General features: G+C 32.7%; 1 protein-coding gene across 1 annotated transcript; it reads right to left on the minus strand.

Annotated features, from left to right (window-relative positions):
* Positions 1-27,514: 27,514 nt before the first annotated feature.
* LOC129224360 (SKI family transcriptional corepressor 1 homolog-B-like) lies at positions 27,515-37,572 on the minus strand. The gene is made up of 2 exons (XM_054858803.1): positions 36,516-37,572; positions 27,515-27,933 (listed from the first exon to the last, which is right to left on the minus strand). Exons 1-2 carry the CDS (start codon positions 37,552-37,554, stop codon positions 27,515-27,517), a joined length of 1,458 nt encoding a protein of 485 aa, XP_054714778.1. The 5' UTR covers positions 37,555-37,572.
* Positions 37,573-72,089: the final 34,517 nt, after the last annotated feature.

Raw genomic sequence — 72,089 nt, forward strand, 5'->3', positions numbered from 1 at the left:
TGAAGTTCCTCCATATGATCTCAAAAATATCAAATGAATTAATGATTTCAAATAAAGTTCTAAAAGCAGTAAAATTAATTCAAATGTGTTTTCAGCAATTTTATTCGGAGAATAAAAGCTTGGTGACGTGAAGTGAATTGATCTAAACAGTTATTTACGTTTAATCTTGAATATGTTTCAGAAATGATCACTGTTTGTAAATGAGATCATTGAAATTTGACGATTTCTATAGAGTTTTCGTAATACCACGGGTTTATATATGTATGGAAGTTCTGAAGTTGTTCATCCCAAGTTTTCTAATTAATAGTTGCGAAAGAAATTGTTGCCAATATCTACGATAAAATAAGTTTGAAAACTTTCTGAAATAAATTATTTGTAGGAAACATGATTGTTGGTTTGGCAGACGATAATAAAACTTTGTGGAAAATTAGTAATACAGCTTTTATTTACAGTATTTTCAATCAAAAATCTTATATTTGGCAAGAATTAGCGCAGCGTGCAATGTGAAAAGAAAAGTTCATTAATTTGCAGTAAACTAGTAGCGCTCTGAAATAGTGTGTGAATACATAAATATACGAAAAAGCAGAACATTAAGTGCTTTTAAGACCATTAATGTCTCTAAATTTTGGATAAAACGAACAAAAAATCAAGGCATTTTTGAACCGGTCGAACTTCTTTCTCTGTCGTTTTCGATCAATCACGTGGCCGAGACTGCATTTGATTTGTCGATCAGATATCAAATTCGTCACATGATCGAGGCTGAACGTCAATGCTAATTTTCCTGCCTAAAAATAGCAAACTTAATGGCAAGATGGTGGACATGGGCTTAAAAGGGACGAAAAGGTTTTTCAGTCTCCTCCACGGTTATCCTATGGCGACAGGGGGTGAGGTGAGGTGGAGAAAAGCCTCCTCCACGTTAGGAAACTGCTTAGCGACCGATCGTAGAATTTTGAGGACTACAGATTTAATGAACTCGTATATCCCGCATTTATTCGGTGGTACTTTCACAGCATCGGATGTCGGGTTCTTCAGCCAATATTATCTGTTTTAAAGAAAAAGTTAGTCAAAAATTCTTGCGGTGGCGTACCTAGCAAGGGTGACACTCGGGTCGGTAATTTATGGTGTTATCCCCCACCCAACAAATGTAAGACAAAAAAAAGGTTTTTATATTCTATGCAAACATGAAATTCAATTTTCAGATTTACAAAGACAAGCCCCGGACCCTGCAACACCTGAAGGACAACGAAATGTTCTTTAAAATAATCTTCAGATTTCGAATAGTTTTGTATTTCTACAACAGCTCTGCCCTTAACTCGATCCCACAACGGTAAAAAAAGTCATCTGTGATATATCCGCAATGGATTCGTCAATTCAAGTTAAAGGTAGTTCATACTGCAGAGCAGTGTATTTTCAAAGTTATTTTCATCAAAACCAGGCTTCTTGTCATGTAATTGCTACGAAAATACACAGTGTTTTCAACGATAAATTCCATTTAAAAACAAATTACTGTAAACACTCGATTATCCACTGCTTTTCACAATTTCTTTTCGGCGACGATTAACTGAATTTAGATCATTGCTCACATTTTAACTAAACAAGGTCAAATTCTATTTTTAGACGTCCCTTTTTCTTAATTTCTCCTCCATTCCAATGACCGATTTTTACCAACCCTGATTTTTAGATCGACATTATTAGTACTTAAAAACTAAACTATTTACTGCTATAGTTATGATTACTTACTGCTTTAGATTTACATTACTTACTGATTTTTAGATCTACTTTACTTACGCTCGTAAACGAGTCACCGAACCAGTCTTATTCAAAAAAATTCTCCTCCCCTATGCATTTGCACCTTTACTCGCTTATGTGTATAATCCGTTTGCAATAAAGAGCGATACCCCTACCCTTTTTTAGATTTTACATACATTTTTTACACTGTTATCATTTTAGTCATTGTTCAAATGTATATGAGCATTATCTATCTTGTTAGGCTGTTGAACACACTAGTAACGTTTTTCACATATTTCGCGGATTACCCGCGAATTTGCTAACTCGCGGTTATCGCGATACCCTGTTCCGCAGATAATCGGAGGTTTACTGTAGTACAAAGTGAGATCACACACAGCAAGGGGGTTTCATCTCACATTGTGGACGGAAAAATAATTTCTCCCGCTAAATTATGAGTGTGTGACCGATTCTTGGTAGTTACCTGTATGCGTGTTTAAGGCTTCAATTTTGAAAAGATTCCAAAAGAACACTCCCTTATCATCATTAAAGACCGTCATAAATTTTGTTTTTAAGGCTCGATTTCAAAACAATTTCTGCGGCAGAACCGTGAATTTCTTTCTTCAATCCCATTATCGAAGATCATCTACACTAGAGTTTTTAGAAGCTTAATTTCAAAAAATTGCCTGTGTGCGACAGTTTCTGGGAGGAAATCGCATGTTGTGCATAACCCATACAGAAATATGAAGTTGTCTCGCCAATAACCCCATCCCATACTTTCAAAATACTATCCGATTTTGTGAGCAAGCATTGATTTTTTTTTAGTTCTCCTTGGAAATCAATTACGAATTTGAGCTATGTTTTAATACAAAAACATTTCCTTTTCTTTCTAATGAGGTTGCGTTAGGCGCCTAAGCCTTTTGTAGACCTAGTGTAATGGGGTGATTTCCTTTAGTAAAAAGTACTACTTTTAGTCATTGAAATGGATAGAATGAGAAAAAAAAACATGCACCCAGAAAATACTTTTCTTTTCCCAACAGTTTTTTTTAATAAATTTTTTTAAACGTCCGATTTTGAAAACAAGGCGTGGTCGTTATGACGTCACAAATGATGGAATTTTGCGCATCTTTCTACCATGTTTCCACGTAATGATAATCAAGAAGTGAATTAAATATTGCGCTCTACGCTTGCTATCAACCATATCGTTGCCAATACACGTGAGTAAAGATGCGAATAAAATATTTTGCACTGTGAATGGCAACACTGTATGGCATTTCATCATTTGTGATGTCATCGGCAGAAGCCGTAAACAATAAAAGCGCTCCGATTTAAGTAATTTTTTAAAAATATTAAACGTAAACACATTTATCAAAAACTGGTCAGATCCTATGTTTTTAAGCATGCTCTTTCAGAAAAAAATATTTTTAAAATTTTGGAAACGATCCCATTCTCCGTACGGCTAAGAGGTGGGGTGCGTGCGGAGAAAAGTCTTTCATGTGGTACCATAAAAGTGCGGATGATAATGGCACAGATAATTTTGATGCTCAGTTTTTACCAATTGGTGGCACCTGAGCTCTCTTTGATGCAATACTGTGATAGGGATTTAATTTTTCAGAGGGAATTCAAAGTTGATGCAAAAACAAAAAAGTTTTTTAAAAATTGTAATTTAAGCTTTTGTTAAAATTTTACTTTCGCAATAGTTTGTTGCTCAGAACATATAAGAGTATTTAGAAATGTTATCGTCTGAACAAACCATTTTAGGACTAATACCAATGTTTAATCGTATAAAATTTGTTTACGCGCAAAATTCCCAATGTTTCTCTAAGTTCCGGTTCATTCCCCAATTTTCCTGGGTTTATTTCTATTCGCAACTCCAGCGCTCGAATACGCTACCTTCCGGAGATTTACGAAACTGCCGACAAAACTAAAACATTGCGTTCCATGTGTTCATTTTGGGCAAAACAAATAGTTCGTTATGTGTATTTTTTTTATTTGCGTAATTCATCATTTGGAATCGTCATCCGCAACAGCGTAACATCAAAAATATCTGATAAATGTGTACTGTGAGTACATATTTTATTTATCTTGTTCTGACTGAATTTGAATAAATATCAGTTTTTCAATTCGATGAAAAAAAAACGAACTTAACATTGACTGGACACTTTTCCTTAACCTAATTCCACATAAATGATTTAAATAACCTTTGTTACTACAGTATCCTACTGAAATAGACAGTATGCAAATAAATTTTCTTGAAAATATTTATCGCAGAACAGATTGAAAAATCCAGAAAGAACGTTAAGAATTTGAACAATAAAAAATAAAAGTTCGCCAAAAATCTGTTTATAGGGTTATGGTTTTAAAATTGTGTGAAAGAATAATGTATCTTGATATGATTTCGCATATCGGTTAAATCATTTTCATGACGAATGAATTAAATGCATGATGATTTCTTTTGATATCCAATCATATAGTCATAGAAATAAATTATCTAGTGTTAAAAGTTACTCTTGACAGTCTGTCACGTATGTGCACTATGTGACAAAAATGTCAACAAATGCCGGAAATGTCACGAAACTGAACTTAATATGTACTAATGTATAGAAAAAACGGTACAAAATGAAAATGCCGTTCGAAGCGAACCAAAAATTTATGAATTCCGAATTCAACATCGTGAAAATGGCTGCTTCAGAACAACTTACTGTGTGTTCTGCATAATTTTTTACTTTTGTAATACTTTTTGATTTCTAATCTCTTTCTACATGGGTCAGAAAAACCAAAAGACTTTGAAAAATCTTTTCAAATGAATAAAGAACAAAAAATCATACATGCGAACAAAAATATCTATCATTTCCTAAGTTTAGAAGCAATTTATATGTTACCGCGTGCGTTTGTTTTAGTTTTTTCATCGGCCATTAGACAGTGGCTGCAGCGCCCCCTATAGTTTGTTGGAGTTGCGAATAGCTCAAAATTTTTGGATTTTGAACATCCAGCTGGTATTCTTTTCCGCCGGTGCAGCCCTGAAACTGCGAAAATTGCATCTCTAAGACTCCATCACACCTTCAATTGTCTTGAAGGACTAAGAATGGGACATTTCTTCTCTGGGTTACCACAAACTAACACATATAGTTTTAAGCAATGTCTTGGAAAAATTATCAGCACCTTTAAATAGTCATTTTATCACGAAGAACACTGTGAGATTCTACTTTATTACTTGCTACAGGCTGCAGCACCGTTATCTTAGCACACTGAATTTAAACTGTTTGGTGCGGAAGTTTTCTACTCTTTTTATTTTTAGAGACAACTACAATAATTATTTTTCATCACTTGTAAATACACGGAAAAAAAAGGCAAATAAATTTTTTGTCATATCCGTAATGTCATTAGATACGTAAATTTTGAAGCAAGACACAATACTTTTTTTTTTTTACAAATCATTATAAATATTTTAATACTAACGTATCGTCGAATAATCATAGTTTTTAATATAATTAGAATTCTATGCTTAATTCTGAGAAATTTAATCACTAATTAAAATTTAAACTATTTTAAACATTTTTATTACACATTAGCAGTACCCGCACGGCGATGCCCGTGCTAAAAAGTCAAAGGAAATTCGTTGAAGAAAAAAACGCCACGCCCTGCCCCCTTCTGATGTGAAATGATCATTTTTCTTCCAACTTAAATGCGTAAGCACCTTTTCAAAAGATCTATTAAAGTATTTTTGGAATTTAAAATTATTCGCCAAATTACATAGAAATATTAACAGTAGCTTTAAAACTCAAAATAGTCCATCAACTACATAGTTCATCGCTTAAGGCGCTAAGCAAACACGCTACCGTAACCCTGCCCTTTCGCGAGTGAAGCGGTTTTTTCCCCTGCAATTTAAAGTGTTTCGCCAAGTAAACAATGCCATAATAAAAACGCTATAATGAACAATCACAATCGAATAATACGACAAATTAAATTATTTGCTTAGGCACGTAACTATCTTTAACTATAAGATCAAAAAAACGTTGACGAAATAGGAAAACAAAACCTAATAGAAAAATCCTACAAAATCAAGTTATGTACCTGAACATCGCAAAAAAACGCATTCAAAAAAATATTCGCTGATCGCAACAGCGTAGCATGGGCATGGTTCCTCGCAGCTATAGACACTGTTGGCCAGTGCCCTCTCGAAGAGTTAACTTACCCTACCATCTATTAGGAATTCATAGGATTAAACAATTAATTCAACATTTAATTTGCAATTACAAATAATTTGGTAAATATGATTTAAAAAAAAATAGCCTATAGCCTTCCTCAGTAAACGCAAAAAGAATTTTTCAGTTCGAACCAATTGTTTAGCCTATGATTAGCACGTTCGAACAAACAAACTCATAAGCTTAACTCATAATTAGTTAATTGTATTATTAGTTAATTTATAAGAAAAATAAGACAATGACACGCATATATATATATATATATATATATATATATATATATATATATATATATATATATATATATATATATATATATATATATATATATATATATATATATATATATATATATATATATATATATATATATATATATATATATATATATATATATATATATATATATATATATATATATATATATATATATATATATATATATATATATATATATATATATATATTACAAATCATTTCTAGCATCGTTTAGGATTTTCTCTGAAAAGTACCCTCGAGGTTTTCCTCGCGGCTGACTCGAACCTACGTCCACTGTATCGCAAAGCCAGAACGTTCAGATCGAGTTACCATGGCTACGAATATTCCGCGTTCCAAGCATTTTATATTATAAGATAAATTTTCCCGTTTTCATAACATTTTTTATTTCTACTTCGCTCCTATTAGTCGTAGCATGATGCTATATAGTCTATATCCTTCCTCAATGAATTGACTATTCAACATAAAAACAATTTTTCAATTCGAACCAGTAGTTCCTAAGATTAACGCGTTCAAATAAACTCTACTGCTTTATATTATTAATAATAAAATAGACAATTTTAATCAATATGAATTATTCAGTGGTCATTCCAAAATAATGATCTATTTATTTCCAATAAATATATGTACTAGTCTGAGTTCAAACAAAATGAAGCATTTTAGATTCATTACCAAATCATATTTTTTACTTTTATTTGTTTATTCAAATCAACAAATTAAACTTGTCTTCCATGACATTTCGATAACCTTATTACAAATTGTTACTCAAAAAAATTAATTTGCGAAAATTTGGAACATACTAAATCAATAAACGATTACAGAAATGAATAACAAAATTAAACATAGCAAAATAGAACTCTCCCTCAAAATGCATTAAAATAAGTTATTGTCTGTTTTTATTAAAGCTATTTGTGTTGTGCACTTTACACAATTACGTCAACAGGATGCATTACAATTGGTGGGGAAAACGGATCGACAATGGTAACTAAAATAATTCGAAAATAAAAGATACACGTTGAAACAGAACTTCTTAACATGGAATAGAATCGAGAAATCGAAGACTCAAATGAACTTAAAGATAAGAGAACATTCAATCCTAAAGTGATTGTGGCATGCAATCGAAATATTTCTAAAACTACGGTTCAAGAAAAACGAACAAAGGGAAGTGTATTTATTTATTTGCTCTCCCTGAAAAATACAAGCCTCCCAGCGATTTTAAACAGTTTGCGTTCTTCCAGAAATTACTTAAAATGATAACAAAATCATGTAACTTCCTGTTTCCTATTTTGATTATTATTTATCAATGCATGTAAAGAAACACGAAGCAACGAGTCGTTTTGTATTCATCGATAGAAAATATTTGCCTGCGTTGGAAGCAATTTTGATTCGGTTTATGAATGTGGTAATTTGAAAATAATTTCTTCCACTGAAGTGCATCTTTGAATAAAATACAATTTTGTTAAGTCTTTTTCAAGTACGATTGTTTTGTTTCTTTCTTTAGAAGACTTTTAGAATGATCTTAAAATGTGTTACTTTTAATGAAATCATTTCATAATTCAAAAAGAAAAACGAAACACTGCAAAAAATAAGAATGTCATTACGAAATTGCAAATTTGAAAAGAGAAACAAATGAGAAAATTTGTCAGAACTTAATAAAACTGCTGAATGCAAAAAGTATTGAAATTTTTTGTTAATTTAAAAGAAAGTAAATTCTATGGTTTTTTTTTGTGATAGAGATTGTTATTTTTGAAGTGAAATATTTTTTAGATCAATTTAAAGAGTATGCACTAGTGATGGGCATAATCGAGTTCTCATAATCGAATCACTCGTGCATTCAAGATCATTCAACAACTCGATTATCACCGATTCTCGATTATCAGATCTCGAGTTCTCGATTATCACAACTCGAGTTCTCGACTATCGTATCTCGAGTTCTCTATTATTGCATGTTGAGTTGTCGATTATCTAATCTCGAGTTCTCGATTGTTACATCTCGAGTCCTCGATTATCACATCCCGAGATCTCGATTCAAAATAATCGAGAAGTCAATCGCTCGAGTTCTCGATTTCGAAACCATCTCGATTGTCAATCACTCGGTTATCAGATGTACTCGATTCCCTCGATCTCGATTACCAGAAGTTCTCGATTATGCAAATCACTAGCATGTACTAAATTAACCTAAGTATTTTGCAACAATAAATGGTAGGTACTTTTTTTGGAGTGTTTTACATCATCAAAAAAGCTTAACCTCTGAATCGAAAATTAAGAGTTTTAGACCTCCTACTCACGAAGCGGTTTTTGGAATCAACTTTTCAAAAAAGCTACCTGTAAAATAGTAGATAGCATAGTGTTAGCTATACGTATAGCTACTATATGTTACTATAACGTTATTACAGTAGCATAACTTTTTCGTTGTCTTCACACGAGGCAACTTAGTTAAATAAACTTTCCCAAAAAGTTGCCTCTAAACTAGTTGACTAATGTTTTTCGTTGTCTTCACACGAGGCAACTTATTTGAATCAACTTTTCAAAAAAGTTGCCTGCAAGCTAGTTGATTGCCGTTTTTCGTTGTCTTCACACGAGGCAACTTTGTTAAATAAACTTTTCCAAAAAGTTGCCTCTAAACTAGTTGACTAATGTTTTTCGTTGTCTTTACACGAGGCAACTTAGTTGAATCAACTTTTCAAAAAGGTTGCCTGCAAGAGAGTTGACTGCTGTTTTTCGTTGTCTTCACACGAGGCAACTTAGTTGAGTAAACTTTTCAAAAAAGTTGCCTGCAAGCTAGTTGACTTCCGTTTTTTGTTGTCTTCACACGAGGCAACTTAGTTGAATCAACTTTTCAAAAAAGTTTCCTGCAAGCTAGTTGACTGCCGTTTTTCGTTTTCTTCACACGAGGCAACTTAGTTGAATCAACTTTTCAAAAGAGTTGCCTGCAAGCTAGTTGATTGCTGTTTTTCGTTGTCTTCATATGAGGCAACTTAATTGAATCAACCATTCTTCTAATAAGCCGAATTTATTCCACAACGCTGTTGAAACTGAAGCGAGTTGACCCTCAACTAGATTAGTCATGTGTAGAGCAAACGCTTGGCAATGTCCCGATGAGTATAATCAACTAAAAAGTTGATTAAACTTATCGAGATGAGTCGCGGTAGCATCACATGTGCCTGGTGTGCCGGGGACACCAGGCACAGTTGACTGTCGTCACGTGAAGGATGACAGGCGATCCCTTCATTTTTCTATTTGGTTATATTTCCCAGTAACCACCCTTTCGAAAGTTGATTCAACTAAGTTGCCTCGTGTGAAGGAGACCTAAATGAAGCATCATAAGAAATAGAAATAAAAAAGTTAACAAAAAAACGTTTTCTTAAAAAATACTTAATTCTTTTGTTATAACGAAGGTTTCATTTTTTTAAGCTTTAAATGCAAGTATAGATTATTTAACTGTCAAAATTTAGTGCTTAAAACTGCTAAGAGATGAGTTGGCGAGAGAAAGGAGCAGAGGGCACAGCCTCCTAGTGAGTGCAAGAAAAGCTGATCATTGACTACAACAACAATGAAGTTTTTTGATGATGCATAATAATATAAATTGCACCGTGAGCAAGCATCAAACAGTTCAGTATTTTCATAATCGACTGGAACTTCATTAATGTAGGAGGTTTATTTCCTTTTAAAACATAACTTGCACTTGTTGAGGTCAATTAGCTTACCAATGACTAGCGTAAAAACTCTATTTTTTTTTCCCTTAACAGTATTTGAAGTTCATTGTTTCATTGATAAATTAAAAAACCAATTTTAAATTTTATATTTACTTATTATGACTAGAATATTTTATACTAATTCCCCCAGAAAATTTATTAGCTATTTGTTTCAAAAGTAACTCTCGTTGTAAACAAATAATTCATTTTAGCTCATAACCCAGTCTAAAAGATAAACTTGACAAACATTTTTACAATAATCGAAACAAAATTCTTTTTTAACAATAAAATAAAAAGTTTTACCTTGTCTATAGATATATACTATTAATCAATTGTTTTTAATTACGATTGGCTGTAACAATTAACGCAATAGCATGTAGTTTATTCCAACGTTGAGTAAGTTACGAACGTTACACTTTATTGTTTATGAAATATTTTACATTCACTGAGTTATTATTTATTGCTGAAATTTAAAAGATCCTGATTAGAATCACTTCGAAATGTTTCAAAAGTCAGTCTCTAAAATAAATACGAAAGGAATCTACACAATGGGGAGCAATTCTTACAGAGCAAAGTGCGACAAGATGTAATCTCGCGTCCCGGCAAAATAAATATATTTCTAAAATACTTATCGCATCTCATTGACAATCGGAAAATGCTACAGAAACAAGCCGTTTTCAAATTTAGCAAACGGTTCGGTTTATTCTTCCATAGAATCGATTCATAATTATCAGCTGCGTAATCTTTTCACGCAGCTTAGCACCGGGATCGCGTTTAAGATTTCTCCGAAAACAACACCGTCGCCTACGATTGGTCACTTGGACAATCGAACCGATTCATTGAACCCCGAATTTGAATAATAACTTTCGAGAAAATTTATGAGGTGCAGCCCCGGAATTCAATCTCGCATTGTCCGATGATCGTTTTAGATGGGGGGACGTTCCACGGTGCACACAACACACTTGGAAAAGTTCCTCATTCAACAACTTTGCGCCGAGGATAGTCTCCATCTTTTGTTCCACCGTTTCTGTTCGAGTCATTGAAATGCAATTTGCGATTCCGGCTGGTGCTTTTGTTCCGCCTGTAATGAAGTCACCCGATCGAACTAAGGCCACTATATAAGGGGAGCTGACTTATCCGACATTTTGGTTCCAAAATTGCAGGGGCACAAAATTAGTTTTTATAAAAAAGCCTCGTTGCAGAAAACTGGTGGCCAAGCTTTAGCTGAGTTGCCTGATTGATGTTCGGTTATTTTATTCTGCAAATGGAAAATATTTAATTAACACAAGTTAAAAAACAAATTAGGTGTGGAAATGACATTCATTACAGTAAACATTTCCCGAAACATTCTTCTTGAATTTGTGAATTAAGTTTTTTTTTCTAGATTGACCTTTACTCAACTGAACATCAATTTATTTACGACATAGTAACCAGCAGATGTTATAACGTATTTATAAATACTAGAAACAGTGTTGGATCCAAAGCTGTCTTGGAACCAAAATGTCGGGTAAGCCGGCCTGTCCTCTTGTAGAGGTTCTAGATCGAACGGGGACGGATAAGGCTACAGTTTAACGAGGTTCTAGGGAGGGGAGGGGGTAAAAGAGACATTGGTTACGCATTCCCTCGATGTCAGGCTTCTTTTTGGGTGACGAGGAACGGATACTGAGAAAGTTTCGCGAGGGTTATCATTGTTTTCCAACAAATAATTAAAGAGCACTTCAGAAAATAAAACCCCCCGAAAGCGAGAAAGTATTTTAATTGCTCAATTACCTAGTTTTTGTTCTTCTTTTCCGGAGCTTAGTTGGAAAACAGCGTTTAATTCAAAGGAATGAGACAAGCAATGATTAATTATTTGTTTATACTGTAATTTTATAAACAAGATTCTATAAATATTTTTGAAACGTATGGAATCGAAGTTTTCTGAGGAGGGAAGGAGGTAATCAGGGCCGGAATGCCGTTCTGGTTCTGTTTTTTTGAAAAAATAAATTTCCATTTCGTAAAAAATTGGTCATGTTTCAGCATTGAATTATTTCTTGGTGGCTTTCTGGTTCTAAAAAACTCATGAATTCATCCCTGGAAGAGGTCTATATTCTTAGTGCACCAGTGATGAAACAGATGTGTTATCACTGGTACACATGTAGATGTTTGATGTTTTGGAAATAGAAAGAGCAAAGTATCTATTTTTTAACTAATGCGTTTAATGTTATTTGATAGCTTTAAATAGCTATTATCTTCATTTATGATATGAAAAATGAGGCAGGGAGAAGCAAAGGGATGTAAGTGGCAAAACTACAAATTTGGAGATAAACAGTACACATGGTAGGTGAACCACTCCTTTGTCTTGGGGCAAGAGATGGTACTTGTATTCCAGGTAGTTGCTGCTATACAGCATGATTTAGAAAAAAAATTTCAATGAAAGCTTACCTAGGATGTTATCTTGAAACGCGTTTTACTCAAAACTTGAAAATTTCCACTTACATCCCTTGGCTTCTTACTGCCTCATTTCAGATTGCACAAAAAAAAAAGTTTCTTTTTCATGTGTTTTGTTTTAAGCCGATGAAACCAAACTAGTCATATAGATCTGCCGTAGTCAGGTGAACTTCAGTATCTGAAGGAATGAGTTTTCTAGAAATTTGAAGAAACACGTTTTGGCTTAAATATTAACAATAGGAAAATTTTAAGATTGGACATTTTTTTGCTCTTCTTTTTTCAGCGGAAACCAAATAAGTAAGTTTGCACAGTAAAGCTATCGAATAATAGATTAAAAAAAAAAAGTGAAGGGAAAAAAATGCAGTTACTGCCCTGTAACCCACGACTGAAAATCAATCCGTATCTCGAAACAAGAAAATAGAGAAGATTATATTTTCATAAATATTTTATGGAGAAACTTGAAACAATTAATTAATGCTGGACATTCTCCTTTTAATGATAAATCCATTATAAATACCGGATACATTTACAAGAGTTTTGATGTAAAAAAAGGGAAACGTGTCAACATAGAAATAGTGGATTTTTTTTAAATATAAACTTTTTAAAGAAAATAGTCGTCTAAATACATAGTGAAGTTAAGAACTTACGTTGCGTTAAATTTTGTTACGCGGAAATGTCATAGAAAGTCGCTATTTTTGTCATACTTGTTTGAGCGGATCATATTCAATTATTTTACATGAAAGTCGCAAGTATTAGATCACAAGAATGAGATAGCTGAAGTACTGAAAATGTATTTGCAAGACTCATTAATAATTCTGCTTTTTATTTTAGTGATATGCAGTAAAATGGTTTACAAACTTCAAAACAATTTTTAAATAATTATACACTTCATTTTGAAGACACGAAAGTAACTTAGCCCTAGTATGAATGTCAGTTTTGAAGCATCTGGAAGCAAAGGAGAAGCAATGTAAGAGCATTAATTAAAATTTTGGAGATATTTAGTACAAATGATAGGAGAACCCCATTCTGCTCTTTGGGGAAGATATGGTAGTAGTACCTCTGGAAGTTGCTTTTATAAACAGAGGCGCCCCGATAAGAGGTCATAAGAGGTCACCGTGGCCTTGCAAAAATTTCCTTAATCGGCAAATTTTTTGTCTTACGGCAAAATTACCATCATTACCATCATTTGGAAAAAATTGGAGTTCCATTCGGCAAAACTATCAAAATTCGGAAAAATGTGGAGTTTAATTTGGCAAAATTATCATCATTCGGCAACATTCGAAGTTCTATTCGACAAATTGCGAATTTTTGTCCTCCCAAAAATTTAAGTTCGGGGCGCCTCTGGCTGTACAGCATGATGATTTTTTTTTTTTTTTTCAATGAAAACGGACCTAGGATCGGAGTTTTGCTTTAAAAAAGTCCACTTGCTGCCTTCATTTAAAAGAACTTTTTCAAGTGTAATTGTATATGTTCCACGGTTTCAAAGCAGGAACTTCGTTTAAAAATAATCTGAGGTGGTTCTTGTTTCACACATTTCAAGTGCCAAAGGACTGTGTAGGATACTGGTCCGAAATTTAATGAAAAGAGCCCATGCAAAATATTTTTTCTGGTAAACATGATTCGTTACTGCTGCTTAGAAAGCTAAAAAGAACTCTTTCTATATCATTTAGAAGCAAGGGGCTGCAAGCGCTATAATTTGAAATTTGATGATAATAAGTGCAAATAGTGAAGAAACTCTCATCTGTATTGTGGCAAGGCGTGACACAAGTATAATTTAGACCAGTGCTGCTCAACCTTTCTTCACCAGAAGGCCGCACCTCACATTGAAATGATTGTTGCAAGCCAGAATGCATGTAATACTTTAAAATTGCTGTTGATAACATAGAAAATAAAATAAAATTACAAACTAAGAATTGTTGTTATTATTACTCAATGCTTATTTCATCAAAGCGAAGTTTGAATCGGTTTTTCAGAAATAAATATTTGAGCAATGTAGTTGACCAAACCAACGGGCCACACAGGTCAGCTTCGCGGGCCAGTGTGGCTCGCGGGCCGTTGGTTGGGCACTGATTTTGACAAACATTTCAATGAAAGCTTGCCTAGGATATACAAGCTATCTAGGTACTTTGAACACGCTTTACTCGAATACTTACATCCCTTTGCTTCTCACTGACTCATATTTCCATCAAACTACCACCATATCTTGAAAAACGAACTTAAACTACTGCAGAACAAATTACTAAAGACCACCACCAGTCCAACAGGGACGCAATTTAGTGGAACTTCGAATCTGAAGGGGGAGCTCCGGCTTTTTTTGATTAATAATCTCACTAAAAATTCTCGTAGGTGGGGTCCGTGGCGGTATGGTACGCCAAGGCGACAGCCCCACCAACAAATAGAGAGATCAATGACTCTGTGACCAGAATCCATCAACCTGAAAAACCGAAAGATGGGAGACTTGGATATCATCAATATTCATGACAAAAGATCGGATGTCAGTGGAAGTGAGAGGTCATGCTATTTCTCCTATCGGAGGAATGCCGGCTTACTTGCGTGCTGCAGTGATTAAATGAGGGCTTGAATTGGAAATCCAATTTCGGAGCTGCGGATTTAAAGTTAATGATACGCTGGATGGGAAAAAGGTTTGGGAAATATTTATGTCTAGCCGAGTTTTTGTTCTAGTATTAAATGATGATTATTTAAATTAATTTTCATGCGTAAAATTAAGAACTTTTTTTTTTGGTCAAATATTTACCTTTAAGCAAAAACAATTGATAAGAAACCACCTGTGTTAAGCAAAAAATGCTGCGCACATGTGTTTCGGGGATTAATTTTTTTCCCCAGGTGATCATATCAATGTGTTCTTGAGCTCACCATTAAGAAAGATAGGAATTTTTTCAACCAGATGTTGATGCAAAATATTTGCCTTTGAGCGGATATAATTTATGAGAAACCACCGTTGTTGTGCAAAAAATTCTGCGCACATGTGTTTCAGGGATTGAGTCTTTTTTTTTCTAGGTAATCATATCAACGCATTCTTGAGCTCAACATTAAGAAAGAAAGATATTTTTTCTACAAGATGTTGTTGTAAAATATTTACCTTAGAGACCCTTACCACAATTGATGAGAAACCACCAATATTATGCATAAAATACTGCACACATGTGTTTAGGGACTTGGAAATTTTTTTTCTGTAGGATTCAATGATGACCACATCAATTTATTACTGTGCTCAACATCAATAAAGAAAGAATTTTTTCAACGAGATGTTGTAAAATAAGTTTTTTTTTTTGGTTAAAATAACTGATTAGCAAACCATCGTTGCCAAGCCAATTGCCAAAAATTATTGCACACAGTTGTTTCGGGATTCCAGTTGTTTATTTTAGGATTAAATGATGACAAAATGAATTTGTTCTTATACGCAGCAATAAGAAGGCAATTTTCAATACCATAAAAACATTACATTTGAGTGTGACTGAGCAAACCAACGTGGTTATAGCACAAATGGAAAAAATATTGTACAAATGTGCTTTTGGCTAGCAACTTTTATTAGGCAAAAATCATGCATTCTTTTCCAGAAACGCAGTCGTATCCTGCATAGTATGATATAATTACTTAAACACCCTGTACGACAATTGAAAGCAAACCATAAGAATTCACTTTGGTGCACAAAAAAAAAGAACATATATATATATATATATATATATATATATATATATATATATATATATATATATATATATATATATATATATATATATATATATATATATATATATATATATATATATATATATATATATATATATATATATATATATAAAGAAATCCAAGTAACTTTTAAGCAAAGAAAAACACAAGTTTTCCAGCTCAAGCTTGTTGAATACGTGTAAGACTGTTGCCTTTTCATTGGTCTTTCAGTTCTGAGCAAATACACCCTGAAAAATTAAGCCCCATGTATCATTTGTGTACCCGGTCTGTCCTATAGCTATCATAGGGCCAGACCTAAAATTGAGCTTAAAAACTAAGAAATATGCTTCACACAGTCATTTCTTTCCTTAGCTAGTTTCTTAAACTCCCATTCTCTCACCCCCTCTCAAAATGTATTCAGGACTGACCGAGTACCTTTGTGTTCAGGAATGACCGAGAATGATTTCGACTTTACTACTTTAGAAATATTTACTTTAAAAATACTTTTTATGCGGTGGATAGGGACCGCATAAAAAAAGTCTTACATAGAAAATAACCCAAAACAAAATTGTAATATTTAAACGAAATCAAAATAAATCAAGTGATAATTTTTGCCGAGTAGTCGGACAAAGTTTCCCGAATAAAGAAATTTTCGGAGGTCACAGCGACTTCCCATCGGGGTCCTATGTCTTCACTTGGAAGATACTACCTGGCACTCCTTTTAAAAATTATTTCGTCAATTGAGTCCCGATCTGATTGAAATTTTAATGTACCGCACAAAAAAAAAAAAAAAAAAAAAAAATCGCATAAAAAAAGCATAAAAAAAACCACATAAAAACAGATTTGGGTGCATTTGAAAATTTTCAGAAGTCCAAATACACAGCTAGCTTGAGTTTGCCTCAACTTCAATACGTCAACTTTTTACAAAATTAATTTTATAATTAGCATAATTCATTTTTGTTTTTGGTAACGATCAAAAGCTTATTCCACACTGTTAAAAATTCAGGAAACGTTTATGGAAAAAAGCATTGTAAAATGGATTGTTTACAGTACAGAAAAAAGTTACGGTAAATTTTACCGACAAAAATAAACGATTGCAGCGCCAATTGATGCACCATGTGACTTACAGTGCGAAGAAGATAATACCGTATTTCCCCTCACTCATATGTTCCAACTGATTATGATGGTCAGCAATGCCACATGCCAATACGAAGGTCCTGGCATCGAACTGGCCTCTTGAATGTTGCGTTTTTTTAACTCTTGTTTTTTCTGACGTAAAATTTTACTCTAAAATATGATATTACGGTAAAAAGTATACTGGCAACATGGATGCCTGTAACTTTTATCGTAAAATTTCAGGATTTTTTTTCAATAGTGCGGACCGACAGAGCAAGTAAATACACACACACACACACACACACACACACACACACACACACATATATATATATATATATATATATATATATATAACAGAATTGTCTAAATATGAAAATAATTGTGAAATGAATTAGCTAGAGAGAGAAGAGAAACTAACAAGAAGTAAAACTAAATACAATTCATATCTGTGTATATCTGCAACGAATAGATACATATTCAACAAATTGATATTACAAAATTGCCTTTTATAGAGTTTAGTTTTCAACAGACGTAATTGCGTGAAACTAATTATCTTAACTGATTAGCACATTTTCAATTAATCTTTCTCACTACATTATAAAGCAATGATACCTACTATTCAAATTGCGGTAAATACTTATTCAAAACGATAAACACTGCTTAGAAATTTACAATTCGAACAGTTATTGTTGTGGACGATGTTAGGGTTAAGAGTAAATTGCGGCGGTATAAAATGCTTTGTGTAAGTGCTTTCATTCGTTGAACCATTAAATAATAATTTATTGACAAACATTAAATTTTCAATCGAATTTGATAAATTGAATCAGTATTTGTCATGAAGGTAACTAATGCACTGTTTTGGGGGATTTTAAAACAACGAAAATATGTGCGAAATTCACGCGCGCACTAGAATGATTAATTATCGAAACGTGTTAAAAAATCAACGAAATTTTGTTTGCCCTGCCATCATTAAATTAAAAGAAAATTAATCGTGAATTATTAGAAAAACACCTCCATAAAACTCTTTTGAGCAAATGAAAAAAAAAAAAAAAACCTTTATGGCATTATAAATGAATCAAAATGCTGAAAATTTTTGGACTGTAATCTGAAGCAGATGATTAAGCATTTTATGTTCAATGTAAGCAAAAAAAAAAAAAAAAAATTATGTCTTCTGAAACCATTTAGTTGTTGTCCTTACAAAGCAGACTTTTTAAGGGGATTGAACTCAGTTATTTGATACTGTTTAAATGTCAGCATATTAATAAAATTAAAAATACCAAAGTTTTTTGCAATATCACGAGGTTTCAATGAAACAAGTAAGAAAAAACATCATTTGTAAAAATATATTTCATATAAAATGTCTTGTTATTTCTTTAGAGATATTTGATTATGCACTGCCATTTCTCTATTTATAAGTATTTCTAGTTTAGAAACCTATCATCTACAAAATAAGAAATAACAGCGTCAAATAGCACAAATCGTAGATTGCGGCGTTACAAGGAATGACTTTTTCAATGCAAATGAATTGATTTTACGGATTAAAAGGCATCCGACAAAAGAGGGGGCTTTTGGCTTTTGTCGGATGTCTTTTCATCCGTAAGCTCATTTCGTTTGCATTAAAAAAGGCGTTTCTTGTAACGCCGAAACACGTGTCTGTAACAATTTGTGCTATTTGGCGGTGTTATTTCTTCCCTTTTTATGCACAAAAGTATTTATTTAACTAATAAATCTATGTTTTTTTTTCTTCCATTTTTTATCATCTTTAAGATATTTTTCTGTATTGTTTCTTCATCAACTTCATAAGCGCATTTTTCAAAAACAGATATAGGGTAACGGCACCAGTAACAAACATGCTTAAGACATCGCTTTCAGGTTAACTCAACTTTCTGAGCCTTTTAATGTGTTTAGACTTTTCAAACTATTTTTCTCTCATGTAATTACATCTCATCTAACGTTTGGCTGCTTCTTCACCCTCTGCAATATTTAATTCTTTTTTTATTTTTTCGATTTCGAAAAAAAGTCCGACCTCCAGTAATAGACACCGAAAAACCTTAATGATACCCAGCAACATATATATTTTTATTTTCTCCATTTTGAAAAAAAGTCCGACCTCCAGTAATAGACACCGAAAAATCTGATGATACCCAGCAACAGATAGGACGAGGAAAGGATGAGTAATGACGAAAACTCCCTTTTTCACTTCAAAATGTGTAAAAGTTCTTTATTTATGGAACTAAACCTTTTGAAATTCAAATGAACATGAAACACCAGCTGACCTCATGGTGACTGTTTATAACCTCCCACCACTGCCCTGTACATACCAACTGGCTGATAAATTTCACTCTGATAACACTAGATGGTTGCACCGTATTCATGGGCCACAGCAACATCAGTTTTACCCGACTAAAATTCTTATTATTTAAATCCAAACTTATGACTGTCCGTTACTGGATCCTTGTCTGTCACTGGTGCCGCTACCCTACAGTCAACGCTTTTTAGAAGGACCTTCTATTACTGTGACCATGCCGTTATAGCGACCTATGAAGGAAGTCATGTTTGAAATTCCATAGATGCAATGTTATTTTGACGTCTGTTGAACGCTGAAACTGAGTCGCTCATTTCAATATAGCACCCAAAACTAAGTTTCAACTTATTTGTCATTCCCAAAGCTACCGCCTCGAAAATTAATGTTTAACAAATTTATATTTCTCAAGGTAAATTATTAACAATAAAATGAGGTATTTGATGATGAAAAGGTCAAAGACTTGATGAGAACTATACACAAATAATGGACTTAATAATTTTTAGAAAAGGTCGAAATGGACAAAGCTTCTACTATATCTAAATAAGAGAAGAAACTAATGCTTTCAAAGGAAAAAAAGATCAAGCTAAATAGAAATGATCCCTTAATTTTAAATTTAAAAATTCCTGATTTCTGCGGGTTGAGTTATTTATGTTTTTTAAATGTTATGATTTCGCGTACATTTTAGTGTATCTTTTCAGATTTTGTATTCTCATAGTATTTTTAAAGTCTTACCATAATACTACAGCAATAATCAGAATGTAAAAGATGCATGCAGAAAGAAATGACTGTAAATGTATTAAATAAAAGATACTGTAAAAAACAGTAATACGGAAATTTTTTATTGCATTAGTTTACATTTTTTTAGGGTGGTCTACCTTAGGAACACTAGCTACCGTTAGGGATTACACAGAAATAGTAACGAGTGCAAAGAATATTTAACGCGAAAGAATAATAAGAATAAATAAATAAATAAAATAAAATATAAAAATAAAATAAATAACATAAAGAAGCAATTATAATTGCATGCGAAAAAAGAAGAAAAAGACAGACGATAAGATTTATTACCAAAGACAATTTTTTTTATCAATAATTTGGATTTTATTGAACTTAACACGCATTGGTAGTGAATCATGTGACTCGCTATCTTCCAATCGCAAAACTATAAGGTAAAGCGAAATCAATGAAAAACTCAATCATTTAAAAAAAAGGCAAAGTTACTTTTTAAAAACAAATATGAAGATTTTTGTGGGCGTTAAAGAATTAACGAAAAAAAAAAGCGTAACACAAAGAACATTAAAAAAAAAAAGTCTTGCATTTAAAATCTTGACATGAAATAAACGAATACAAATACATGTTTCGTACTTGAAATTAAAAGAATTATTTAAAGTAATTTTTAAATAATCGCTCTACTCAATTGAACCACATCAAAACAAGCACTGGTAACTAATACTAAGAAACGAAATCAGCACTTTTTAGCAAGTTTCTTCGAGTGGCACCTAAAGAACGACGATAAAATAGTTGCAAGTGAAGAATAACTAACGAAAAAAAAGTCAACAGTCTTTAGAATAAATCATGAACTAAACTTACAATCAACATTAATGAAACCCAAATTTACGATAAAAACATTGTTTCTTTTCAAAAGTGTTTTTTTTTACATTGAATGCTCATTTTTGATTGAAACATTTACTTAGTATTTAACGTTCCTACTTTATATTTGCTGTCTCAAAAACGTAATTATTTTTGTATTTACTTTTAAATAAAAGGTAACATTCCGCAACTTATTTTGAAATAAAATAGGAAAAAAGAAATATTAAACGTTGAGCAAAGGTACTTTTTCGCGAGCACCATTCTTTTGTTTTGGATTTCGCAAAATATGTATACATATGCGATTACTTAACTGAAATAAGTAGAAACTACCATACATTTTGTTGAAAAAAAAGCGTTTTTCATAAGTTGATTTTTTTTATAAAGTAGATTTGTGAAAATTTTGATCAATATGCTTAGTTGAAAAAAAAAGCATTATATCAGATCTTTCTGTCGTAACCCTCGAGTTTTCAAGCGTTAAATAGAACGAAATATTGTCATAAACTGAACGAAATGAAACCAATAAAAATTTTAAATCGAAAGAAAAAAAAAGTAGAGTAATTAAAAGGTAGGAAATACGTCTGCTTGTCATTCTGTCTCTTTTCCCTACGCTACCCACCAAAAAACTCTAAGAGCTCGATTCAAACAAAATCCAACTTGTTCAAATTTCATATTTTGTTTGAAAGAATTTCGACAGAACGTCTCATCTTACATTTAAAATTTTGCTTGAATATATTTCAATCGATTTATTTTAAGTTCAAAACAATTAATGTTAGGCTCAATGGGAAAAATGGAATTCTATAGAAATCCAACAAGTAAATTTTCTTCGTGCAAAGGAACTTCGGCACACACACACACACACACACACACACACACACACACACACACACACACACACACACACAAAATCGTACCCTACACCAAATAGTCGCATCGTTGAGATATCTATCTTCAAAAAGGTCAATTTTTAATCTGAAGTTCTGGCTTTCTACAATAATGGGGTTGTTTCCTTCAGTCAAAAGTAATACTTTTAGCAGGTGAAATTGATAGAATAAGTGAAAAAAAATAACATGGACCTAGAAAATACTTTTATTTTCCCAACAGCTATTTTTTAATTAATTTTTTAAAATGTCCAATTTTTCAAACAAGGCGTGGTCTTGATGACATCACAAATGATGCTCTTTGGCGCATCTTTCCACCGCATTTCCACGTTTTGATAATCAAGAAGCGAATTAAAATTGCGCTCTACGCTTGCTATGAACCATATCGTTGCCAATACACGAGAATAAAGATGCGAATTAAATATTTTGTTCTGTGAATGGCAACACGAAATGGCATTTCATCATTTGTGATGTCATCGGGCAGAAACATAAACAATAAAAGCGCACCGATTTAAGTAATTTTTTAAAAATATTAAACTTAAACAAATTATTTTAAAAATGGTCATATCTCATGTTTTTAAGCATGCTCTTTCAGAAAATAAAGTACTTTTAAAATTTCGGAAACGACCCCATTATACGAAGTAAATATACAATCACGTTTGCAGCAAAAGAACACACATTCTGTTCTAATTGAGTTTTACTTGGTTATAAGCACTTCTTTCCGCTATGATAATAAGAATTATTAATTTCTATTTTTTACGGTTTAAAACAAGTTATTTGTCTTCGTTACCGAGTTACTATTTATTGCTTCTTTTAAATTTGGAAAAAATATAGTTTGTCGTGCTTCTTGCGCACTTAATTCGTTTGTGCCTATGTTTTTTATGCATGTCTTATTTTTTAAAATTATCTTTAAGTACATTGTAGTTGCTAGATCCTCAAGATTTAAGACGTATTGGCAAAAATTTTACAAGATTCTAGAGCTTTTACAATTTTTTCTCTTTTTTCAAGCTTTACATATTTTTTGCACCTTTTTTCACTTTTCACCCATCCTCAACTTACCGTTTTCCACAGCATAGCCAATTACGGTTCTTGCCCCCAAAACCAACAAAATCGTCTTTTATTTATTTTTTTCAAAATTAAAATGTATTATTAAATTTTAAAAAAATGCAAAAACTAAATTTTTTTAATGTTTTAAAGTCACAGCTAAAAAAAAATTGTTTATTTATTAACTCAACAACAAGTATTGAACTGAACAAAATCGCTTTGAACAGTATTTGCCTATTAAGACTCTTGCGCAAATTCCTTAAAACCGTCATTTAATTTAAAAATGAAAATGCTTAGTTTTTTCAGTGAAAAAAAGTTAATAAAATTGAAATTCAGTAACGTTTTATAGTCATAGTTTTAATGATTGTTTTTTTAAATGAATATTTTAAAGGTAAAGAAGATTTTATGTTATGTCACAAAATGAACTTCACAGGAGATTTTTTTAACAACTGAATAAGCAATTAACTACACTTTTTCCTCTGCATTTTACTATTTTACTTCTGCATGATGTTCTACAGTCATAGCTGCAAAGGTATATGTTTTTTTTTTATTTCTAAAAGAACAATGATCTAACTTAACAAGATCCTTATCTACAGTAATTAATCACAATACGCTTTCATTTCTAAAATGAAAATGTTTTACTTAATTTTTAAAGGGAATGAAAAAGAAGGAAAAAAGAAAAATGCATAAAACTGAAAGTCAGTACCCAGGGGCGGCAAATAGGGGGGGAGGGGCGAGAGGGGGCGGTTGCACCCCCCAAAATTTTCACTAAGAGTAATAAAAATTGGGTGAATTCAGTTTAGATAACTTAGAACATCATTTACCTGCATTTTCAGAGCAGAAAACACTGATGGAGAATAATTGTTTGCCTTAACTAAAGAAGTAAGCTCTTCATATGGGTTAAATATTTCAAAATTGTGTACTCTATGTTATGATGGTGCATTTTGTATGAAATGCCCGTACAGTGTTGAGACTGCGCAATTTTTACGCGTAAGCTCCATGTCATTTTATATAAATTTTTATGCTCATATTATAATTTTGTTTAGCTGGTAAGTGTTTATTGATGCCTTGTACTAGAAACACATTTTAGCAACTCGATGTATTATATGCTTTCATGGAAACTTTTTGTAAAGATATGCTGTTTTTTTTAAAACATCCCCCATCAAAAAATAGTTTCATATCAATAAATATATCTTGAGGCTTATTACTTGACAATCTCCGAGTGATACAAGATGGTATTCAAGAGTTAAATCTGTTAAAGGCCCCCTGGAAGCATTACTGGAAAGCGATCTTTTCAATGATAGTAAATCTGATGTCATTTTAATATGTATGACTTTGTTTGAATTTTTGTTTATTTTATTTATACTGCGGAGCGGCTTTTAAACAGTGCTACACTCTATCATAAAAATTTCAACTCGCTAATCCTTATTCTTGGATCGACAATTGGATCTCTTAGTAATTTTCGCACTAATGCATACTTGAACCAGGTGTGGAACTTTGTGACAGAACTTTTCATAGCAGTTTATACTGTATGCCAATGTAGAAGAGGTGACAAAACCCACATGAAGTTTTAGTCAAAAAAATAAATCAATGTTTTGAATAAAATGATCAATTCAGTTTTTCAAGAAATTTAGACAAGATTTGATTAGATATATTTATTATTGGTCTTAAGTTCAATATTAATGTAGGTCGGTTATAGAAAAGGAAAAGGAAAATATGACACTTATAAGTAATAGCATGAAGAAAGAGGAATTGTTTTGTGAATTGCGACTATACTTTTTAATGACTCAAAATAAACACTAGCCCAGTTTAAAAAGCTTTCTTGGTTATTTTAAAGAGAAATCTGAAGGAAAATTGCTTTTTGAAATAACTTTCTTGCTTCCATTATTTTTTGACTGTTTCAATCAGGTCAATCATTTGAAAGATGACGTTTATGATTAATTTGAAAAACCAACGAAAATAAAGCACAAATGAACACAAAAAAATACTACATATAGCTATTTCAAGACTACAATGAAGCCTTTTCATCAGTGTAAAAAACTCAGCACAGAACAAGAAAATTGTAGGAGAACTGAACGTCAACCAATTTTGACTTTTGTGTCTCATGAGGTTAGAGAATTGCATTCGAAGTTCAATGAGGCAAGCAAGACCTTCATCTTTAAGCTGTACTGGCAATAAAGTCAATTATTGGATATTGATTAAATATAGTTACAAAATTTTCTGTTCTTCCTGACTCCAAAAGCAGCAGATTAAAACTTCATTAAAAATATAAACTAGTGCGAGATATTTTGTGAGATAACTTATTACAAAATAAGTGTAAAGCTTCGGTCGCAAAAATTTTAATTGTTCTTAACAAATCTAAATATTCTTAACATTAATACTATTTTATTATCACTTCTTGCTAACCAATATGTATTGTATTCCGTAATGAGGAAACTCGACTCCCCAAACGAAATGATGAAATGCCGCCCATGTCAGTACCTAATGTTCCATACTCATAGTTTCAAAGACATATATTTTTTAAATAACTAAAAAAATAATATATTCTCTTTAACTCTTGTACCATGTTTTATAGTCATAGTTTCAAATGTAACTGCTTTTTCAATTGTTAAAAAAAGGATATTGAACTCAAAAAATTGTTTTGCAAAGTAATTAATCCACTACATTTTCATTTCTGAATGATACATAGTTTCAAAGATAGTTGTTTTTTTTTAATTAAAAAAAGAAACAACTAACTAACCTTTTTTTCTCTTACTCTTGAACACCTGTACAATGTTTTATAGTCATAGTTTCAAATTTAACTGCTTTTTAAATTGCTCTAAAAAATATTGATTTCAACAAAATTGTTTTGCACAGTAATTAATCGCCCTACATTTTCATTTCCAAAATGAAAATGTTTTACTCAATTTTTCAAGTTCAGAAAAAAAGAAGAAGAAGAAGAAGAAGACGTGCATACAAGTGAAATTTGCTAGTGTTTCACACTCATAGTTTGAAAGAAGGTTGATTTTTTTAAATTAAAAAAACAGCTAACTAAATTTTTTTCTCCAACTCTTAAACTGTTGTACGACGTTTTATAGTCATAGTTTCAAATTTAACTGCTTTTTTTATTGCTTAAAAAATATTGAACTCAACAAAATCGTTTTGCACGGTAATTAATCGTACTACATTTTCATTTCAAAAAGGAAATTGTTTTCCACAATTTTTAAAGTAAAAAAAAAAAAAAGAAGAAAAATGCATAAAAGTCAAATTTAGTAATGTTCAACACTCATAGTTTTAAAGAATTTTTTTTGTCAGTTAAAAAAATCGATTAACAAAATTTTTTCTCTAATTCTTGGACGGTGTATTATGTTCATAGTTTCAAACTTTACTCATTTTTTTATTGCTTTCAAAAAAATATTGAACTTAACAAAATCGTTTCGCACTGTAATAAATCGCAATACATTTTCATTTCCGAAATGAAAATGTTTTATTCAATTTTTAAAGTTCAAAAAGAGAGAAATGCATAAAAGTGAAATTAAGTAATGTTTAACCGTGGTAACTTCAAAGAGAATTATTTTTCTGCTTTTTTTTGCCATTTAAAAAAATCAACTAATTAAACTTTGTTTTCTAACTCTTGTACAATGTTTTAGTCATAGATTAAAAGGTTTTTAACTATTAAAAAACAATAAAAACAATTATTAAACTCAACAAAATTGTTTTGCTCAGGAGTCAATCACACTACATTTTCATTTCTAAAATGGAAACATTTTATTTAACTTTTGAAGAGTTTTAAAGAGGAAAAAAAAAACATACAATTGAAATTCAGCAATGTTCTATCCTCATATTTTCAAAGATAATTGCTCTTAATTAATAATTCGAATAATTGTTTAATGTAATGCATCAAGACGAACTTCACCAAAAAGAGACGTCCGCTTCGCGAAACCGTGCACGGAGATGATGTTATTACTACTATTAACTAGACTGTTTTCTAATTCTTATTCGATGTTTTACATTCATAATTTCAAAATTAGCTGCTTTTTTCATTGTTTTGAAAAAACAATATTGAACTCAACAAAATCGTTTTGCACAGTAATTCAGCGCAATACATTTTCATCTACGAAATGAAAGTTTTACTTAGTGTTTAATGTCAAAAGAAAAAAAAAAAAAAAAAGATAAATGCATAAAAGTGAATAGTAATGTTCAACACTCATAGTTTCCAAGAACTTTTTTTTTGTCAATTAAAAAAATCAACTAACTAAACTTTTTTCTCTAACCCTTAAACTTACGTACGATGTTTTAGAGTCATAAATTAAACGGTTTTTAAATATTAAAAAACAATTATTAAACTCAACAAAATTGTTTTGCTCAAAAGTCAATCACTACATTTTCATTTCTAAAATGGAAATGCTTTATTTCATATTTAAAGAGGAAAAAAAACATACAATTGAAATTCAGTAATGAATTAGTATCAAAGATAATTGCTCTTAATTAATAATTCGAAGAATTTTTTTTTTATGTAACGCATCAAGACGAACTTCACTAAGAGACGTCCGCCCGCGAAACTGTGCACGGGGATGATGTTTACTCAGAGAAGCACGCGGAAGAGGAAGATGAAAGACAACTCACCCCCTTCCTGTGCAGCGGAGTGCTCTCGGCGCTCGTGTCCGGCAGAGCGGCGGCCGTCGTCAGCTCGTCGACGGCGATGAGCGCGGGGGGCTGCGCCGCGGATGCGAGGGCCGAGTCCCCGTCGTTGCTGATGTCCGTCACGTCCACTTCGTCCCGCTCGTCGTCGCCGGACGAGCCGCAGCAGCTGCCGCAGCGGGCGCCCCCGTAGGCCGCCGTCGTAGTGTCGGCGTCAGAGTCGATCCTTGGGGGGGACCTGCGACCCACGGGCCGGAAAGCCGACGTGTGGGCCGGCGTGGGACGCAGGGGGGATCCGGGGCTGTCGTGGTCCGGATACGAGAGAGAGGTCCCTTCGCTCGCCGACGAGAGAGGGCGACCTGGGGAAGGAAAAAAAAAAAAATCGATACACCTGTGAGAAATTAACGCTTCGCAAAGGAAATCTGCGTAATTAAAACTCTCAGAAAAGCATCCTCAAATATCTCGATGATTTCGTCGTATTTGACAAAAAGACTTCGTGAAAAGTTTTCCGAGTAAGCTTTTTGTCAAATTGACGGACATTTTGTAAGATTTGAGTATGATTTTCTGACTCAATGAGGAAAGAACCAACGCAAATATGACGAGTTTTGTCTAACGATTGAAGAATCCTCGAAACTGAGAGATGCATTTCTGAGAATGTTAGCACTCAAAGACGTCAGTTTACACACTCTCAGAAATGAATCGTTTATTTTCGAGATTTTATTCCTCCTTAGTAATTATGATAGCGAAGTGGTCGTCTTACATTCACCAGTAGCTGAACTTGAAAATTGCAATTATCCTGTGAAAGCGGTATTCCTGGTTGACTCCCCAGGCTGCCATTTGAAACCTTTCCAGTAACTCTTAAACAGATTGGAAAAAAAAAAACCATTGACTAGAAAAAAGCTGAACGATTTTCTTGTCCTTGAATGGACCCTAAAGTTCCTTTGGATTCCAAGCCATGTTAACATCAGCGGTAATGAAATGGTTGATAGGCTGGCCAAGCAAGGGGCAGATTTCTTCCCCAATCCAAGCAACTCAGCACTCTCCATTCTGTCAAGATAAAGATGAAATCAGCAGTTCAAAGGTGCAACTGTCAGAGGCTGGCGAAACTGTCAGTAGGCAAGAATTGGGAGAGCCTTGTTAACGGAAGTCCTCTTGATCACAACCTATCCCATGCGGTTAGTGTGTCAGCTTTCAAGATGAGGAGAGGGCATGATTATCTTGCCGCACACCTCCACGGTATCGGTGTCCTGACATCACCAGAGTGACAGCTGTGCGGCTACGGAACCATGAACACTAAACACCTGAAGGCTTGCTCTCCTCTGGACCACAATAAAAAAATCCTGGACAACCTTTTCAGAGAGGCCCATCTATACTGGTCAACGCGGCACCTAATGGCTCAACAACAAAGAATGAGCGTTGGATAAGAAGATGAAGAGTTCAGTCCGCAATGGCTCTTAAACGAATGATGTCTGGAAGGTGGAAAATAGTCTGCAATTGCACTTAAAATTAATAATTACTCGTAGACGTCAAAAAATCTATAAAGTAGCATAATATCTGCAGACTTCACTGTACCGTCAAAGGTTAAAATTACTGCAAAATTATAACAACTGAGAGTGATTTCATCGGCAACTCAAGGGATTGAAGCTTAAAAGAAATCTTTAGGAAGTTAAAAGTGACCTCACTTTCAATGGGAAACTGCGCTATTGTAAGAAGTCAACGAAAATTGTTATTTGGCGTAAAAAAAGGTTTTTTGCATTAAAAAGGTTGCTCGTAATCCCAAATTACGTGACTAATAAAGTCGCAATTTTTACTTTAACTATGTTAATTCAATTATTTATTGTTAATATTACTATTTTGCACTGTGGTCGTCTTTCTCTTATTCTGTTCAGACTGTAAAGTTAAGTTTGATAGTCAGAGCTGCTCTGTATAGGACGCAAAAAGAAATGGGAAGAAAAGGGAAATATTTTTGAAGGACACTATATAGTTATAAATTAGCTAACATTTAACGTTATTAAAAGAGTTACGAATTTTTAAATACCACGTTGATAACACAAGCCTGAATCCAAAATTTGACTGTTTGTGGGATATTCTTAGCGTGCTAAAATCAAATTTGAAGCCAGAAAATGAACATCACGTACCATTCATTTTTTAAAAGGGAGAGAAAGGTTAAAACGATGCAAAAATGTAAATTTCATTATAACTTTTGACGACACAATTAGCATATGCTATTTGAAGAATATTTTGTGAAATTTTCATTACTTTTTATGACGAAATGAGCCATTGACGGCGACTTTCTGCTTAAGATTCATTGAAAAAAAAGTTTTATTGCGATGTCCCACATAAAATCTGAAATTCAAAAACGAAAATGATTTATTACGTAAATACATTTTTTCAAGTATCTGCTTCGAGTTTTTTTTTTAAAATTACGTTAACTACTTTACTATTTTAAAATTACGTTGAAACTAAAAAAATAATAATTGCCGTCGTTTCCCGCAGAAACTTACTAAATCTTAAAATTCTTTTTTTTTTTTTAACTTCAGATGATCCAGTGATTAATTATGAGGGCCACTGCCAAAAAAAAAAAAAAAAAAAAAAAAACTTTTTTTCTTGTCTTGTCCAGTGATTAGTTGTGAGGGCCACTGCAAAAAAAAAAAAACTTTTTTTCTTGTCTTGAGACGTCCAATGAGAGTCACTGTCAATGGATTATTCCTTCAAAAAAATATTGAAAATTTCACAGGTTATTCTTCAAATGTTACATTATAATGAAATAAAAAAATGTTGAATTAAATATTTATTAATTATATCGTCAAAACAAATTATCGATACATACTCTTCTTTTGAATCCCATTAATTTAGTCCCCTCGTAAACTTATTTTATTTTCCTCACAGCATAACTCCGATTTTCACAACGTTACTTTTAAAAGCTTTTGCACTTATTATAAGTTAAGTGTCCAACAAATCTTTTACATATTTTCATGAAGTCCTCAAAAAAGTTTTGCAGTGAGATTCATCTGTAGTATGTTTTAAACATCATTTAACAAAAGAAAAAAAAATCATATTTTTCGCTTTTATTGCATACAAAAGTAAAATATCTTCTTTGATATTTAATTTGCTTTAAAAGGGAGAAAAAAGCAACCACTGCTTTCAAAAAAACAAACATTGTTTAATAAGATTTATTGCGCAAGATCCCCCCCCCCCCCTTTTAACCTTAACATGAAATCAATGTGTGGTTGTTGTGCATCTTTCTTCAGTGGGCTTTGGTGTATCTTGAAAACACAAGAGCTAATAAAAAAATACACTACCATATTCGTTTCTCCCATACTAAAAGTTGTAGGGATTGACTATTTATAGCCCGGATGCAATCAAAAAGTTCTTTTTTTTGCATAGTGTAATTAGACAAAATATACATTGTCAAGGTACGATGTGAACATTTATTTAAAGATATATTATATTTCTTCTGTGCGTGTGTTTGTAGTCATAAGGCTTTTAAACGGCAGGACCGATTTTGATAATATTTTTCGTGTGTAATTAAGTTGAGAGAGAGAGAGAGAGAGAGATCCGAGCATGGGGGTGCGGGGGGGGGGGTTAGAGCCGCAATGGATCGAATCTCAGAAACTCCCGGATGATTAATATTTATTTTAACTTATTGTTAAGCGTGAACAGAAGTAAATATTTAAACCATTGCCAAAGGATAATAAGAAATTCAGCTCTACTTTTATAGTGAAAATTATCGTCTGTGATCTCGATAGGAAAAACGTAGAGAAAGAGAGAGAGAGAGAAGCCTTTTCATTTTTCTCAAGCAAAGATCTTGGGTCCCGTAATATATTTCAAAGTTTGGAAGACTGGAAGAAATCAGGTTTCTTTCACTAGGTTCACGCAAAACGTATATTCCTGTCGTCGTATTAGAACCATGTGGCGGGGTCATCGCCTCAGGTTTTCCTAACCAAATGATCAGAAAGTACCATATCTAGCAACATTTGCTTTTCGGCTCAAATCCATATAAATTTTGGTGCCACTGCTTTAAAGACTTTAAGGATTATTAAACTAATCAGTACATTATTAAAGGGAAAGGTAGTGTAATTTAAAGAAGACACAAATTTTATTTCCATCCAGATAAATCACAACACTTTAGTTTTGTGCACAAAAGATTAGTGCAGCGGAAGATTTTTGTCTTTGGTGGAAGGAAAAAATCAGGCAATATATGGAGATCCTTTAAGTACGGGAGGAAAGATAGTTAAGTGAAACAAATGCTTAGCGAGAGAGCGGGATATAAAAGGTTTCGTTCAAAAGATCGGACCACTAAACGATTGGAGTTCACTTCTCTTACTAATCGGCTGGATTACAGAAGCGTGATTGGTGGCTTGACGACTTTGGCGATAAACGATAGAGTTGCGGGATTATTTACATTTTAAAGCTACTGTTAATGTATTTTAAAGTATTTTTTGTTTATTTGGAGAATTATTTTTAACTGCAAAGAATTATTTTTGGTTTATAAAGAGTGTTTCGTCATTTCAGTTGAAGAAAATGTATATTTTTTAGGAGGGAGGGGAATGAGTGATTTTCGCTTATTCGAGGAACTTTGTTAACCTTTATCATTTCCTTAAACAAAGCTTTTCGATAGTTAAATTCCTTGTCATATAGGGAACGTTGCAGCAGGATTTCCCGTTTGTTCTACAAGTACTGGGTAGTTAGTTTTTTACACTAAATATCTGAGGAAGATTTATATTCTTTGAGTGTGACTGAAGGAACAAACCATGAAATATATGAAGATCTTTCAAGTACACGAGAAAAAATAGTTAATACAACAGCTGCTCAGTGGGCATTAGATAAATCAAGTTGTAATAAATATACGCATTGTGACACCAATTATCTTAAAAACATTTCCTTTTGGCATATGTTTTTGAACAAAACCGTTAAAACACTTGATAGTTTATTGATCTTTTTAAACTTTTCAATTTACAAAGTTTGAACAGAACAACGTTTGTCGAATCCTCTAGTTTAATACAAAATCTGACAAAATTATCATTAAAGCTGCCAAATTACTATTAGGAGCAGAAAGATAATATGTTTTCTTTAGAGAAATGTCCTAATTCATAGGGAGATTTTTTTTCTTAATTTACACAACTTTTTTTGCGTTAAATTTTAAGGTAAAATTGTTTTTATCTCTATATATTTAAAAAGAAAAAAAAAAAGGAAGAATAAAAAAGGACATAGGGAATTTCACTCTTACTTGGAAAAAAAGGTTTACGCTGTTTTATTTTTTTTTAAATTAGTTTTCAGTTAAATTTAAAGATTACGTCATTTATCGTCAAAGAATATCTGAAACTTTGATCAAAAACAATGAGAAATCTAGCAGTCAAAAATAGAAAAAATAAAAAACTAGATACCTGGAAACTTCTGTAACATTTGTCATTAAAAAAAGTTCTGATAGATATTAAAAATGATTTTTGATCTGTCCTACCTTACGCATAAAGAAAGAAATTTAGTCCATTATCAATAGTTAGAAGCCTGAAAAACCAGCTACCAAATTAACATTAAAAAAGATTGAGTTCATTCAAAACAGGGTATGGTGGAAAAAATGTTAATATTGAGGGATGATTATCGACAGTGGGGAAACTGCAAGAAGAACAATAGTTTTTATGTCGGAACATAGCTGTTGTTTTTTGGAATACTTAGAAGTGCATCACGCGAGTATTAGAGGAATTTTGTGCTTCTTGGAAGAAAAAGCAAGTATATACCGGTAACGTACTACTAATTTGCTGACTGTGTTTAATGTTTGTTGTTTGTGTTTAAAACCAGTACTATAGTAGTAACAGCTACCATTTTTTTTTGCATAAGAAATATGGTTATCGAGTTCAACTCAGTGTAACTATTTTTTATACATATCTAATTTGTTTATTTAGTTGCTATGATGAAGAATGCTTTAAAAGGTAATCTTTGTACGGTTAAAATAGTTTCCCGGTATGAAACGAAACGTTTAATCGGACCTTATTTTGATCCTTCTCAAAAGAGCTAAAGTATTTTTACTTTAAATTATCAAACATTGTTTACCTTAAAATATCACTTAAGTATTCTATCTCTAAGTGAAAACACAAAAGACCTTAAATTACAGACATTTTCTATGATAATGAAGAAGAAGAGGAGAGCTGTTGCTAATGCTTTGAACTTTATGCTATGAGAAAGGCTCTAGTAAGCCTTAGTATTTCGCATAGCTGTTGATTCTTATTACTTGTCATAACGAAGAATCTTACGATGTAAAGTAAAACTTGTTTATTTTTATGCTACAAATTTTCTATTTTCATTACTTTAATTGGCTTGTTATAAGTATTTAATTTCTTTAAGCTATTTCATAAACAAGACAATATTGTTGTTAATTTCTTTAATAATATCGGTGGTAGCACATTGTCTGTAGTTTTTACTTACAAAAAAATGCGTAATAACGCGATTCTCATTATTTGTCTAATGTTTCAACTGACCCTAGTCACTGTTTCAACCGCCCCTGACACGTAACCGGCTAGAAAAGTTTCTCGGACTACTTTAAAACCCCTCTAGATCAGATGTTTTTATCTTTTAATTGCTCGAGGACCGAAGCTGCAACCAAAGATTCGGTGGCGAGCAGCAACATACGAATAGTACTGACTAAAAAAAATGTATCATGGGGGGGGGGGGGGAGAGTAATGAATAAGTTAAGTGTCCCAAAAAAGGTCAACTTAAGGGGTTCAGGGCCTAATATATCGCTCACTCATGATTTAATTGCCTCCAATTTTTGTACAATCATCAAATATGACTTTAAACAAAAAAGAAAAAAAAATTCTTCCATTTACAAATTTAAGTTTAAATTATGTTTTTCAACTGTTTAAGAAAAAAAAAATAGCGAATGGCCTCAAAAGGAACACAGGGGCCTAATAAAACCAACTATGAATTATATAAAATGAACGTATTATAAAAAAAAACTTTTTGCCAATATAAAAGCATTTTAAACCACGTTTGATAAACTCAAAAATCCATCAAACATTCCATCTTCGTTTCAATGGAAAGGATAAAGATCAATCGTTCCATTCGGGACACTGATAAGTCGTTATTTTCTGCTTTTTTTTTGCTACTTCTACGCACAGTTTGTTCCCATATGTGCATCATAGGATGCGCAGGATCATATCCTCCATCTGATCCTTCGGTATCTTAATGAGGATATTGGAGTATCTTCGAAAATGCCAATAATGGCTTTAATAAGCTACAGTCTACTTTTCTAGTATTAACAAATTACAGCAAAACATTACGGTACACAGCGACACTTTTCTTTTGGAATTCCTCAACAACATGAAATAGGCTTTCTAGAAACATTAACACTTTTATACTGCTAAACTACAGTGCACCATGAAAAAGCTAAATTTTCTGTAAAATGAGATCGGGAAATTTTGACAAGACTCTTTTGTAATAACTGTTGCTACACTTTACCAGATGATAACAAATTGCTTGGTGATAACGCTTTGTTACGAGTTAGGCTTTTTAATGACGATGAAACCACGATCTAGCGAATTTTTGCTGACCTACATGAAAAAATGAAGGCTTATCCTTATTGGCCTACATGGCCTTACTTAGCACATCCCCCTTATTACAAACTGAAAGAAGAAAAAAAGAAGAAATTGTTTCAAAAGTATATTAAATAGACAAAGGATAAACAGAGTTTTGAGTTGCAACCACCAAAAACGATGCCTACCTCAAACTTTGTCATGGAAGAATCTGAACGCACCCGCGAGTAGTCTTTCGCACAGAAAACAAATCAGAATTTCGGAAGTGCGTCATATAGTCCATATCATGCGGTATTCGTTAATGAACCACATTCGGAACACACGTGAATTTTCTCAAAAACTATTTTTCTTGTACGTGAACACAAAGTAATAATTTGATAAAACAGGCTCATCTATTTGTAGTTCGATAACTAAGGTTTACTTAAAGCACTTAAAGTATTCTATCTAATATGCTGGTGTCAAAATACTACTAGGGAGAGCGATTGCGTTGTGAATGGTCCAAGCATGCCCAATCCCCCTTACTTGATTTTTTTTCCCTCAGAAGCTTAGTGAGGAGTAGCGAACATTACTTTACAAGTTCAGGGCCTGATTAACGCACGGTCCGGCGGGTCCGCGGACCTGGGCACCACAAATTTAGGGGCACTAAAATAGTCTAAATTAACTTACTTACTTCCTTTTTTTTCTGTTAAAGTGAACGTTTCTTTTCAGCTTTGAAAAGAATCAAAAATCGTTTGAGAAGCTGCGTTTCTCAGGATAATTTACAATTTACAGGCGTTTTTCTTATTGACCATTGAAAATTGTGACATCAAAATTAGATTTCGATGATGTGATCGACACATTTGCATCTGTTAAAGTCAGAAAGAAGCCTTTTTAAAGCTTAATGTCAGAATTAGTTTTTTTTTTTTTTTTTGCTATTTTTGCAGTTTTAAATTGTTTTTTAATTCATTTTCACCTTAAGGTAAGGCAATTTTAACTATGATTAGCATGGTGACTATCAAGTGTTTGGTATTCAAATCCCAGGTTTCTGTAGTAATGTGTAGATTTCTAGTGTATTAGGTTTCTAGTATAAAATATTGACTTTGAAATTGTGCTGATATTCTCATGGGGGGGGGGGGGCACCAATTTTTACTCAGGACCTGGGCACCAGTTTGTCTTGATCGGGCCCTGTACAAGTTCACACATATTGACAATAAAGTTATTAGGAAGAGCAATAAAGGGTTATTTAGTGAACTTCGATTTAAAAAAATAAGAAAGAAAACCCTTGTGTGTGAACTGAAACAACTGTATTGAAATATTCCAACTAGGTCCGTGACAAACTTATTGTAAAAGTATTTATCATTTCACAAAATATGTTTAGATCTTATAGTTCTATTTAACTTTAATTTAGCTAAAATGAACCAGAAAATATTTACCACTATCTGCCAACGTTGTCGTGTCAGCTAAGCTGTAAGGTAGCGTCGTTTCAGGTACACTGCGAGCTTCTCTGAGCTCGACGGCCGTAGTAGCAGGAACAATCCCAGCAGGACGAGGCCATAGGACTCCTCCATAGGGCAAAGGAAAAGGCTGCTTACCTGCCCACATGTACTCGGCAAAAGTCTGTCTTATGTCAGCGGGCGAAAGCGGCTTAGTCGTAGACAGTCCGAAATGCCTAGGGCCAGCAGGTGGCACGAATGGAGCTGCTGCTGGGGCAAGCGGGAAACCTTTGTTGGGCAATGGAACGACAGGAAAGTACGGAGGCTTCGAATGCACCGATACCTCTGAGCTATTAGGAACTGAATCCGGCCGAGATGGATTGCGAGGCCTTTTGCTGCTGTCGCTGTGGCTCCCAATGTTCTTAGTGATGCTGGCGCAGCTGAGAATCCTCTTCCTTGATCCACCGTTGAACATGGCTTTAACATCTTCCCAGGCATATACTACTTCATCCGGAGGTGATCCCCCCAACTTGATGTGGCGTCTCCAGGAGTTGAAGTTGGCCGCATCTGGCTGGACGTATTTCGAGTCCGGTAAGCGATGCGAGTGGAATATGAACTTGTTGGGTGAGAAGAAGAGGCCGCAGAAGGTGCACTTGATGCACTTGGCCCTCGAGCTATTGTACCGGGAGGGGACAAAGGAGCCCCTGCAGCCCCACGCACACTGATGAATGACATCGAACGCAAAGTTGTCGGGCAGCTTCGGTGGCTTGGTATCAGCTAGAAAACTCTTGCACAGCCTCTCAGCTTCCCTCTTGGTGATGAGTCCACATCTTCTGGAGGATACTGGCATCGCACCCGCTCTACGGAGCAACTCCAGTTGAACTGGGGTGCACTGAACGCATGTGATGCCGAGAGCTACCCTTCGATTGTGGATCTCGTTGTAGCTGAAGCTCTTCAGTAGGGTGTTCGATATCTGAGCTAAGCAGAGTCTTTCGTAGCCATCAATGACCAAGGCTACAATAGGGATACCATACAGCATAACTGACCGTACTTCATTGTTTCGAAAACCAGTGATTGGTGGACCATTGAAGAGAGTATTTCTATCACTTGTTGTTGAACTGGGAGTTGGTAGAGATTTTGGTGCTCGAGGATCCTGGAAAAGAAATTCAAAGTTAAAATCATGATGATAGTACTTTAACGACATTTCATGTTTTTATTTCCCAGCAAATATTTGAAAGAATGGAAAACACAATTTAAATATATTACAGTGGTTATTTCAAGGTCATACTTACACTCACATTACAAATGTTGCTGAAATGATAAGTGATTCCGGATAGAACACGAGAGAGGATACAGAGAAACGCTTTGGGAGCGATTAATCTCAAAAAATGATTTTTTTAGTGCTAGGTATTGCTTCTGTATTGAACTCAACATCATTACACGAAAAAGAACGCAGTTTTAGTGCTAATGAAATGAAAAGGACAAAATGAATCATTGGTTTTATTGTTTTATTTAACACTTTTGATTAAATTAATCAAAAGTCATTTTTAAGATTTTGTGTAGTCATTTTTCAGATTTTGTGAATTTTTGTTTCTCAAATTTCGGTTTTGATTCTACTAGTTTTCATGATAAAAAACTAATAACAAAACATCTTAAGAACAGTTAAAATTCCAGATAACATGAGAAATATGGAAGATGTTAACACAGGATTGCCCTTACTTCCTCTCATTTTCAAAATACGGCGTTTTTAAAGAATTTTAAATATCCTAAGTAGAAGAACTGTGAAACCCTTTTTTAATCGTTTGATAGGTTTGTATGCCTTCTGTAAAAAATTTTACCGAACATTGTTTTTACTAGAGTCAGTTTTTCTAGGATTTCTTATTTCATATTTTTTTTTCTCATTTTTTGATCTTGAATATTATTGCAAAGTTACTTTGATTTTCACTATGACCTGACGTAAATCATTTACTTATTTATCTTTTCAGAAGTATCTCTTGTTCAAAATAACGGCAAGTAAAGTCGTTAGCAGTAAACTTTCCAAAAAAAATTCAAATGCTACGTGAAAACGAACCGCTAAATAATTTTAGAATAGCAAAAGTGCTGTTACTAATATTTAGTCAATTTTTAAGTTTCCATATTCACGTTAGTAATTACTTAAGAATATTTCTAAAACTATTTATTTCAGTGAGCAAAATAAGTAAAAATACAGGTTTTAAACAAGTATTGTAATAATGATAAATAATTCAAAGAAGTAATATGTAAGTAGTATTTAATTCACAAGTATGTACATGCGTTGTTGCATACATGGTAGCTTAATTATTACTTATTTATTGCTATTATTTTTTTATTTTATTTGAAAGGTCAAAGGTTTTACAAATTACATCTCGATTATAAGAAGGAAGTTTTTATAAGTGTTGATTGTTGCCAGCAATGAATAAAAAATTTCCCGTCGTGAACAGAAAAAATGTAATAAGGAGAAATTAACGCAATTTCTAAGATGAAAAATAAAAATTACAGTTTGAAATCAAACAGTTCCAATAAGTAACACTCCGACACTATTCAAGTGGCTAGTAGATACGAATTAAATGAAGTCTTGAAGGGAGAACGACTTAATTTTGACTTGGTACCAGAAAAGAAACGACTAGTGAAATGCTTTTTACGAACGTAAGATTAAAACCAAGAAAAAGAGAGTAGAACTGGGGACTCTACTATACGTTTACAAATCTTACACATAAAATTTCAACATTATGACCAACCGTGTTTGAGTAATCCAAGGTAAACATACACATATGTACTTACGTACATGCATCTGAACGAACTGTCATCTGCAACCGAAAAAGGAGGCGCACAACAAAATGTTGTACGAACCATAAATTCAAAATTTCCTTATTGTACGACTAACCATGTTTGAGTTGTACGAGATATGTATTTAAATGAAAAATAATCATATAAGCTCTGTGCTACAATATGATTTAAGTGAAAAACCAACGTAAATAAAGCACATATTTTGAAGAAAATACAGCATATAGCTATTTCAAGGCTACAATAGAGCCTACCTAGTGCAAACAGCTCACCAATCTCAACCGAAAGTCACGAGAGAACTGACTCGCTGTACTCACTTGACTGTTCTCTCGCGATTTTCGGTTGCGTTGGTGAGCTTTTTGCACTGATGAAGAGGTTCCATTGTAGCCTTGAAATAGCTATATGCTGTATTTTCTTCAAAATTTGTGCTTTATTTACGTTGGTTTTTCACTTTAATGAGATATGTATTTGTTACCGTAAAACACTGAAATTAGAGCATGTCGACGTTCACCGGTGATTCACCGGACATATTTCATTTTAAACTTTGTGCACCACAGCATTGTTTAGTTATCGTTGAAACTAGTGGCGTTCGTAAATCACGTGGTATTCGACATAAATGTATTCCTTCATATAAAGCTATGAATGGAATGCGTTGGAACGACATCTGTGTATCATATCTATTGCCATTTGCCTATCCTCACATTTTCTCATTAATAGTGCCCTCCTTTTCTTTCATACTGTAATTAGATGAATCTATATGGAATTCAAAACTGAATTTAGTTTAATGATCATTTTTAACTGGATGCTTGCAATAGTTCGCGACTATAATTCAACCATTATCTTGCAAGGTAAAAGAGGAATTCGATGCGTTGAACATAATGTCGACCTCCTCCCCTTAAACTGTTATTTCACTATAATACATCATTTTTACTATATTTTCAACTGACTTTTTATCGAGACTATAGAGAAGTGAAATAGTAGAAAAGTATAATTTTTTTCCTCGTAAGAAAATGAGTGGTCACAAATATAATACAAATAAATGAGAAATGCTAACACAAACGCATGTCAGCATTATTAAAGTCGCTTAATTTTTCTATCATGGCACAAATAGATAAATTTGTATTGTATATAATGTTCAGCCTTCTTTATTTCAGCACTGAAAATTGTAACGATGTAATAATAATCTGATTTCCAGATTAAAAAAAAAACACTCCTAAAAATGCGATACCGCAATAATGAAAGACATTAAATTAAGTATGTTAATTAATTAGTCTGTGAAGATAAGAAATGTCGATTATGCTTTCAAAGTATTCTACTAAAACATGCACGTTCTCGCAAAAATTTATTTATACTATTTTTTCCTTTCAATCGGTAGCAGAAACAAAACAAATCACTTCAGCTTAATTTGTATTTTTCTGAATCACAATGCCTAATCAGGAGAGCGAAAAAAAAAAAAAAAACTCCCTTAATTATTTCGAGAAAAACAATAGCTTGTCGGGACCGAATTACTTTATTTAGTTCAAATAAGCTCACCCATGTAAAAGAAGAACATCGGACGAGTATTAATTAAATGCGTCTCTTTTAGTTTTTGAAGCATTAAAAGTGATTAAGGATCGTCCAGTGGCAGCGCTGCAAACGATTAACATTGGCTGCATCTAATTACGAGCATTCTGAAAGCTGAAATTGTTGTTTATGGTTGAAAGGAATTAATACGCGACACTTCCTTCCTTATCGTCTGCGCTTCAACAATTAAAGCGAAGCGAACTGAGTTTCTTTAAGCGGCTAACTTCTTTCACACAGTTTGGCTTTTTGCCAGTTTTCCCCCTACTTCAATAATTTTTAAAGACTTCCATATAAAGTTCAGATTTCATTAGGAATTTTTGATCGCAACGTTAATTGAAGCATTTTCTTTGTGAATTAAGGGGTGATCAATTTAAAAAAGGACAAACTCAGTTCTCTATTTCGGGTGGAAATGGCGCTTTTCACGATGCTCTAAAATAAAGTTTCCCCAAGTTGAGGTGAATAATAAGCTTTCATCTGGAGGCAGTGTTGCAGAAATTAAAGAATAATCTTTCCTTATTCACTATATATATACAGAGCATTCATCATTGTTTAACGAAGTGTTATGGTTATCAGAGCAGTACAGTAACGATCAAAAATACGATTAAATATTTATGCGAAAATATTATACTCGTTTTTTTTTCATCATCACGATTATTTTCACTAGCTTTTATTATGATCACTCTGACGTTGGTGGATGTCCAAAAGCTTTCAAATTGTTGCCAAAATAAAAAATGAATAATAGCAATTATGAAATTTACTTCTTCTTTACTAATAATAAAGATGAAAGTCTGTCCGGAGGATGTCTGTGACGCGCATAGCGCCTAGACTGTTCTGCCGATTTTTATGAAATTTAGCAGAAAATTAGCTTGTGGCATGGGGGTGTGCACCTTGAAGTGATTTTTCGAAAATTCGATTTTGTTCTTTTTCTATTCCAATTTCGAGATCATTTTCCAGAGCTAAATTATCATAAGATGGGCGAGTAAATTACCAAGTTATCATTACGTGGAACCGTAACATGGGCAAGCCAATTAGCGAGAAATTCACCATATATTATTTGTAAATTTACAGGCGAACCAAAAGACCTTATAATTTTCTACTATGGGCAAAGCCGTGTGGGTACCACTAGTTGCTAATAAATGAAAAAAATGTATTTAAAGGATGAACCAAAGCAAGCACAGAATTGTGGATTTTTAGCTTTTGCAAGATTTCAAACAATACCTGTTTTGGGGGCTTTTCTTAATTTAACTCGTGAGTTTAAACTGTTTTTAAAAGATTTTCTTTCAACATATACAGTCGAAAGCCGCTATAGCGAACCCGGGATATAGCTCCGGTTTTAGCGAACCTTTTAAATGATCCGAACTGAAGTCCTATGTCATTAATGCAATTTCAGACGCTTGTAACGATCACCAAATGCTAGAGAATCGGCTATAGCGATCCAAAATTTTCTAAAATGTCAAGTTTTTCACCATCCCGGGAAAAAAGACTTCCTATCATTCGTAAACGAACCAGAGGTTTTTATTTCAAACAAGTTTTATTGGACAGATTTTTTGACTTTGAACATGCGCAAAGAACCTTCTTTTCTGGTTTTATGAGCTTAAGTATTTTCTGATCAACTCAAAACCTTTCACGAGAATAACTTCAATGCGGACTCAACTTCTGATATTGTTGAAGGAACACAAGACAGTAGTTCTAGTTCAATTTCAGCTCCAAATGCTGTCAATAATTTGAACAGTTTCTTTTTTTTTTTTTTTTTTTGCAGCTGAAACTACGGACATTATAAAACGACTGAAATTATAAACCGCAATATGTATCAGATTTATTTAAAATATTTGACCAAAAAATTGGCGAAGTGCGCATGAAATCCAAAAGTTTGCATCCGAAAATAGCATCCATCTTCCATGCTACACAATGGGGTGGTTTCCTTCAGTCAAAAGTACTACTTTTAGTCATTGGAATAGATAGAATGAGCAAAAAAAAAAAAAAAAAAAAAAAAACATGGACTCAGAAAATACTTTTATTTTCCCAACAGTTTTTTTTGAATTAATTTTTTAAAATGTCCGATTTTTCAAACAAGGCGAGGTCTTGATGACGTCACAAATGATGCACTTTGCCGCATCTTTCTATTACGTATCCACGTTATGATAATCAAGCAGCGAATTAAAATTGCGCTCTACGCTTGCTATCAACCATATCGTTGCCAATGCACGTGAGTAAAGATGCGAATGAAATATTTTGTTCTGTGAATGGCAACTTTGAATGGCATTTCATCATTTATGATATCACACGATAGAATGTAAACAATGAAAGCGCACCGATTTAAGTAATTTTTTTTTAAATATTAAACTTAAACAAATTATTTAAAAAATGGTCAGATCCTATGTTTTTAAGCATGCTCTTTCAGAAAAAAATACTTTTAAAATTTTGGAAACGACCCCATTACTTTAAGGTAAATTTTTATAGTTAGCTTATTCTTGAGTGCAATAGAATTAAAATATTTCCCTTTATTGCTCTAATTACTAATATAAACATCGTACTATTAAGATGTTCATTATGGAAGTCACTAAGCTAATTCAGACTTTTTTTTTTGCAAAATCTTTTGTAGCGTACCCTCAGCTATAGCGATTTGTCAAGTCGGCCAGTTAAGGGTTCGTCACAGCGGGGTTTGACTGTATTTGTTATTAATATCACCTAATAACATTAATAAAACATTAATTTCGCTGTATTTTGAGCCACATTAATCCATGCATTATTTCCTAAATTAAGGCAGGGAGAAGCAAAGGGATGTAAGTGGCAAAATTAAAAATTTGGAGATAACCAGTACACATGGTAGGTGAACCTCACATTTGTCTTGGAGCAAGAGATGGTACTAGTAGCCCCGGTAGGGGCTGCCGTATAGCATGATTTAGAAAAAGAATTCAATGAAAGTCTACCTAGGATCTGATGTTTAAACGCGTTTTACTCGAAACTTAAAATAGTCCACTTACATCCCTTTGCCTCTCAATTTCTCAATTGTCATTTTTAGGGAAAAGTCATTGGTTTTTAATTTGAGTTTGAAGATGTTCCATGTTTCATAGGTACTGAGCTATACAAGTAACTATGGTGTATGGCTGCCATTGTTAATTTATGAAGTCGGAGGTCTACGGAACTGATTTTTTTTTACCATTTGTGTCCCTGGTTTCATGTTCAAATGAGCAAAGTTTCTTCCAATCAGTGCAATGTTGAGAAAAATTAAAACTCAATTATTTTCTTTATTTAAACTGTAAATAAATCGTCTGCTTCAAATGATTGCGCAACCCACTTAAATAAAGTATCCTTAGTATCCTTTAGTATCCTTCTGCACATTTTTAACTTAGAGATTTTTGTGGTGAAGATAACTTTACGAATCCCTGAAAACTGAAGATTTTATTAACAGTATCACAGCCACATTTTACTGTTTACGAACATATTACATGAGGATTACATAAAACTCTCGCAGAGGTTGATACCATGAGTACTAATACCATGGGAAAGAAAAAAACCGGATATGTAAATTGTTTTTATTTATTTATTTATTTATTTTTAAAATTTTTGTTACCTATTTACTTAAGCTTTACCGCAAAAACTTACTTATTTAGTTTCCACAGAAAATAAAGCAAGAAAATAACTTCCCATTCTAACATTTTATTAGTACTTGTATGAAAATCAGAAACGTGTTTTTTCGAATGCCTCAAAAACTCTTTTTTTAGGTACTGCAGTATACTTGCCGACGACTAAATATGTTAGAAACAAATAGCTTTTAAAATTGATGAGTTTTCACAGTTACAAAACCATTTGACGTTACACTGATTTATTTCAATACGAAACCAAACATTTTTCTTCTGAAATGCGATGTTTCAGTTCAAGGCAAAAAATAGATGAAATAAAACACTAAATATTCAAGAACACGATCTATTATGGCACGTGTACAAAGAATTTCATATATAATTTTGAAGAAAACGGTTTCAACTAACACAATATTTTCAAAAACCCTCTCTCCTTGTTTATAATTCAACTCAAACTAAATTTTTATTCTTAACATATACATTCTCCTGTCGAATGCTGGGGCAGTAAAAAACGTTAACTTTTGAATTGATTGATAAGCTTCTCCTTCAAGGGGGTGCTATGTCTTTTCGATCGGAGCACACACAGGAAAAGCTTCGAGAATAACGGAAAGAAAACTGAAAGCAGTTTGAATTTGGTGAATTAATTACTGGATACATCAAGAGAAGAAAAGGTTAGGAAAATATTCTGAATTTAAAATAACGAACGAATTTAATGACTGAACCTCAAAATTTTGTATACAATTTTAAATTGGTTAATGGAAAGCTCAAACTATAAAACTCAAAGGAAAAAAAAGGAACAAGCTCGAAAACAAAGTTATATTGTTTTGACACTTTGTTTGGGAGCTATAAAATGTGTAACACTGCAACAAAATTTTACATTATTTTATTGAGAATATTATTATTTTGTTATACTCATTTAAAAGTTTTTTTGCATGAAAATATCAGCCGCATCATTGCCCTATTCGAGATATTTCAAATTATTTACTAAAAATAAACCCTCATAAAAAAGCAGATAATTATGGTTTTAGCACATTTTTCATACAACGAATAAAATTTTTCTGTAGCAAACGTGAGTTTCGAATTAAGTGGATTTTAAAAAGTACAAATAATAAACAAATGTTTATTGAGGTTTTAAAAAATATTTTGTGTCTATGGTGGATTTAGTGTTAACCTTTTGCATTTTTATATTTTACTCTCTCTTCATGTGTGCTGAGTGCACTATGTGCACTAGAGTGGTTCAAAAACTTTTTTTCAGCTGGAGTCCGGGACACCTCCTATTTTGTTTTGGACTTGGTGAATTCCAGCGATAACGGAACGATAGTTTTACAAAAAAATCGATGCATTTCTGTCTGTAAGCATATCAAAATACATATTTTTTCAAAAACTGATGCATAGACTTTTATACACATCATAGTAAGTTGCTAAAAAGTCAAAGCCGAGAATTTTTTGTTAGTAACTTTTTTTTTAAATCAAATTTACAAAACGGTAATGGAAGGACATTTTTGCGACATGATTTTCACGCTATCATGTTCTCCCCAAAAGTTCAGCTAAACTATAAAAGGGAAAATTCTATAAAAATTAGAGCACATACAGGAGTGTTCAGTCATTACGATTCCTTCTCTTTTTTTTTTAAATAATTGTTTTAAGCACATAAATTATGTATTTGTTTAGGGCAACGGAAGGACAGTAACGGAATGACAAGAAGTCCAAAACAATTAAACTTGGAAAATTTCAACTTACAAATATTTATTCAGCTAATACAGCAATCTGAAACAATTATATCTAATGCCTGATCTATCTGTACCAATTCTCAATTCTTTAAATACTCAATAATTTTATCAAAATCCATGGAACATTTATCTTCTTTCTCAGGGAAAACAAAGGTCATTCAGACAATATTACGCATTCTGAAATAAAATATTTCTATGCCATCATCTTCTGTATGAAGTACCATTTCAACATTGCTCTTTGTGATTTTCTTTCCCTTCCATAGAACCAACAAATCTTGTCCAAACGTTAATGAATCCTTTGGCATATTCTTATGATTTTGTGTTTTTGATTCAGCAGTATCTTAATTTTTAACATTATTTATAACTGAGAGTTTGTTGACTTTGAAGTAAATTCTCGTTCGATTTGTTGAAGTGCTTACAAATTCACTAACATAACTTGTTACGGGATTCAAATGGTGAATATTTTGTGAGTCAGGATGAAAATGGATCTTTTTGGATCCTTTTTTCTCCATCTTTTTGAAAGTTGATCTATGAATTTACTGATATCTTCGCAGTTCGTTTAACGGTTAAATCAATGTTCTCAACAGTCTTTTCGAGTGACTTGTGGCAACAAATCTGAAAGCAGTTTCAATATTGTATTATTTCAATATAAATTTCACGTTTTTAAGCATGCATTTCTGCTTGAATTGACCTAACATATCACAAACATGTCATATCAAAATGATTTTCACATGCTTAGGTTTTTTTATGTGTAGTTTTCATGATTTTCATTTCATACAATAGAAGAAATAAAATCACGAAACATTAAAAAAAAATAAATAAAAGTTTATTTTTTAAATAAAAGCACACATAATTTTTGTACAAATATTACTTATACATGTTTTAAATGTGACTACTAACTTTTAACAATAGTTTGCTTTATACTCATTCTCAAATTTTACCCTGTATCAGCTTATAGTTAAATGTCCTTCCGTTACCATATTTTTTTGTCCTTTCGTTACCATTAAAAACCATATAAACTAAATATCCATAAAAATTATAACTCTGCCTCACTGACGATGGCCATAATTCTGTTTTGCATAAAAAAAAAAACATTAGTTTCTATACCAAATAGGCTATTGGTGAACTAACTGAGATGTAGTATTTTGGTAACGGAAGGACATCAAATTATCACCTTAGTAATGGACCTATTTCATGGTTGAAAAAGAAAGAAATTTTAAATTACTTACCAAAAAGTTTAACTAGACATTCAAAAGATAAAAGTTAAACAAATATTATATGCTGATAACAAGTTTATTGAAATTACAATATGTAACAAAAAAAAAAAAGAAAAGATTTTTTGCTATGTAAAAATACAAAGTGAAAACATGATTTTACCCTTGATTTTCTGGAAGTCATTAAACTATCTGGGAAAAACAGGTTAAGATTCAAAAAGTTTATTTATTTCTGAAGAGAATGATATATGGCAAGTGAAAGAATATTTGGTTTTAAAATTCAAGTGTTATGTCGCCTTTTTCCTGGAATTCATCACTTACTAATAGTATTATGCTGGAAAAGTTGTAGCTTCTTAGTCAATTTTAAGAAGGTGCTCAATGACTCCTTAATTTAACATTAGCCGTAGCATAGAAAATGAATAAATCTATAATAGTCACAAATTTAGAAACATTTAATTTCCTCAGCTGTATTTTTTTTGTAAATAATTATTTTATTGCAATGTATATGCTTATTACTAATGTTATTACTAATGTTACGTAGCATTGTTTTTTCAGTTCGATGTATTTCTTAAGCCCCCTCCTCATACTTATGAAGTTTGAGGGAGGGGGTTGAGCAACCCTCTTACAGTTGAAATAAAAAATCAAAATTTTTCCAGCATATTACTATCCACAAGTCTAAAAATATTGAGGGGTGTCCTGTTATCTAGGAGAAACTTTTTTTACATGTATTTTTGAACCACCCTAATGTGCACTTTACTCAATGAATCCTATGTTCAAAAGCTACTGCTAAACATAACAAAAAGTAAAAGTAAAAAATATATTTTTTTTCGCAGAATTAATAAATCATGTTTATCTCGGTTATTAGGATTATTATTGCTGTTTTTTAAAATAATTTTTGTAGCTATTGTTATTGAAATTAAAAATCAGGCAACAATCATTGATTTGAAATTAAAAAAAAATAGAAACCATCAACGCTGAATTCTTGAGCTTAAATTGGAAAAAAAATTAGCTATTAAATTTTTAGAAGATGGAAGTTGCATTCCAGTCCTGCTGATACCTAAAGCTATTTTGTTAAACGTTTATACCGTGGAATGGGGTGAGCTTGTAATAGCAGGGGGGATATTGTGCCCAATAGATAGTAGTATAACTATATAACTATGGTAGGACACTGTTTATATAATAGATGGAAGGTTTGAAATGGGCAGCACTCTGCTTTACCATTCCGGTAACCTTATCTAACCTATACAACACTTCTCTCTATTTTTGAGTGGTTTTTCAGTGTCCAAAAGATGCACTGAAATAGTTATTATTAGTTCAAATTCTGAGCACTTTTGATTTAAGATTTTGTTACTTATATGAGTTCTACAAGTTTATGGCACAGTCCAGTAATTGAATGAATACTGATTCGCTACAAAGTATATTTATTGTTTTCATTCTTCTTCTCAATATCAGTCAATTGAATTTTATGACAGTTAACATAAGGCGCCACGAAGACGCCCCCCCCCCCCCGCCGTTTGTCGAAGACTATTTTTAATTTTATGAAGAACGCTAGGTATAAAGCATGACAAATTTAGTCTATTTTTTATTCTTTGGGATTTTGGTCAGTACTTACGGTTCATAATTTTAATGAAAAGTTCAGTTTTGCGTGTGTGTGGGGGGGGGGGCGAGTACATATATGTCATTTTTAGCGATTAATTTGTTTATTTGAAATAGATAATCAATTAAAGTAAGAAATAACAATGTCAAAAAGCCCAAATTGCAGATTACTGCAGACACGTGTTTCGGCGTTACAAGGAACGCTTTTTTCAATGCAAAAGAAATGAACTAACGATTGAAAAGACATCCGACAAAAGCATTTGTCGATGTCTTTTCATCTATAAGCTAATTTCTTTTGCATTGAAAAAGGCGTTCCTTGTAATACCGAAACCCCTGTCTGCAGTAAACTGCAATTTGTGCTTTTTGACGTAGTTTTTTTACTTTATTTTTCAGCACGAAGGTATTTATGTATCTTAGATAATCAATTAGTTTAAATTCAGAAGACAGCATTTTATTTTTTGAGAAAAGATACATGTGCTATTTTTAAGATTCTTTAAATTTATTACAGATTAATCTCAAAGTTCAAACTCCACGAAATCAATTGTTAAGCCAAACTGATGGGAATGATATAACATTTTCATTGACTTTTAAAGTACGGTATTTCATTCAGTTGAGCAACAACGACAAAGGTGTTTACATCCTCCTTGGTTGAACACAAAATATGTTTTTAAAAACTGAATACATATTACATACTTGAAGATACCGAAAATGCTAAATACACGGAAACATAAATTTATTCCACATCTAAAATTTAAGGCCCAGAAACTACTCATAGTTCTTGAATTAAGTACCTGGGGCAAAATAAAAAAAAAAAAAAAAAAAAGAGTCAAAGTCTTATTTTTGATTTTCCGAGGAAAAGAATTTCGAATTTTGAAGTTAAAAAAAATCTTTTTATCCTGACTCTCTCGCACATATAATAAAAGGAACTGCATCCAGGTTTAGACAAGACAATAGAAAGCTTCGTTTATTAATAATTCGGCTTGGATGACTTATTTATTTTCTGCTTTCCAAGCAATAACCTGATGCATATCTTTTAGCATGCAAAATTTCTATTTGTTGGAGATTGCGAGCGTAAAGCATTCGATATTTCCCAAATATTTACATTTTGTGCATCCCTTTCTTCTCTTTCGCAAGAAAAAGAAGCCAGTGCGTCTTTGATGATATTTAGAGATTTGTTTTCCGCTCGATTGAATTCAAAAAATAAATGAAAAGCAGAAGAGAAAGGGGAGCATTGTTGTTAAAGAATAAAAAATAGTCAAGCAGGGATGCAGGTTCATTTGAATTTTATTACAATAGGATTTTAAAATTTGAAGCAACCCAGAACATGATGAAAAAATAAATCCCACCATCCAGTGATGAACGAAAGGTTTTTTTTTTATTTGTTCTTTCCTTCCCACTGCATCAGTTCCTTAAAAAGTTGGCGGGAAAAGATTTTTTCACGGTTTTTTTTTCTCCTCGAGACGAGAAAGAAAGATTCTCTAAACTTTTATATATATCTGATTAAAACCGACAAAAGATAAGAACAACTCTATTCCACGTCGGGAAAACCAAAAAAAAAAAGAAAAAGAAAAAAACTTAGAATTCTGAAGTGGTTGAGAATAAAAAAAAAAAAAAAAATTCCAAAAGCCGGGCAACAACTGATATAAGCTATCTGTGATGATAATCAGAACGTCTTCCTCCGCGGCGTGGTCATTCAGCTGAGCAAAAGGGATTACTCCGCTTCGGAAAATAGTGCACCGCGAATGGGTACGTCAAATCCCCTTTTCTTGATAGACTTCTCCGAAATCCATGCTATTTCTCCTTCTACCACGTTGCCTTAATCTTTTCCCCCTTCTGCGATTTTTTCCTTCCCTTTTCCTTTTTTTATTTTCCCTTGCTTTTTCTCTCTTTCCTTTCTCCTCTTTTTTTTTTCTTTCAAATAGGTGGGGTAGGAGAAGTTTGCTGATCATATGGAACCATTTGTTGGGCTTTACTCATTATCGTGTAGGTTCCATTCGAATAAAGTGGTTTCAATTTCTTTTATTGTTGCAAGTGATTTCTCCCGCCCGTCCCCCCGTCTAAATTCCCTATTCTATTCTCTTGTTCCATTAACAGGACCATTGCCGCACCTTAAATTATCTTCTTTCTTTTTTCTTTTTGAACTTCCTTATTTTAATGATCCGCTATCTAAACTTTTTGCTTTCTCATTAATGTGATTGCTATAAAAGTAGTTGAAACTTTTGACTGTTTTCAACTATAGAAAAGTTTCATTAGTGATTTAAAGAAGTCTATTGTGCAGTTGTGATAACAGTGTCGCTTAACGAATTTTGTTAATAAATGGATTTTTAGAAATATATTAAAATATTACAAATGCTCGAAAATGTTTAGTTCATGATCAACATTAATAAATAAGTTTTTGAAATAATCTGTTTCATTTTAGTTTTAGTCCCACCACGCGATCCGCCATTTCTTTTTTTTGCATTTACCTTCCCTAAATCTCATTACGCATTAGTCTAATGCATGTAGTCCATTTAAGACGGTTTCAATCACCAATAATAAACCTTCTGAGCACTTGTCTAAGTAATCGATACATTTTAGGAAAATGATAACAAATAATTTAACTCAGTTTTTTTAAGTTTCACTCTTTGAAATTGCCAATTAATCCATGAATTTGCTAAATATTTGTTATAACTTCTGTTTTATTAAATCATTATTTGTACACATAAATTGGTTTTTCTTAGTTACATCCTTTTAACACTCCCTTTACATTTAGTAAAGAAAGAAGACACATAAAACGGCCTGAAAAATAAATGTTGACTTTTTCATATTGAGATTGCAATTGCAATTAAATATATATATATATATATATATATATATATATATATATATATATATATATATATATATATATATATATATATATATATATATATATATATATATATATATATATATATATATATATATATATATATATATATACAGAGAAAGAATGAATGCGGCGGAATAGTAGTTCAAGTTTTCGTCTGGGCTGAGGATTCGGAGGAATAACGATCCACTCCGATTCCGATTCTTAGAATTCGAAGACCTGAGTCCGATTCCGACTCCTTTACCACAAAACCAGTTCAACTCAGACTCTAACTCCACAGCCCAGGCAGAGTTGAGGATCTGAAGGGAAAATGATATACTCTGACTCCGATTATTAGAACTTGAAAATCACCGATTCCCGACTCCAAATCCGATTCCTATACCACAAAACCAGGTTGATGTGGAATCCGGCTCCAACTATGCAGTCCTGGTTTCCGCATCATTCTAACATCTGTTGCTTAGAGAGCAACATGGCTACCATGTATTGATTGTACCGCGAAATCTAATACGATTTTTACTGACACGAGAAAAAAAAAAAGACAATCTGCAGAGAAAAATTACACATCTATATCGGAATTAAAGAGAGTTTGTCATGTGTGAATAGAAACGTATCTACGCTCTTATTTGCAGAAGAAAATAACTTCTTCAGGCCGTATGCAAGGGGAAGGTTCTTAGGGTTAAAACCCCTTCCGAAACTTTTCAAAAGCATTCCAAAAAGTGCTTAATTATAATTACCACTTCATTTTTTAATTTATTTTAATTTATTTTTTAAAAATTTCATTTGAAAAATGATATTTTTATTGAAAACTTGTACTATTTGCAGCATTTATTATTTTATTCCTTTATTTTATTTTACTTGTAGTTATTGAAAGCATCATTTCTTAGAAAAAATTTTTAAATCATCGATTTTTTTAATTTGAGGCGTCCAAGTTCTGTATTTGACCTATTTAATTATTGTAAAAACATATTACTTTAAGAAGCATTACTTCGAATGTGCTGAGTTATCGAAAATATATTGATTAATAAGGAAACAATTATGCACTGCAGACAGTAGATTTTTTTTTCGTCATTAAGTAAATACATCATCTTTTTCATTTGCTTAAAATTGCAACCAAAATCAATATAGAATGTTTAATAAAGTTAAATTTAATTGATTATATAGATTTTACGAAAAATATGTTTGGTAAAAACTCTCTCCGAAACAAAAGTGTGGTTACAGCCCTGAGCTACTTATTTAGATATCAAATCATGCTACTTGTTTCATATTTTTTTAGCATACACAACAGGAAAAGTCATCTGTTTTGATCATACAGCTTCATTTCTACACTGAAAAAACCGTCTGTGCAATTTACATTGAAATCTGTGCCTAGTTTTTATATTTTTTAAACTTCATCTTTAAAAAAAGGTAGTTGTTTTTAAATTGTGTTATAAATATGCATTTTATTGTTAGCTTTATTAGTGAGAAACATCGAAATAAGTAGTGAATAAATCAGTTTTTTTTTTAAAAAAATAAGACTTTGTTCACACTTCTGTACATGGGACGTAGAGGGAAAACTTCCACCAACTTTTTAAAAAAAGATGACATTTAAATTTACCAAAACTGCTGCAATGCTACAAATTATAAAAACCAAATTTTGTTTTAAAACGCAATAAATGCTAATTTAGTAAACAAACTAAAAAAAAATTTTTGATCACATCTTTCAGAACGTTGTGCTTTCTAGATGCAATACTTTTTACCTTAAAGGTACAGAAGCAATCAGTAGTTTTATTCTATACTAGTGTACCTGCACGGCTTTGCCCGTAATAGAACAATTAAAAGGTCTTTTGGTTCGCCTGTGTATTTACAAATAATTCATGGTGAATTTTCCCGCCAATTGTCTTGTACCCATGCTACGGTTCTACATTATGATAATTTCGTATCTCGCCAATTGGCTTGTGCCCATGTTACGGTTCCACGTTATGATAGCTCGTATTTACTCGTCCATCTTATGATAATTTTGTTCTTAAATTTGGAATAGAAAAAAAACCACATCGAATTTTCAAAAAATCGCTTCGAGGTTGCACACCCACATGCTATAAACTAACTTTGTGTCAAATTTCATGAAAATCGGCCGAATGGTCTAGGCGCTATGCGCGTCACAGAGGTCCTACAGACATCCAGACATCCTCCGGACATCCAGAGAGACTTTCAGCTTTATTATTAGTAAAGATTACATTGATATTGTGGAAAAAGTCGCAAAAATAAGTAAAAATAATTATGATAATACTATGGAAAATGTACTGGGTCTTTGAAAAGTCCTCGAAACATTTTAAAAGTAGAAAAGCAACAAATTGCCGTGCATGTCGCTCGAACCGCATCCAAACGGTGTTCAAGTTTATCCTTTGTCCACAAATGGTACAAACATTGAACTCTGGTAATGAAAGGTTCTTTCTGTTTAATAAAATAATTCTACACCTCAGACGACGTTTATTATTCTTACTGTGATGTTATAACAATAACATATATAATTACACTTTTTCCTTTGTTTTACAATGATATGATGAAATCTTGAGCCTGTGAAGCACTACGGCACAAATCGCATACTCATTCGCAACTCCAGAGCTCGAATACGCTACCTTGCGGTGATTAATAATACTACTGAGGAAGGTAAAACATTCCATTCCACGTGTTTTCTTTGGAGTGAATTACAGACTTCAGACAGTTTATGGTGTAATGTAATTTCAGAAGAATAGAAAAGAAAGTTTCCCATAAACACGATGAAACATTACTGTCATTCACAAAGCTTCAAAGCAAGTTAAAAGTTATGGCATTTGTTTGTTTTACCTTTTCATCCGCCATTAGTCTGCGGCTGCTGCGCGCCCTATAATTTATTGGAGTTGCGAATACGACAATTTGTTGCTTTTCCATTAATATTTAAAATGTGTCAAAGACTTTTTGAACACCCTGCACATCTAAAACTGTTAAACTTTGATTGTAACTATTTCCTAACATCTATTGGTATTTATTTCAAACTAGAAAATCGCCCGTCAAGATATGGCGGGTGAAAACTGCTTCTACATTTGAACGAAGCAATTGCGTGTTTGGTGATATTTTGATGGTTGAAATTTTAACCCCAATTCTAGTGGATTAACCTTAAACTTCAGTAGATAGCATTAAACTGATGACCACTTTTTCGTTTCTTTATTCCTTTGAAATGAGAGTCTTACCAATAAAACAGTTAAGTTACCAAATCCAAAAAAAAGCATTTCCGTGCTTGTCAAAGATTACCAAAAAATATTATCAAAAAATATTATCAAAAAATATTATCAAAAAATATTACCAAAAAATATTTTTCCATCATGCCGTGGCGCGAATTTCATCGTTGGTGACGTCAGTGTTACTCGATCATTGGCTATTATATATATGAGGATAATTAGAAGTATGCTTTACGCTATGCAATAATTAATAGAAATACTATATATATTTGTTGATTTGAAGATGTTAGGAGACATTCATTAATTACGTAAGGATGATATTGCCAATTTTCGGTTCTCACTAACCCCATGTAGGGATACGTAAGATTTTTCAAACCCCTCCCCCCGTTCTAACGTAAGATTCCATTTCGTTTTTCAAAATAGTAAGATAACGAATTATCACTGGAATCGTTGTTAAATTCACTATTACTTCCTTTTACCAAAAAGTTTTGTATTCGCGAAAAAAATTTCACTCAGAAACTGGCCTTAATTTTCATTTTGGTCGTCCCAGAATGAATATTGAGTTTTTTTTTCAACTCGACCACACATGGATATATGCCTAAGAACGTACAGATACCAGGGTTGGCAAAAACCCGGGTTTTTTTTTAAAAAGCCCATGGACCCAGGGTTTTTTGGGTTTTTTTAAATAAAACCCAAAAAAAACCCAACAAAAGCTGGGTTTTTTAAAAGAAATGTGGGTTTTTTTGTCTTTTTTTAGGGAAAATGTAGGGTACTTGTAGCATATTGTAGCGTAAGTATATGAACAAAGCACAAGAATTGTCTTGGGGTAAAAAAAAGCTGGAAAACTAGTTAAAATTCAGCGTTTTCTGAAGAAGAGTATGAAAGACGACGAAACTCAAGAATGGTGAAGTTTCAGATTTTTTAGTTTCCATGATTACCAACAGTTAAGGCAAAATTACTTCTTGAGTGATAAAATCTATTGTTCGTTTTTAATTACTACTATTTTTTTTTTTTTTTTTTGCATTTAACTTTATTGTATTTCATTTTTTTATGCAAAACTACTGTAGAACCTCAAGTAGTTTAAATCCCTATTCACTGAATTCCAGCTTAATCAAGACATTTCTTTGAATTTTATGTTGCCTGTTTTTCTATTTCTGTGTACAGATTAAGAAATATTAAACTTTTTTGTAAGATAATGAAAATACTGTACATCCTTTTCTGTTTTCTGTCCGACCATTTGTAAAACCTGTTAATTTCTAAAAAAAATATAACTTGTTAATTCGAAATTTGTGATGTGTCGGGTTGCAGAAAATAATTCACATGAAAGCCTTTTAGCTAGTATCCTTTGTACAATCTGCAAATATTGAGAAAATCTGACGTGACAGGACTTAATCAAGATACTTTGAGTGATTTATTGACCAGTTAAAGAAAAAAATTAAATATATATTTTTTGAATCTTTGAAGTATTTTTAATGCCGTTAAGAGTTAAGAAATACTATTAAAGTTCAAAATTCATTTTTTATGTCCATTGTCTGTGGTGAAGAACAAATAAAATAGAAGTTTAAATTGTAAAAGTATTTAAATTAATTACTTTTTTAAAAAACTTCTCAAAAAATTTAAAAAAACCCAAAAGTGGGCTAAATAATGGGTTTTTTTAAATGGGTTTTTTCAAAAAAACCCATTGGGTCCAACCCAATTGGGTCCAATCTGGCCAACCCTGACAGATACCCGAAAAGACGATACCCGAGTTGATTACAACGAGTTTTCTCGTGACGTCTGTATGTTCGTATGTATGTGCGTATGTATCTTGCATAACTCAAGAACGGTATGTCCTAGGGAAATTTGAAATTTGGTATGTAGGCTCCTAGTGGGAACTAGTTAAGCACCTCCCTTTTTGGTTGCATTCGGATGCTCCAAAGGGGGTCTTTTACACCTTTGTTGGGGGAAATCATTTCTACTTTCAATGCAGACTTAAGTGGTGTTATAGTTTGGCAAAAACTTGGCAATATATCGCCAAGGTTTTGGTCGCCAGGTTTTGCTGCCAGTTTGGCAACAAATTTGGCGTTTCTTTTTTTTTTTTAAATCTGGTTTCAATGGTCACTATTGGCGATATTTAGAGAGTTAACCATTGAATCACATTAAAATTGCCAATATTGGGAAAATTAATCTTTATAAAACTTTTTTTTTAAATTTTTTGCTTCGTTTTGCTACAAATTTGTAGCGAAAATAATGTGAAGTGTTTCTTTGCTTACTCCATGGTCAAGGCACTATTATCATTAAGTTAGCGTAAAAGAAAATCATGTAATGCACACATCAGCTCGTTTTTAAATTAATTTAAAAAACTTTTTTGTGTGAAGGAATATTTACTAAAAAGTTGGAATCTAGACTGAACGTTTTTTCGACATTTTTTTCTATATTATACGATACTAATTAAAAATAAAACATGCCATTCCTAGTGCGATTCTTTTACTATACTTTACACAACTCATTCTTTATAAAAGAAGTAAAAAACAGCTTATCCTTACACGTTTTTTACCTTCCAAAAGTAAATGAAATATGATCCCTGCCAAACCACTTGACCGCGCGATTTCTAATATAAAATATCGACTTGGAAAATATTATGTTTGAGTATGTTTGACCCTCCCCCTCGAAGTAAGGGTATGTAGAGATTTTTCCAACCCCTTCCTCTCGGGACCTTTATGTAATTAATGAATGACTTCCTAGCAATGCATTTTATGAATGTTACGAGAACTAATGTAAGCTATGCTATTTTTGTTGCTTCAATCTTTAATATTATAAAAAAAAAACTTTTGTTTTATACTTGCAACATCTGGTTCATTAAATCAGTATGCAAACTGACAGAATCTGTTTTTGCAAGTTACATATTTTTAACTTATTCAGAAAACGAGAATGAAAACAAATCTTTTCAACAAATGTTAGCTTTTGAACATAGTAACTGCAATTGCAGAGAAAACCGATGTACAGAAAAGAACCTGCCGGCGATCTACCGAAGAATGGCAACTGTAAAGCTTATGAAGGTGACAGCTAGCTTGAATTTTTTGCAGTTTACTTTAATCTGAACAATAATGAACTTTTAATGCATAAAACTACGCATTTTTGTTGTGAGTAATGCCTGAACCACTGCTGTAATTTGTAATACTCAGAGACTTAAAACTTAAAACAGGAAAGTAAAATAAGGTTATCAAAAACAGCAGAGTTCGGATCTATCTCGAAAAATTGGAATATTAACGCATTTATATTTCTTCCAACTGCGTACATATTGGTGTATGTAAATTCAGTTGTTCAGAGATTGTTAAGTAGAGAAATGAAGTCCAAGTAAACAATCAATTAAAGTTTTTACATTATAAAAATTATAATCCGTAAAATGAGATAATCATGTATAAAAACTCAAAATAGGAACACAAAGAAGTTACGACACACAAATATAAAAAGCTGCCATAACGACGTTCAGTTTTTAAAAGGACACTGCCGGTGAATTTAAATTTAAAAAAATCATAAAGAAACCAAGTTTTTGAAAATTAAATTTCTAACATAGGTATTTAAAGCAAAACGTAGTGGCAAATATCGATTTAAAAAGTAAAAGTGCGAGGTATTTTAGGTTCTTAAAAAGACAATTTTGTCTCTCAAAAGTTTGGGGAACCTTGCAACGAAATTTATACTTCATGTCAGTCAAGTGCGAATAATATTCCTGATTACAAAGAATCAAGCCTTTGTTTATCAAAAGGAATTAACACTACAATGTAAAGCATACAAATATGATTTTCAAGAATCTCTAAATGGATTTTATGGTTAAATTAGTCTAAAAATGTAAATATCTTTACTCTTAAATATAATCAATGCCATAAGATGGCTTTTAAAACTTATGAAAAAGTTCATTTCTTATACACTGTAAAAAAATTCCGAAACGTAACTGGATATTTCCGTGTCACGTTTCGGGATTTTAATGGTTTTTATCCACTTCCTGGAAAAATTAAGTATTCTTGACAAAAAGTTTCCTGAATTGCTACAAATCGCAAGAATGCAGACTTTTCACTGTTGTGAAAAATATTTTTAGCTCCCAGTTTAAAGATTAATTGAGCGTATTTATAAAGTGTATCGGCTTTACTTCAAATACGGCCCGTCCATGCTAATTAAACTCCCAAAGGGAGCGAAAAAGTGTGGACTGCATTGCTTTGCGAGATTTGCAGGCAAGAAAAATTCTCGTTACTTACTTGCAATTCTGGCATAGCTTTGGCCATGTTTGCAATAATGCTCTTTTAATTTCCTTCATAAATCAGAATGATGCCAAGATATTATTTCCACGGACACGACTGGTTTTAAACGGGAAGATTTCTGAATTTTTCAGGAGGCTTCCAGGATAATATCAGGAAGGTTACTGAATTTTAGCGGAAAAAGTTCCTGGAATTTGCAAGATATGTTACTGGCAGATATTGGGCACATCAGCTGCCCATTATTTTCCAGGAACGTTTCTGAATCGTTTTTACAGTGTAAGAATTCAGCATCAAAAGCTTTTTTTATTTTTATTTTTAATTATTACTAGCTGCGTTGCCCGGCTTTGCCCGGTCCACCTTGAAAATACAAATTGTGTCAAGTGACGTGCATACAACAATCAGGCTGCTTAAATAATAAAAAAAAAAATGAACTTTGACATCTGAAATTCAAATTATGTTTTCCGCAATCACAAGTGTGTGTGTGTGTAGGCCTGTCTGTTTGTTCGTGTGGGGGGGGAGGGTATGTGTATGTGTGTGTAGGCATGTGCGTTTGTGTGTGTGGGGGTAGTTGTGTGTTTGTGTGTGGGTAGTTGTGTATTTGTGTGTGGGGGTATGTTTATGTGTGGGTAGTTTTGTGTATGTGTAGGTGTGTGTGTTTGTGTATGTGTAGGTGTCTGTATATATGCGTGTGTGCAAGTGTATGTGTGTGTATGTATGCGTGTGTGTGTGTAGGATATGGACGCAATCTGGAGAAGGTTTTCGCTTGAGGAGCAGCATCGTGAGGCGGCCGGACGGCGGTGGGGCTGCAGAGGGAGGCGGGGGAAAAATAAAATAATAGGACATCAAAACAGTCAAGTGAGAACAGTACTGCCGTGCTAAGCACAGATGTGGTATCTGCACATTTTATCAAAATTGAGTTATTGTCACCAGGTGGTCGTTAGTAATTTAATTTACCTAAATGTCAAGTTTTTTGGCGATTTGGGAACGCGAAATATTAAAAAAAGCTTTAAGAAAAAAGTCGTAACTGCACAGTTTGTGGAGTTTGCTAAGGCAATTTGAACGTAAGTGACAAATACTAAGCCTTTAAAGTGGTATCTGCGCAGTTACCACTTTTTTCCTTAGTAATTTGTAGATACGACTTTTATACCTTAGTAAAGCAGCATATTTAATAATGTAGCAGTTTATTGTAACGCAGAATATTAAAATTAGTTTACCGTTGAATAGTTGATACAGGTCGGTAATAAAAACTAATACAACTTTGCATAATTGTTAGAAAATATTTAGCTTTTTCTATTTAAATGTTTATTTAAAATGCGAATTCTAAAAATGAAATGCATGTAAAATATTCATGTCTAATTCTTTCATGCAAAAAAAAAAAAAAAAAAAAAAAAAAAAAAAAAAAAAAAAAACGCTAACCATTCTAATTAATTTTCTATTTAAAAAGCGTAACCATTCTACGGCCAGTAATATTTTTATTTAAGTACCGTCTGCTGTCAAAATTATCTTCATGCTCTGTAAAAATGAATCTAGAAAATAAAACATTATAAAAAACACATTCTTTGAATATAAAAAAACGGGAAATTGTTATGGATTACAATTTTAACGTCCGGAGTTTTGAAAATGGTATCTTTCAGAAGGTAGATTCTGTTAGATTTGTACTAACAAAATAAAGCGAAACAGTTAAGTCCAAATTAAGCAGATGTTTTCAGTATTATTTAATGATACATTGAGCACGTTTCACTAAAGCTATTTTTGTCATATCTGTGCAGATACCCCTAAAAATGCCTAGTAATTGTCACTTACGGTGAAAATAACTTAGTATATGAAAAGGTTTTGAAAAGAAAATTTGTCGTAACTACATTTACTAATTTTAAATTAAGATTTTTACAAAAATACTCTCTTGCGGTTTTTAGATAAGTTATTTACGAAATAACTACCGCAAGTTGAGCATTTAATTAAGTCATAAATCAAAGAAACGAGTTGTAAAACTTTAACCATAAATTTCTCATTTTGAGCTCTACTGCAGATACCACATCTGTGCTTAGCACGGCAGAATAAGCAATCGTGATTGCTCAAAAAACATCATGCACAATTTCCCTTCCAAACAATGACATTAGATATTAAAATACTTAAGAAATTAAATCGAGAAAGATGGATTTAAAAAGCGTAACCATGGAAACACAAAATAAAATAAGTTTAAGGAATTAAAATGCGAAAGAAAATGGTTAACAATTTGAATGGAAAGGCGATTTTTTGAATTTGATTACAAAGGCTTGTAACTTTTTTCCTTTGGAGATAGAAACTTAGTTTTTCGGCCAAAGGTCGAGATAGATCTGGAGTAAAAAATGTCGCTTTTTCCAATAGTGTCAAAAATAAAACTCTGGACTACCCCTTCTCTTTTACTGATAGATTTAATGAAGAAAGTACTGCCTAAATTTCAGCTAAGCCTAAACAAATTCGAGCTAAAAACGTAAATAACTCCCGCCGTAATTAAGGAAGAGCATTGAAACAAATTGCGTAGAACGCAGAAAATTCTACTCTTTCTAACTATATATAATGTTTTAATGTGCAAGCAATTTTTTACCCCCATATTCGGGAATTTATGTGAAAATTGGGCCTAAATTGGAATAAAAAACGAACAATCACCGAATTTTTTTTCAAGCTGGTCTGTATACCTTCTCAGGACTTAAAGGAACAAACTGTGAAAATTTCAGCGAAATCAGCCGGGTAGTTCTCAAGTTTTGCGAGTTCAAACACACAGATGCTTTTTGGAGACTTCATTTTATATTATGTAGAGAAAAGTTTTTCAAAATGAGGGAAGGCTGTGAAAAAACTTCACTAATCATAACAGAGGTTTGTAAGTAAATTTAAATCGTAAAGAAGACGACATTAGTTTATAAAAAGAAAAAATCTAACATTTATTTTCTTAAAAAATATTTTAATAAACCGGTTGGCCGTTTTTCGGATATGGATCAGCTGCTCGTATAAATTCAGCTTATTGGAGGAAAAGTTGATTCAACTGAGTTGCCTCGTGTGAATTTAACAAAAAATGTCAGTCAACTTGTTGACCGGCAACTTTTTGAAAACTTTATTTTTAACTAATCACCTCGTGTGTTGGAGGTCTAAAGTTTCACGAATTTATTTTGTATATTATTTCGGACATTATATTAAATGACAGAATGGGGTCGTTTCCAAAATTTTAAAAATATTTTTTTTCTGAAAGAGCATGCTTAAAAACATAGGACCTGACAATTTTTTAGATAATTTATTTAAGTTTAATATATTTAAAAAAATACTTAAATTGTTGCTCTTTCATTGTTTACACTTCTGTCGTGTGACATCACAAATAATGAAATGCCATTCAATGTTGCCATTCACAGAACCAAATATTTAATTCGCATCTTTACTCACGTGTATTAGCAACGATATGGTTGATAGCAAGCGTAGAGCGCAATTTTCATTCGCTGCTTGATTATCATAACGTGGAAACGTAGTAGAAAGATGCGGCAAATTGCATCATTTGTGACGTCATAAGGACCACGCCTTGTTTGAAAAATCGGACATTTAAAAAAATTAATTAAAAAAACTGTTGGGAAAATGAAAGTATTTTCTGGTGTCATGTGATTTTTTTTTTCTCATTCTATCCATTTCCATGACTAAAAGTTGTACTTTTGACTGAAGGAAACCACCCCGTTACTTTGAGTTAGGCCGATAATTTTTTGTAATGATTGTAAGAGAAAAAAAGGATTTTTGATCTCTTGGGATTTTGTTTAAGACAAAACTTGTCTCTTGAAAAATATATCCATACAATCAGCAAGATCTTAAAGAATGTCAAAAGAGAAGTAACAGTTAAAATTCATTAAAAACAGGAATAAAGTGCTTTTGCCGCTGAACATTACACATGAAAAAGTTAAAATGTAAGGAAAAAAATTATTTACAATGTTAATGTGAATAAACATTGTAATCCTTCACTTACATTTTCTCTGCATATTTACGGAGCGAAGAGTCGCTAATGTTTTCGATATAAATTTACATGAAATTACAAATAGCGAACTATAACGCAAATTTAAAAAACATCTGCGTCTGGCGATGGGCCCTTCGGGCGCTTTTCATTTGAATGCTGCAAGTTGCATTCAAAAGATGTTTTCGCAATCCGAATTGTGATAGCATCTTAGCACGTTAGTAGTGCGATAGCACGTTCTTTCATCGGTTAGTTTTCGTCGAAGCATGGCAAAACTATAAGGGGTAAACCAACCTAAGGTAAGGAGGAAGTCGAGAAGGTATAAACCAACTTCCTAATTTCGTACATAAATTTGACTCCATTTTTTATAAAAAAAATATCAATCAAATTTTATTAACATCACATATAACGTTGTTACACTTCAAGAAGTTGTCGCTCAATTAAGTTAAAAATCTCTCGAACGCGATCTTGTGCGTCTTTTACTTTTCAACAATGAGGTGTTGCCATTCGGCAGTTGTGTAAAATGAAATAAATAAATGTATTTAACGATAGATACATTACAAATATGGATGAGGCGTTTCTTTATATATTATTAGCAATGATCATTTCGTGGGAACATTGAAAATGAACCGGAACATTAATAGCGGATAATAAGCAATTTGAACTGCTCAGAAAAAAATAAATAAATAAAAAAGCGTAACTAAAATTGAAATAGCTCTCTTTGCTGATAATAAAACATAATACGAGGCACGAATAAGCAGAGGGATGTAAGTGGTCTTTTTATAGTTTCTTTTAAAACGTGTTTAAAGTTCAGATCCTAGGTAGGCTTTCATTGAATTTTTTTTCTAAATCATTTTGCATATAGCAGCATCTACCAAAGCTACTGGTACCATCTCTTACCCTAAAACAGAGGAGAGGTTCTCTTGCCATTTGTACAGATTATCTCCAATTTTTTCACTTTGACATTTTCATCCCTTTGCTTCTCACTGCTTCATATACAATGGTTAGCTGATTTAAATCAACTGTTTAGGCATTACATTACAATTGAAATCATTTCAGAGTTCATATGCATCTGAAAAATGAATTACAGGGTGACAAGAAATAACTTGTACCCATATGATACATTATAATTTTAATGTAATGAAAATATTGCGACCGAACTATAAAATAAATATAAATACATAATTCCGTGTAATATATTTTCAAATTTTCAAAGTAGTAACCTTTAGCCTTAATATTTAGCTTTAAACGTGCCACAAAAGTTTTGGCTATGGGCCGCAACTCACCCACCAATAGTTTATCCTATTCCTTGCATAAGGATTTCTTTATGGATGGCAAAGTTTTATGAGGTTTCACACCCAACCATGCCTCCAAGACCTTCTTGCACTGTTGAACTGCGTCAACGATCCCAATCTAATGGTTTGGGGTGAGATATCTGCTAGTGGGAAAAAAACACTTGTATTTGTTGATTAGGGGAAACGATTAATCAAAAAACATATCTTAAACTCATTTTGGAAGATTTTTTGTTCCATTGGTTGCAACAGTTGTTTGGAAACAAAAGATGTAGCTTCCAACAAGATTCCGCATCTGCACACAGAGCAGAAGGCACTCATGATTGGTGGAAGACACATTTTCCGGAATTCAATGGAGCTCGAGATTGGTTACCGTATTCCTCAGATTTGAACCCAACGGATTATTCTGCTCGGTCCATCTTAAAGACAAGGGGGTGTGCTAAACCTCATAAAACTTTGGAATCCCTAAAGAAATCCTTGTGCAAGATTTGGAATAAAATACCAGTAAGGGAGTTGCGGCCGATAGCCGAAAATTTTGTAGTTTTATTCACTACGCTGATAAATATAAGTACAATAATAACTTAATATGACATTGCATTTTAAAAATTGCATTCTTTTTCAGAATTAAAACCCATGAAAACCGTTTATACTAAAACAGGCTCACCACTCATTCGACATTAAAAATGCATATCTTTTTTTACGATGTGACACTCCACAAAATTAAGACCTTCAAGCTAAAAATTGCTAACTTTTATTTACCAGCTATCTGTCTTTTCTGCAAAATGAAATTCCCCCCCCCCTTCAACCAGTCATGTTATCCTCTACTACTTCATCAGCAACCTCTGGACTATCTAGTCCTAATCACGAGTAGCGATCTTGATTAAAATGCCCTCATAATTAATGCCGGAATTTTCGGGTGGGCTCGGCCCCGTAGCGGGACGCCCAATAACTCATTTCGTTATCGTAAACTTTCGACAATTAAGTTTTCATGCGACAGATTGATTACGCCCAAAAGAAGCGCAATTCAGAACTCCACCCCAAAATACTGGCTACCGAAGATTTTGAGGGAGGATTTCATTAACACATTTAACGAATCGCCTGCTTAGAACTTTCGAAAAGTTCTTAAAGGACATGATATAAAGTGATGAACCTAACTTTAATAAATTTAGTTTTAATACAGAGTTTTAAACGTGTCACACTGAATTGAATTAAATATTGCATTAACTATTATTTTACAACTAATTTTTAGCTTGATTTTTGCAGGTAATAAATTTTTACACGTAATTTTTAGCTTGAAGGTCTTAATTTTGTGGAGTGCCGGACCATTGTTACCAGTAATTAATTATTACAAGTAATTTTTAGCTTGAAGGTCTTAACTTTGTGGACTGTCAGATCATAAAAACGATTGTTACAATTAATCAATTGTTACAAGTAATTTTTACCTGGAAGGTCTTAATTTTGTGGAGTGTCAAATCATAAAAAGATTGTTCCAAATATTTTTTAGCTTGAAGGTCTGAATTTTGTGGAGCGTCGGATCATATAAAGATACACATTTTTAGCGTCAAATGAGTGGTGAGTCTTTTTTACTATGAATGATTTTTATGGGTTGTAATGCTGAGAAAGAGTACAACTTTTAAAATTCGGTCATTTGTTTCAAATTTAAATTATTATTTCACTTATGTCAGAGAAAAGCTTTAATTTAAACAAACCGAGTTAAATATTAGATAAACTATTGCTTAAAAGATTATAGGTATATTGCAAATAAGGATATTTTACTTCGTAATATTTGGGCAATTCTACGGGTAACTGATTAACATTTTTAAAGCAAAACAGTTAGTATTTTTGACACTCAACGCAAAACAGGCATTGTACAAAAGATTTTTTTCCTCTGGATTATTGCATTTTTTAAGCTAAATTGAATAGTATAATTGAATTCCCAAAATATATTTTGAATGATTTTCGAATGAAAGTAACCGACTGACATTCAGAAAAGTAGCATGTCAATCAGTGACCAATATTACAAAAAATCATCTAAAATGTATTTTGAGAATTCAACTGTATGTTTAAATTTAGCTTAAAAGATCTTTTTTACAACGTGTACATTGCATTGAAGAGTGAAAAATTCATACTGTTTCGCTTTAAAAATGTCAGTCAATTACCTATGGAATTGTCTACTTACTACTCGTATTTTAGTTTACTTCATATTTATTTCATTCTAGTGATACCCGCACAGCTTTGCCCGTAATAGAAAAATTAAAAGGTCTTTTGCTTCGCCTGTTTGTTTACAAATAATGTGTGGTGAATTTTCTGGCCAATTGGCTTGTACCCATGTTACGGTTCCACGTTATGATAATTTCGTAATTTACTCGTCCATCTTATGATAATTTTGTTCTTAAAATTGAAATAGAAAAAGAAATACATCGAATTTTCGAAAAATCGCTTCGAGGTTGCGCACCCACATCTACAAACTAACTTTGTGCGAAATTTCATGAAAATCGGCCAAACGATCTAGGCGCTATACGCGTCACAGAGATCCTACAGACATCCAGACATCCTCCGGACATCCAGACAGAGAGACTTTCAGCTTTATTATTAGTAAAGATTACATTTATACTGTGGAAAAAGTCGCAAAAATAAGTAAATAAATTATGATAATACTATGGAAAATGTACTGTGTCTTCGAAAAGTCCAGAACAGAAAAAGAATCACATCGAATTTTCGAAAAATCTCTTCGAGGTGCACACCCCTATGCTACAAACTAACTTTGTGCCAAATTTCATGAAAATCGGCTGAACTTTTGCTTACTTAAACTTCATACCAAAGAGCAAAAACTCTCAAAAAGAAAAAATACCACAACGTCTTAAATTTAGTATTAGGGATTCATAGTTTTGTCTTTGAGGGTTGGCAACTTCAGATGAGCTTACAATTTTCTCCCCTTTTTACGAAACACATTTTTAATTTAAAACTGAACTAAATTTTCAAATAATTTTTACAATATATTTTAATTTTTTCGTAAGTTTATATACTTATGGATAATAAATATAATAGTTTGTTGCAGTAAAATAGTCCTTTAAATTAATAATAGCAAAAAGTATGCTATTTAAATATCTGTAGTTTTTAATACTTCGAAAAGTTATTTTAAAAGTTATTTAAAAAGTTATAAGAAAAAAACCAGGTTCAATTGTTTCACTAACTTTGAGAGCTCGAAGGCCAAAAAGGGTAGACAAACTTTTATAAAGGGTATCCATCAGCACTGAACATAAGTGTAGGATTTTAGTAAATATTTAATATAAAATGCTTCCCTGACGTTATGGTTCAAGAATTTTACGCCATAAAGACTTAGTACTTTCAGTACTTAGTACTTCAGTAGACTTTCAGTACCTACGAAAACAATGGGAGCAATGTACTGTCCTTTCAGTATTTTAACGCACTACTAAGAAAATATTGGGAGCAATGTACTGTTTTCTTTCTCAATATTTTAATGTGAACGAAGGAAATATTCGAAGCAATGTGCTGTTTTTTCAGTATTTTGATGCGAACTAATAAAATTGTCGAAGTAATGCAATGCGTTTTTAGTATTTTAATGCGAACAAAAAAAATATCTTAACAAATGAAATATTTTTTCAGTAATTTAATGCAAACTATGAAAATATACAAAGAAATGTGTTGCGTTTTTTTTAGTATTTTTATGCGATCTAAGAAAATATTCGAAGCAATGTTCTGTTTTTTTTTCTTTCGTTTTTTATTGCGAACGGAGAACATAATGGAAGCAATGTACTGTTTTCATATCTAACGTAAATTTTTTAAATACTGTAATATTACTTTGTCGTGGAGTTTTTATACAAGATCTTGTAATAAGGTTACTCACTAAATTTTGCAAATGCTAGAACTGCTGAAACGTACAGAAAAAAATTGTATCTATACATAAAAAAGTACACTTTTTGTTTCACCTGCGAGTGCATAGAAGGGGGTCACGCGGGTGTCGATATCACTCCCTTAACGCGGATAAATATAGACTATAACTTCGTTTCTAGGAATAAAATTTCATGTAACTACCGCGAGACTTGCCTTCGGGAACTATTTGAAGTTTAAGTAAATGCACGAAAAAATTGAAATGCGAAATTAAATTTGAAATTAAGTACAGCGCCCTGCTACAGTTGTAATAAAATGTAGCTGCACATGTAAGCAGTGGCGGATCTAGCAGGGGAGGTATGGAGGGGGGGGGGGAAGCAGTTTAGGAATTAGTCAGTATGCTCACAAAAATATCAAATTAATTAATGAGACATGAAATAACCTCACGGATTAAAAATACAAGAATAATGGAACCAAGTTAACTGCTGCTTCCACTCGCAACTGAACAATAATACTATCTTATTGATACATAGGGCTTTGTAAATATATGCTTAGAGATCTATACATGAAAAGTAAAACTAATTTGCTGTTTATTTTCAAAATAATTTATTTGCTATTTTTTCAAAGTACATACAAACTCATCGCAGTTTTTCATAAATGAGGAAACAGAAGTTAAAACAAATTAATGAATAAAATTACTCTACAGTTATTTCTAAATTCATTTTAAAGAAGTGAAAGTCAACTTCACGGAAATCTTTACTAATATAAAGCTCAAAGTCTCTCTGTCAGGATGTCTGGATGTCTGGATCTCTGTGACGTGCTTAGCGCCTAGACCGTTCGACCGAGTTTATGAAATTTGCAAAGTTAGTTTGTAGCATGGAGGTTTGCACTTCGAAGCGAGTTTTTCAAAATTCGATTTTGTTCTTTTTCTATTTCAATTTTAAGAACATTTTCCGGAGCAAAATTATCATAAGATGGACGAGTAAATTACGAAATTATCATGACGTGGAATGGGAGAGCGAAAGAACATAGCCATTTGGCGAGAAATTCATCATCCATTATTTGTAAATATACAGGCGAACTAAATGACCTTTTAATTTTCTACTACGGGCAAAGCCGTGCGGGTACCACTAGTATCAAATAAATCAGTGATACATAATTTTTAACCTCACCGGTAAAAATACATAAGAGAAGTTAAAACAAAATAAACGTTTATTACGATTTACAACAGAATAATTGTACTAATTCACTATTTCAAAATGCTTCCTAATTCTCCATAGTTTTTGCTATTCAATATGTTTTTTGCACAAAAACAAAAAATCACTCTATAGTTTCATTTTAAATCATTATCAAAGAAATAAAGGCAAACTACACAAAAAGTCAAAATAATCGGTGAATTATAAAATAACCTCGAGGATCAAAAATACTTAAACGCAGATTTTAGTTATAAATTCAAGTTCCTCTTATTTCATAAGCGATGTTTAAAAGAGGAAACTAGTTACACTGCTTCGATGCAAAACTCTGATTTATGGGTTGGAATAAAACTAAGAGAGCAGAGCTAAATAAGTACCATTTCATAGATCTGACGTTCTAAAAGTCATCGTACTACTTGGCATGACATTTCAGCTACCAACGAGTGCTTAGAAGTTACTAGAGGTGATTTGTATCATCATTTCCCATACGAAATACACTAAAAAATCATCATCTCCAATTGGCTACATTCACGCTTCATGGAACAAGTTAAACTGTACCTTTTTACCGCCATTATTTCACCTCTGTCTGACACAAGGAAACGTATTTCTCGACCGCTTCGATTCCTCCCGTTTATTTCTGTATCTGTCCATTAATCCACAGAATATAAATACCTGTAATTATCTGTAACAGCTTACAAGGGGGAAAACATAACTCCGTCAGACTGAATCTTTCATGGCTGCGATTTATCCCGGCGTCACTGGCATGTGTCTTTTAATGAAATGTTTTCTGTTCGTTATCTGCCGATGGGCTTCGAACAGTTCCACAATCCATGTGATTCTACTTCTGATTGATGGTCTGGTATTTGCGATAGTAGATGTGCTGCTGCTGGATTATTTATCCTATCGTTAGTCATCCGGAGTTCACGGAGATTAGCGTTGCGGCTTCGGAAATCGACAAAGAGCCTGACATTCCAAAACGAAAATTGTTTAACTGGCACAAGAGAAATGATTGCGTTGGTGTTACTTTGTTTTTAGAAGTCTACATTTAAAGCTTATCTTCCATTTTGCTTTATTTTTCAGTGACGTTACAAGTCATTGAAAAGTATAGCTGAGATACTGGATGGGAAGGCACAGAAAGTTGCTAAATAATATCTGGTAGTAAGTGGTAGTTTGAGTTTCTAAACTAGAAGACTCCGTTTAATGCTCATCTTTTATTTTGCTACAGTTTTCAATGACGTAATAAATCACCAAAATCCATCCCATCTCTTAGTAGTACAGTAAAAATAGGGGTCGAACCCAAACATCTAAAAAAAAGCTAAACCTGGTGCAAATTGTTTATTACCCTCCCAATAAGAACAGGTAAAAAGTCCCACCCCATTGTGCGTCGGGTTTTGGAATGGGGGGCATCTAAAAATTGCTATTTTGGGTATTTATCCAGAATTTTTACAGTAAATTTGATGTGAGAATATTATGTTACTACTAACTTATGTTTATACTAAATTTAAAAGCATGAAATTAAAATTGTTTGACCCCCAAGAGGGATGACATAACCCACCAATGCTACAGAGCCCTCCTATCCCCGTAAAACAAAGCAGTACCCCCGAACCCCCCTCCATACATTTCATATGGAAACATTATTTTATGCTAAGAAAATTGTTAGAAATCAGGTGTGTCCATCCTCCAAGAGTGATGGTGCACCTCCTCTCAAAGCACCAGCACCCCCCTCTGCCAAATAAAATAAATCCTCCCCCCCATCACCTTTTATTTCAAGTAAAGTATTATTTCATGCAAATCTAAAATGCATTAAATCAGGACTGTCCACCCCATAACAACAGTAGCTCACGTCCCAAAACGAAATTATATACTAAAATATTATCCTTCCCCCCACCCCCCTCTGATGGTGCACATTTGATTAAATGGCCTGAAAAATAACGCTGACCTCTTTTTTGCTTTCAAGTGATTTCTCCTAAGCTTGTAACAAAAAGTTTTCATTATCAAGATGTTTTTTGGAATCTAGATCCTCAGAAAAACCCTTATTGTTGCAGCTATGTCTAACACAGTTTGTGCATGTAATTGAGCACTTCAGTCCACTTTCAGACTTTTCAAACATTCACTATATCCAATGTACCCCTCAGAGCAAGCACGAGATTTGAGACGCAGAAAGTCTTCTAGAGCAGAAGGCTTGGCTGTTGTAATAGGACGTCAGATTATATTTCTGTGGTGTTTTCTTTGCACCCATCAAAAATGACACTAGCTTTCCCATACTTACAAGTGACCTATACACTGCATTGCTGGCATATTTCCTTGAAGCTGACATATCATTACCAAAAATATGATCAAGCAGGCATCTTCCATCTATTACATATGAGGCAGTGAGAAGCAAAGAGATGTAAGTGGCAAAATTAAAAATTTGGTGATAACCAGTACAAATGGTTGGTGAACCGCTCCTCTATCTTGGGGCAAGAAATGGTACTAGTAGACCTGGTAGTTGCTTCTATACAAAGAAAATCACTGAT

Source organism: Uloborus diversus, chromosome 6, assembly GCF_026930045.1.
Source record: "Uloborus diversus isolate 005 chromosome 6, Udiv.v.3.1, whole genome shotgun sequence".
Taxonomy (NCBI): Eukaryota; Metazoa; Arthropoda; class Arachnida; order Araneae; family Uloboridae; genus Uloborus; species Uloborus diversus.

Coding starts and splice junctions, on each gene's coding strand:
- LOC129224360 (XM_054858803.1), bottom strand. CDS start 37,554: ATGCTGTATGGTATCCCTATTGTAGCCTTGGTCATTGATGGCTACGAA. Junction 27,934..36,515: donor GACAACGTTGGCAGATAGTG/GTAAATATTTTC, acceptor TTCCTTCCCCAG/GTCGCCCTCTCTCGTCGGCG.